At 35.1% G+C, this 72089-nt stretch overlaps 2 protein-coding genes, 1 long non-coding RNA gene and 1 other non-coding gene across 4 annotated transcripts; 1 reads left to right on the top strand and 3 right to left on the bottom strand.

Moving 5' to 3' along the window:
- Positions 1-25303: 25303 nt before the first annotated feature.
- On the bottom strand, positions 25304-27085 carry LOC108482294 (premnaspirodiene oxygenase-like). The gene is made up of 2 exons (XM_017785419.2): positions 26130-27085; positions 25304-26048 (listed from the first exon to the last, which is right to left on the bottom strand). The coding sequence occupies exons 1-2, from the start codon at positions 27027-27029 to the stop codon at positions 25422-25424; spliced, it is 1527 nt and encodes a 508-aa protein (XP_017640908.1). The 5' UTR covers positions 27030-27085; the 3' UTR covers positions 25304-25421.
- Positions 27086-45161: 18076 nt separating this feature from the next.
- LOC108481221 (cytochrome P450 71D9-like) lies at positions 45162-58486 on the bottom strand. Its single transcript, XM_017784383.2, has 5 exons — positions 58181-58486; positions 57259-57551; positions 51810-51821; positions 45870-46261; positions 45162-45788 (listed from the first exon to the last, which is right to left on the bottom strand). Exons 1-5 carry the CDS (start codon positions 58381-58383, stop codon positions 45162-45164), a joined length of 1527 nt encoding a protein of 508 aa, XP_017639872.1. The 5' UTR covers positions 58384-58486.
- LOC128285585 (uncharacterized) lies at positions 57495-59222 on the top strand. The gene is made up of 3 exons (XR_008276067.1): positions 57495-57757; positions 58171-58384; positions 59051-59222. It is a non-coding gene; the product is annotated as an uncharacterized LOC128285585 (long non-coding RNA).
- A 5851-nt stretch (positions 59223-65073) lies between these two features.
- On the bottom strand, positions 65074-65180 carry LOC128281896 (small nucleolar RNA R71). The gene has a single exon (XR_008272177.1). It is a non-coding gene; the product is annotated as a small nucleolar RNA R71 (small nucleolar RNA).
- Between the last annotated feature and the right edge of the window lie 6909 nt (positions 65181-72089).

Raw genomic sequence — 72089 nt, 5'->3', positions numbered from 1 at the left:
CATTTCGACACTTTAGTCCTTAAGTCACAAAATCATAAAATACACATAATTTGCTTGTACACAAGCTTAAAAAAATTTTCATAGCTCTCATATCAGTCTACACATTCCATTTATTTCATATTTTAGTCCCTCAAAATAACATTTTTATAATTTAGCCCAAATTGCTCAAATTCATCAAAAATCCAAAGACAAAACATGTAAACCCAACACCAAGCTCTCATATTTCACCATTTAACAACACAAAACTCATGAATTCATCCATGGCATATTTCAAAATCATCATCAAAATCAAAAATTGAGGCATGGACTTGATAGTATATGAAGCAACGATTACAAAAAACATAGAAATAATTAAAAACCGAGTAAAATGCATACCTAATTCACCAATTCAAAGTTCCAAACCCTAGACAAGATTTCTCTTTTCTTTTTCTTTGCTATTTTTGGCTAAAAAGATGAACTAACGGCTTATTTCATGCATTTTTTTATTTACCATATATTAATTCGTCATTTACCATTTCGTCGTTAGCTTTATAACATTTAAAACATTAATAACAAGGCCATTAATGTCCATTCATATGTTCAATGGTCAAATAACAACATAAGAACCTCTCATTTAATAAGCCAAGTCAAATAAGTACTTTTAACATCTAGCACACAACTTTTACATTTTACGCAATTAAGTCATTTTTCAAAATTAAACACACAAACGATTAATTTTTAGACAAAACTTTCATACATGCTAATTCACATATTTTAAGCATGGAAAGTAATATTAAAACATTTATCTACCTCAGATTTGTGGTCCCAAAACCATTATTTCGACTAGGGTCAAAACTGGACTGTTACAAACAACATTAGCTTTGTACGAGTAAGTAGAACTAATATCAATGAAAGCATAATACGGAAGAGAATGAACAAAGAAGGTACCTGCAATGACATCAGCATTATCACTCTCCTCGCGGCATCTCGCCGTATAAACTAGTGCCAGCTAACAAGCCTCAGTCTGACCTACACTTCTACCCAGTGCTCTCTGTACTCTTCCAGATCCATTACCACCCCTATTAGTACCACAACCTCTAAATGATTACTGAACCTCTTTTAGAGGCCGAACAAAATTTGGAGCCAGAGTCTGTACCACAGCTAGCACTAGCTCTAGTTGATGGGGGAAATCCCTAACTCGATGCTCCACCGATCCGAAACGGAAGCACGTTCCTAACTTCCTCTAGCACTTGCCAGGATGGCGCCTCCCACAATCAATGCACAGCTGAATCTCAGTCACTACAACTGGTGCCTCTTCTCTTGGCAGCCTATCAAATCTCGCCTGCTTCTTAGGAAGCTGACCAGAACCAAAAGGACCCGAATCCCTCTTAATCTTATTCTATTCCTTCTCATGATCACGCCACTCACGCTCAATACGCTTCACTTCTTCCGCTATCTTTGCTTTGTCAACTAGGACCATAAAAACCCGTTCCTTCTAAGGAGCTATCAGAACTTGCAGAAACTCAGCTTCATATTCGCCCACAGACTGATTGCCCTAAAATAGGCTCATAAACTCACGTTGGTGAGCCTTAACATAATTCGCCTCCATAGTGTTCTTGAAATAATCCTAGTTAACCTGTTCGGGCTGAGCACCTTGTTCGACTGTTAGCCACCACTAATAGGCTTCGTCCCAGAATAGGGACACAACACCCCTTAATTTCTGAGTGTGAGTACAGTTGAGATCTATCATATACACTCGGTAGCCTCGAGCCAATATTCAGCAATAGTAGGAGCGACTCTAATGACACCCTTGAATAATTCAGCCACATTCGACCAGAGTCGTTCAGTAACCAACCTTCAGCTTCCTGATCCCAAATAGGTCCCTGCAACCCTCTCTAGTGCTAGAATCATGGCCTGGGACAGTGCGTCGTCCCCAGCCACCTGAGTCTTGGACTTTGTCTCTGTAGTGGGAGTACCAACAATCTCGCTAGTCTCCATATTGTACATACTACCCACAGAGGATGACTCTGCTTGAGCTCCTCCTCAGTGCCCTTGACGCCTTCGAATACCATGCCCACGACTATCGCGCGAACTTATTATGGCAACTAGTTACAATGTCAGAGTACACAGATCAGTTCACACATCCAACAGAATGATTTCACCAGTTCACATCAAAACATTTAACCAAAAAATAATTTGGGTATTACTATCTTTACAACAGAACAAAAATACTTACAAGGTCAGCGTTAGAGGCTCGGTCATTTACTAAAGTTTCAGTGTTTTCATATTAATTCGGATACTAAGTTATCACTAAACTACTTTCCTCATACATTATGAGCCCAAACATAGTCCGAGTGTTGACAAACTTGGCTTTGATACCACTAAATGTAATACCCTGAACCCAACCTAGATGTCCAACCTAAGTTTAGAGAGTTACATCATCGATCCTCAAATGTCGCATATATAACACTATACTACTAAACCATACTTCACATAATAATCATCACAAATATTAGTTAAGTATAAAATATTTCAAAGTCCTACTATCAAAGTTTATCAAACTTCCTAAAATAGTAACTTAAAGAAGATAAAAGCTTGACCGAGCTTCCGTGGCACCAGCCCTTTCAAGACTGAGTACCACATGCAGTCTAACCAACAATAAAGTGAGTTCTAAACTCAGTGCATAAAGAAGTTTGTTCACATAAACACATTTACCAAACAGTGTCTGTATCCCAAGATTTGATTTATACAGAAAAATTACTAGTTCAGATCCAAGACAGAGTGATTTTAGATACAGAAACATATATCAGTACAGAACAGATCAGAGTCAGATGCAGATATTCCTAACCTCCTACCTACTACACACCATCTTTGTCCATCCCATCATACCATGTGGGGTTAAAAACACCCATCTATCCCTTCACACCACAGAGTGTCTATCTGACATGTGTACAGAAACACAACTTAGTTGCTAGATTGTAATATGGTGAAACGCTGGAATCAGAGTGAACATATGGTGGCTTAGCCACTAGTTTAGAACAGATCACTTCATTCTTCTTAATATCCCAACCCACGCGTATGCAAAGAACTAATATCCACAAGTAGACAGTACAACTCAATATCAGACTAAATATCATAGTGTACGTATGGTATAGAATTCGTGCAAAGATCATCAGTTCAAACCATTCATACCATGGAAACATCAAAACTAGCTTTAGGTATCATTTACGGCCTCAAAAACGTATTCGGGCCTTTTTATGTACACCATACGGCCTGGACACACGGCCGTGTCCTTGGCCGTGTGGTTCACACGGCTTGGGCATATGCCCATGTCTCTGGTCGTGTGGCTTTATACCACAAACAGTGAGTTACATGGCCTAGACACACACTTGTGTCCTTGGTCGTGTGGTCTTATGCCATAAACAGTAAGTTACACGACCCAGACACACGTCCGTGTCCTTGGCCGTGTGGTCTTATACCACAAATAGTGAGTTATACAGCCTTGACACACGCCCGTGTTTGTTGCCCGTGTGAACCCTGGACTAATATAACCACACACGGCCTAGACACATGCCTGTATGCCTTGCCCATATAGCCTTAAGTCAATGAACAGTGAGTTACACGATCACTCACACGCCTGCAACCAAGCCATGTGGCTCACATGGCCTACACACACGCCCGTGTGCCTGGCCGTGTGGCGTGGACAGCCACTATTTTCAGCGACCGAAACTTGCAAAATTTAAGGTTTCCGGAACGCACCTGGTTTTCTTTAACGAAAAATAATACGGAGACTACCCAGAACCTAATTAACCATCCAATAATCAATTAAACCATCATTTTCAATAATATACTAAAATTCATCCTATCGTCAAGATCATGTCAAAAGTTTTGACGCAACCCCAACTCAATTCGCATACTTACCGCACACGAAACAGAGGAAAATAGGCTAACGCAATAGAGTAACGTCTCGTGTAATATCCTCGCCTAAAAACAACCAATTAAGGGATTAAATAGAATGTTCAAGCAAACAAGCAAAATCTTGCTTCAACAGAATAGTGTTAACACAACGAAACTCGCAAAACAAATGAGATAACGACGGAACTTACACAATAATCGCACAATTGACCTCATAGGCAAGGACGAATTCTCGAGTAATGTAGAACCAAATACCGTAAAAAGCTAAAATAAAAGAATAGCAAAACAAAAAAAAAGGACCAAACTTAGAAAAAGGAAGAAGATAGGATAGAATTTCTTCAGACTATTTTAAGTTAACGACCATCCCACCTTCCGGCATTTGCAAAAAAAAATATTTCCTAATGCATACGATGAGACTTGAACTCGGAACTAGACAGAATACAGATAGATGCTTAACCGGTGAACCATCAAGCTCATTCTTGACACCGATTTACCCAGAATTGCAGTTAACTACATAACACATGGATAAAGGTTATTTTTGAAAAATAACAAAACTTTAAAACGATGCAATTAGAACCCTAGACCTTAAACACAAAACAAGAGCACAAAACCAGAGATACAGAAATTTAATTACTACAGATTGTCACAATTAAATTCTTAAGATTTTGGGGCATTACAATGTAAGTCAATCTAATCGACTTCTTTTGAAATTTGATTTGATTTATATTAAAAAGTTCAATTTATATAATTCACTATCCGTATCTCAATGAATTTATAAAACCCTTCACACATTTAGTTATTGAGATTTTTATGTGGAGATAAATATTTTTTTCATTTTTAATAGAACTTATTGGTTTAATTTTGATTTTGATTAAGATATATGATTATTGCAGAATGTGAGTAAAAATACTTACTTGTCATGAACTTTGGGGTATTCAACCTGTCTGTGATAATTTCATATCATTATAAAATCTGAGATAAAATTATGTAATAAGAGGTGGACGTTAGAAAATGTTTGTCGAAACCATCCTTTTCTTTTGAAAATTTTTAGGTTAATGAAAAATGGAGGAATTGACTTTTGAAAAATAGAAATATGGAGTCGCCACCGATCCTTTTGTTTTGGTGCAATCGGATTACCTAAGAATTTGATTATTTTAATAAAACATTTTTGGTTTACTAAAACAACGATTTTGGTCTACGAACTTTTGAGAAAATGGGTTCGGGAGTCGGTTACGTATGAGGAAGGATTAGTACCCTCACTACGCCCAAAATTGGTACCGAATCGATTAAATAATGTCATTATGTCTAAAATTTAAAGATGTTTTTGAAATGTGGTTCTTTTTTTTTGAGTAATCCAAGTTAGTTGCCAAAAATCTTCTTGTTTCGACCTTCGGAAGTTTATAATTCAGAAATTACAAAAGGATGCCCAACCATTTAATCCCACGAAAAATCAAAACCCAGCACAGTAGGGCACGATTCCTCGAATTTCCAAACATTGTCTTGCCTTAGAAAATACGAGTGAAATCCTGAAGGGATCTTCGATTGTCTCGAACAAATGAAAATGCGCAACCCAGCACGATAGGGCACGATTCTCAAATTGCCGAACATCGAACATTGCCTTCGTTTTAAAAGGTTTTTAATAGACATGAGTGAAAACCTAAAGGAATCTTCGATTGTTTTGAACAATCGAGAAATCACAACCCATCACGATAGGGCATGCTTCCCGAATTGTCCAACACCGAGCATTGCCTTCGTTTTAAAGGATTTTTAAAGGATATGAGTGAAATTTTGAAGGGATATTTGATTATTTCAAGTAGACGAGGAATTGCAACCCAGCACGTTAGGGCACGATTCCGCGAATTTCCAAATATCGCACATCGCCTTTGTTTAAGGGATCTTTAAAAGACATGGGTGAAAATCTAAAGGGACGTTCGATTACTTTGAGCAAACGAAAAATTGCAACCCAACACGTTAGGGCACGATTCCACGCATTGCCAAGTATCACACATCACCTTCGTTTAAGGGATTTTTAATAGTTGTGAAACTAGCTTAAAATGCATTAATTCGATTTGAAATAAAATGAAATTAATCATAAAATTTGGATTTTATAAAACCACATTTAAAAAATCAAGTGGAAAACGATGAATGGGGTAATATGTGTACACGTAAAAATACGACAATGGAAAAATAAAGATAATACAATTTATTTAATCAACTAACAAACACTCACAACTAAGTATGACTAACTTGGAAATATAACTCGATTTCAATCATGCATGGAAAATAATGACAATAGAATGAATAAATAATATGCAACGATAATATACATGGCACAACATAAAACAATCGATGCAACAAAATAGCAATTAGAAGTTAAAATGATATAAGACAATCTTAAAACAATGATGAATTGATGGATTTAAAATAATTTGTAAAAACAAACAAACTAGAAATATTATTAAGATACATGTTACAAAATATATGTTTTAAAATCAAATTATGTACAAGATGTCGAAACATTCTAGAAAGAACGCATAACGAAGGAGAATTTCATAATATATAAGCATGAATAGGTAGCCGGATGCATGATAAAATAAAATTTTAGAAACTATATTATATATAAAGGATTAAAAGCATACACACACACACACACACACACACACATATATATATATATATATAATATTTTAAAAGCAATCACATGTGGAAATAACAAAAAATGCTAATATGTATAAGATTAAATTAATTTTATTATATTACATAGTAGATTTAAGAACAAGCTTATATATATATACATAAAAAACTATATGTATAAAATACATAGATTTAATATTATGTAAATCAGGTATAGGTATCAATAAATATACACGTATATAATAATAATTTAAAGATGTGTTGTAACGCCCCCACACCCGAGACCGGCGCCGGAGTCGAGTATGAGGTGTTACTAAGCTTAGTTTAACATTTTTAGAACTTTGGATTATTTGTTTCTACATTCACAGCTTTTAAGCTACTTGCGTCACAGTCACAAGAAAAATCATATCTCGAGTTACGAAACTCGAAATTAAGATCCGTCAATTTTCCCTAAATCTAGACTCATATAAATATCTACTAATTTTTTTATAGAATTTTTGGTTGGGCCAATTAGTACAGTTTATTAGTTAAAGTTACCCCTGTTTCAGGACTTGACTGGTCTGACCTCTGTTTACTACACCACATTTCTCTCTGTAAAAAATTCATATGACTATGAGGTTTGTTTATACTAAAACTAGACTAAATAAGGATTCTGAGGATATAAAATACACCACCTAATTATATCTTTACAATTTATGGTGAATTTCTAAAGTAGGAACAGGGGATTCAGAAACTGCTATGACTCTGTTTCACTAAAATTCAAATATCTTCTAACATATACTTCCTTTACTTGTTTCATTTGTTTCATGTGAAACTAGACATAATAAGCTTAAATTTGATATGTATTTCACCACCAAATTCAATTTCTATGATTTTTAGTAAATTTTCAAACTCGCGTTAGTGTTGCTGCAGTATTCTGCTTATGGTAAATTTCATCCTTTTATGAGTTTTATGCACTAAGTATCTTAATAGTTTTCCTTAACATCAAACATAATCTAAACTAACCATTTTCCTAATTTATCATTATCAAGCATTTCCTCAACCATTTCACAACCATACCATAAGATCATTTACACAAAATAGGTATATTACTATACATGCCATACTTAAATTTACAAGCCATTTACCAAAAATCTTCCGGATAGTGTGACTGAGCCTTTGACCTATCCTAACTCCTGAACTGGCTTGTCCAAAACTACAATGAGTAAGAAGGAGGGAGTAAGCATAAATGCTTAGTAAGTTCATTTGCAAATAATAAGTAACATAACAAACAGTTATACCAATCAACATTAGCATACATCACTAAAACACATATCACATTTCTGATCATTTTTCATCATCTTATTACCTTATAGTGGTTGTATCAATACTCAACCCGAGGGTTAAATACATACCTGTCCAAAATATCCATTTCACATCACTCACCAATACGTCTCTTTACATCTCGAATATTCCTCCATTGAGTAGAACTTTACCCGTTGAACACATCGGAATATAATTCGGATACACGGATAAATTGCACATAAGTGCCACATATTCAATCAAGCAATCATGTAACCCGCCCATAAGCGAACTCTGACTGAACTCAACGAGCTCGGGCGTTCGCATCCATAAGTGAACTCGGACTCAACTCAACGAGCTCGGATGCCTAGTTACATCTCACGAACTCGGACTCAACTCAACGAGTTCGGACATTCGCATCCATAAGTGAACTCGGACTCAACTCAACGAGTTCGGATGCTCAACCATCCTAGTGACATGTCACTTGTATCCTAATCTATTCCTAAGGTTCAAACGGGCTTTTTCCTCGAACACTTATCCTTGCCGTCTTCCGTAGAATGCCGAAATCAATACTCGGTAACAATTATATTTAACAAGTAGTTCACATAATTTACATATTATTTGAAATTAACCACAAAGCATACATTTCATAATAAAATTCAGCATAACACTTAATTAATATCAATAACTTAAAATAACAATTATGCTACATTATTTACACATGAACTTACCTTGGTACCAAAATACAAAGATTTTGCAATTTAGTCCACAATTTTTCTTTTCCTCGATTGAGGTCGATTCCACGCCTTTCTTGATCTAAAATAACACATTTAGCTTATTTAATACTCACATTATCAAATTAATCCTTAACTCAAATTTTGGCAAAATTACAATTTTACCCTAAACATTTGCATATTTACATTTTGCCCCTAGGCTCTGGATTAAACTTTATTCCTTATTCTTATGTTTTACAACATGCTGATCACTTTTCTCTTCTATGGCAACATCAAATTCTCACTCTAACATGTACTTATGACTATTAGGTATTTTTACCGATTAAGCTCTTTTACTCGCTTTCACTCAAAACCGAGTAGCACAAGTTGTCTAACATAATTTAAAACCTCATATTCAATCATAAAACATCAAAATACACAAATTTCACCTATGGGTATTTTTCCAAATATAAACCCTAGGTTAAATTATTGCTAACATAAGCTTAATCGAGCTACCGGGATTCCAAAAACGTAAAGAGCAATCATATCATAAACATCAAAATCATTGTAAAATAATTATTTCTATCTCGGATTTGTGGTCACGAAACCACTATACCGATTAGGCCCTAATTCGGGATATAACAACTCTCCCCTTTTAAAGATTTTCGTCCTCGAAAATCTTACTCAGAAATAGATGTGGGTATTGATTTCTCATAGTTTCTTGATTCCCATGTAGCTTCTTCTACTCCATGCCTTTGCCACAACACCTTCACAAGTGCAACATTTTTATTCCTTAGTTGTTTGACCTCTCGAGCTAAAATCTTAATCGGTTCTTCTTCATAGGTAATATCTGGTTGTAGTTCAATTTCTGTCGGTGAAATTATATGTGAAGGATCCGAACGATACCGATGTAACATAGATACGTGAAACACATCATGAATCTTTTCTAATTCGGGTGGTAACGCTAGCCGATATGCTACCGGTCCAACTTTTTCAATTATTTCATACGGTCCAATAAAACGCGGACTTAACTTGCCCTTTCGTCCAAATCTAAGGACTTTCTTCCATGGAGACACTTTCAAAAATACCTTATCACCAACTTGAAACTCAATGTCCTTTCGCTTTAGGTCCGCATAAGATTTACGTCTATCTGAGCGACTTTCAAACAATCTCAATTATCTTCACTTTTCTTCGCTTCTTTTATTAAATCAACTCCATAAATCTGATTTTCCTTGAGTTCAGTCCAATACAAAGGCGTTCGACACTTGCGACCATACAATGCTTCGTAAGGTGCCATTTTCAAGCTCGTCGATAGCTATTGTTGTAAGCAAATTCTACCAACGGCAAATATCTTTCCCAACTTCCTTGAAATTCCAATACACAACATCTCGAGCATGTCTTCAAGAATCAATTACTCTCTCGATTGTCCATCGGTTTGTGGATGAAAAGCAAGATCGAAATTTAACTGCACCTAACGCGTCTTGCAACTTTTGCCAAAACCGCGAGGTAAACCTTGGATCTCTATCTCAAATAATCGATAATCGTATTCCGTAATCTAACAATTTCTTTAGTATACGTTCAGCCAACTTGTTAAGAGAATAATTAAACGCATCGGGATAAAATGAGCCGACTTAGTTAATCATCAACTATTACCCGATGGCATCTTTCTTTCCGAGTCAATGGCAATCTGAAACAAAATCCATAGTAATCCAATCTCATTTCCATTCAGAACCATAATAGGTGGAGTAATCCTCAAGGTACTTGGTGTTCACTTTCACCGTTGACAAATTAAGCATTTGGACACAAACTCGATATATCTCTTTTCATTCCATTCCACCAATACATTTTCTTCAAGTCATTATACATTTTCGCACTACCGGATGAATCGAGAAATAACCACTATGTGCTTCCTGTAGGATCTTTTGAATCAATTCCTCATTCTTCGTACACAAATCCGATCTTTAAACATTAAGCACCCATCGAACCAATTCAAATCGATCCCGTGACGCCTTCACACTGTTTTCTTTTGGCTAGCAAATCTTGATCATTTTTCCGAGTTTCGAAATCTCTTGTAAAACATTGGTTTTGCTCTTAACTCTGCTAGAATCGAACCATCATCCGACACTTTCAACTGAATGTTCATAACTCTCAAAGCAAACAACAACTTTCGCTTCAAAGCATCGCAACCACATTCGCTTTTCGGGATGATAATCAATAACAAGCTCGTAATCTTTCAACAACTCCAACCATCTTCGTTGTCTCAAATTCAAGTCTTTTTGTGACATCAAGTACTTAAGACTTTTGTGGTCGGTATATACCCGACATTTTTCACCATACAAATAATGTCGCCAAATTTTCAAAGCAAACACCACCGCAGCCAATTCCAAATCGTGAGTAGGATAATTCCTCTCATGAGGTTTTAACTCCTCAAGCATATGCCACCACTTTTCCTTCTTGCATGAGCACACACCCCAAACCATTTAGAGAAGCATCACTATACACCACAAATTCTTTACCGATTCGGGCAGTACTAACACCGGTGCCTCATTAATAACTTTTTCAATTCTTCAAAACTCGTTGACATTCTTCCGTCCATTCAAATTTAACATCCTTTCGAAGTAATCTAGTTATAGGAGCAGAAATTATAGAAAATCCATTTACAAACCACCGATAATACCCAACTAGCCCCAAGAAACTTCTAACTTTAGTTACGTTTTTCGATGGTTTCCAATCAACAATGGCTGAAATTTTACTAGGATCAACCCGTATACCATCACCTGAAACAATATGACCCAAAAATCCAACTTCCCGGAGCCAAAATTCACTTTTACTAAACTTAGCATACAAATGCTTATCTCTCAAAGTTTGCAAAACTATCCTCAAATGCTCAAGATGCTCGTCTCATCCTTTGAATAAATTAAAATATCATCTATAAACACCACAACAAATTTGTCCAAGTATGGCCGAAATATGCGATTCATTAAATCCATAAACACAAGCAGAGCATTAGTCAATCCGAATGGCATAACTAAAAATTCATAATGACCATACCTTGTTCTAAAAGCGCTTTTAGGTACATCCGACTCTTTTACCCGCAGCTTGGTAATACCCAGATCTCAAGTCAATCTTTGAAAACCATGTCGCTCCTTTTAGCCGATCAAACAAATCATCAATTCTCGAACGGATACTTGTTTTTGATTGTCACCTTGTTTAACCGCCGATAATCAACACATAATCTCATAGAACCATCCTTCTTTTCACAAATAACACGGAGCACCCCAAGGTGAAAAACTTCGGTCTCACAAAGCCTTTATCACCAACTCTTACAATCTGCGACTTTAATTCTTTCAACTCTGTTGGTGCCATTCTATATGGAGCAATCGAGATCGGAGTCGTTCCCTGTATCAAATCAATACCAAATTCTACTTCCTCGACGGAGGCAAACCCGCAATTCTTCCGAAATACGTCCACAAATTCACACACAACCAAGACCGATTCAACTTTCTTTTCAACTTCTTTTGTATTAATTACATACGCCAAATAAGCTTCATAACCCTTTCTCGATATCTTTGAGTGACATTGAAGAAATCACACTAGGCAATGCCTCGATTTATCTGATTCAACCCGCAGAGTTTCACCATTTCCACACTTTAATTCTATAACCTTTTCTTTGCAATTTACTATAGCATCATGCAATGTCAACCAATCCATACCCAAAATAACATCAAATTCATCAAACGGCAACAACATCAAGTCGGCGGAAAGTAATGATCCCGAATCATTAAAGGACATTTCTTGCATACTTTATCAACAATACACATTTGCCTAACGGATTCGACACTCTAATCATAAATTCAGATTCTCAACAGTATATTCATACTAGACACTAATTTCATGCACACATATGAATGAGTAGAACCGGATCAATCAAAGCAATAACATTAACATTATAGAGAGAAAATGTACCAGTAATCACATTAGGTGAAGAAGCATCTTCACGCGCTTTAATAGCATAAGTTCTAGCCGAGCCCTTCCTTCAGTCTAACCGGTGCATCCTCGCTACATTCTTATCGCTTGTTTCACTTCCACTTTTCTGGATACCTTTCCTCGAGTCCGCACCACTAGCTTTAACATTCTGAAATTTTTCTTTCTCGGCTCTCTCAAGGCGCCTCTAATAAAATGATCCGAGAACCACATCAAAACATTCATTTGCTCGCACGGACCAAAATGATTTCTACCACACCGCTGGCACTCGGGTTTAACAAATCTCGTATTTCCCACACTAGCCGCAGAAGTAGTCTGAGATTTAGGACCCACATTTAGCTTCTTAAAATTTCCATATGATTGCCCAGCTGAAACTTGGGAACGAGGATTCATATTTCTTGACTTTTCGGTTTGCTGTGAGGGTGCATTACTCATTGGTCTTTTCTTCCAATTTCGTGTTTCAGATTCTACCTTTTTCTTTTCCTTCAGTAATTCTTCAGCCTTGCAAGCTCGATCGACAAGTACCACCATTTCTTTTAGTTCAAGGATCCCAACAAATACCTTAATGTCTTCGTTAAGCCCGTCTTCAAATCGTCGGCACATCTTGGCTTCTGTAGGAACATATTCCCGCATACTTACTTAATCGAACAAACTCTCTTTCATATTCGAGATGTCATATTACCTTGCTTCACTCAAGAAACTCTTTACATTTCGATCAATAAATCTTTCACTAATATATTTCTTCCAAACTCTTCTTGAAAGAATTCCCAGTTACCCTCTCTTTCGGTACTACCAAATCAAAGTCTTCCACCAATTATAGGCTGAATCTCTCAACAAAGATGTAGCACATTTCAAACATTCTTCGTGTACAAGATAATTCATCAAATACCGGATAGAATTTTCAAGCCGTAACTCGCTTTCTCGCATCATCATCAATATTTGCTCTAAATTCTTCAGCCCTTGTTTACGAATTCTATCAACGGGGTTCTGTGAAATTTTATCATATCCACTCCTTGAGGCATTGGAGGCATAGGTTGAGGAATTGGGGAGGTGGGGAGGTCGACATTTGGGTTCGTCTGAACGAACTCAAGGTACCATGCACTCATCATTTGGAAAAAGGCTTCGATCCCTTTCTCCTCCTCCCGACCAGCAGAGGGGTGGGTTTTCAATCGCGCTGCTCCATCAGCCAAGTCATGCGCATTACTCAGACTTCATCTGCCACAATGGATCGGGATCCATTTACTATATAAAAAATTTCATTTAAAAGGTCAAGTCGTCACACTATCACAATTCATACATATGGCATGTATAGCAAAATCAGTACATACAACACGAGTCCGAGAACCGACTAAACCTGCTCGATACCACTAAATGTAACGCCCCACGCCCGAGACCGTCACGAGTCGAGTATGAGGTGTTACTAAGCTTAGTTTAACATTTTAGAACTTTGGATTATTTGTTTCTACATTCACAGCTTTTAAGCTACTTGCGTCACAGTCACAAGAAAAATCATATCTCGAGTTACGAAACTCGAAATTAAGATCCGTAAATTTTCCCTGAATATAGACTCATATAAATATCTACTAATTTTTTTCTAGAATTTTTGGTTAGGCCAATTAGTAAAGTTTATTAGTTAAAGTTACCCCTATTTCAGGACTCGACTGGTCTGACCTCTGTTTACTACGAACCACATTTCTCACTGTACAAAATTCATATGACTATGAGGTTTGTTTATACTAAAACTAGACTAAATAATTATTCTGAGGATATAAAATACACCACCTAATTATATCTTTACAATTTATGGTGAATTTCTAAATTAGGAACAGGGGATTCAGAAACTGCTATGACTCTGTTTCACTAAAATTCAAATATCTTCTAACATATACTTCCTTTACTTGTTTCATTTGTTTCATGTGAAACTAGACATAATAAGCTTAAATTTGATATGTATTTCACCACCAAATTCAATTTCTATGATTTTTAGTAAATTTTCAAACTCACGTTAGTGTTGCTGCGGTATTCTGTTTATGGTAAATTTCATCCTTTTATGAGTTTTATGCACTAAGTATCTTAATAGTTTTCCTTAACATCAAACATAATATAAACTAACCATTTTCATAATTTATCATTATCAAGCATTTCCTCAACCATTTCACAACCATACCATAAGATCATTTACACAAAATAGGTATATTACTATACATGCCATACTTAAATTTACAAGCCATTTACCAAAAATCTTCCTGGATAGTGTGACCGAGCCTTGACCTATCCCGACTCTGAATTGGCTTGTCCAAAACTACAATGAGTAAGAAGGAGGAGTAAGCATAAATGCTTAGTAAGTTCATATGCAAATAATAAGTAACATAACAAACAGTTATACCAATCAACATTAGCATACATCACTAAAACACATATCACATTTCGATCATTTTCATCATCTTATTACCTTATAGTGGTTGTATCAATACTCAACCCGAGGGTTAAATACATACCGTCCAAAATATCCATTTCACATCACTCACCAATACGCCTCTTTACATCTCGAATATTCCTCCATTGAGTAGAACTTTACCCGCTGAACACATCGGAATATAATTCGGATACACGGATAAATTGCACATAAGTGCCACATATTCAATCAAGCAATCATGTAACCCGCCCATAAGCGAACTCGATCGAACTCAACGAGCTCAGGCGTTCGCATCCATAAGTGAACTCGGACTCAACTCAACGAGCTCGGATGCCTAGTTACATCTCACGAACTCGGACTCAACTCAACGAGTTCGACATTCGCATCCATAAGTGAACTCGGACTCAACTCAACGAGTTCGGATGCTCAACCATCCTAGTGACATGTCACTTGTATCCTAATCTATTCCTAAGGTTCAAACGGGCTTTTCCTCGAACACTTATCCTTGCCGTCTTCCGTAGAATGCCGAAATCAATACTCGGTAACAATTATATTTAACAAGTAGTTCACATAATTTACATATTATTTGAAATTAACCACAAAGCATACATTTCATAATAAAATTCAGCATAACACTTAATTAATATCAATAACTTAAAAATAACAATTATGCTACATTATTTACACATGAACTTACCTTGGTACCAAAATACAAAGATTTTGCAATTTAGTCCACAATTTTTTCTTTTCCTCGATTGAGGTCGATTCCACGTCTTTCTTGATCTAAAATAACACATTTAGCTTATTTAATACTCACATTATCAAATTAATCCTTAACTCAAATTTTGGCAAAATTACAATTTTACCCCTAAACATTTGCATATTTACATTTTTGCCCCTAGGCTCGGGATTAAACTTTATTCCTTATTCTTATGTTTTACAACATGCTGATCACTTTTCTCTTCTATGGCAACATCAAATTCTCACTCTAACATGTACTTATGACTATTAGGTATTTTTACCGATTAAGCTCTTTTACTCGTTTTCACTCAAAACCGAGTAGCACAAGTTGTCTAACATAATTTAAAACCTCATATTCAATCATAAAACATCAAAATACACAAATTTCACCTATGGGTATTTTTCCAAATATAAACCCTAGGTTAAATTATTGCTAACATAAGCTTAATCGAGCTACCGGGATTCCAAAAACGTAAAGAACATTAAAAACGGGGCTTGGAATCACTTACTATGGAGCTTGGAAGCTTGAAACAAACCCTAGCTATGGAGAACCCTTGTGTAAATTTCGGCCTAATGAAGAAGATGGACAAAAATTGGCTTTTAATTTTGTTTTTAATTTATTTTAATAACTAAATGACCAAAATACCTTTACTACTAAACTTTCCAAAAATTCCTTCCATGTCCTAATTTTGTCCATGAACTTAAAATTGGTCAAATTGCTATTTAAGACATCCTCATTAATATTCCAAAACAATTTCATACTAAAAACTTCTAGAATGCAAGTTTTGCAACTTATTCGATTTAGTCCCTACTTTCAATTTAAGCACTTTAGGCATAGAATTTCATCACGAAATTTTCACACAATCATGCAATCATATCATAAACATCAAAATCATTGTAAAATAATTATTTCTATCTCAGATTTGTGGTCACGAAACCACTATTCTGATTAGGCCCTAATTCGGGATATTACATGTGTTATGTAAGACTATATAATAAAATACAAGAATAAGTTTAAGAAATCATATACATAAAAATAATATGAAGTTGATAACAATATATATATATATATATATGAAATAAAATCAACTTTAATACAAAATATAAATATAAATATAACAAGATTTAAACAAGAGGTTATATGAGGGTATTAAAATAGCTTAATGCAAAAAGGAAATTTAAAGTGATGATTTTGTGAAACGAAATAAAGTTATGCATGTACAAATATATACATAAAAAATAGAAAATATCATACAAAATATTAACATAATATAATAATAAAAAATTCAAAACAATTGTACAAATAAATAATTAAGAGTAAAGAAGACTATAAAATAAAGAGACTAAATTAGAATTAAGCTAATAATAATAATAATAATAATAATAATAATAATAATAATAATAAGGACCAACGTGCGATGCGCACAAATGCAGAGGGATCTAAACTGGAAATATACCAGTCCTCGCAACACAGCGTTTAAATGCGGACTAACTCGCAGACACGCACAAATTGTAGGGCAAATTTAAAAAACTAAAAGAAATATAAAATAACTCATTGAAATAGAGCGCAAAATAGGAGGGACCTATGTTGAAAATATTCCCTCACCGCAAAAACACGCGGATCCCAGGGGTAAAGAGGACGGATCGGGTAGGGTTAAATCCATACGACGCAGTTTCAGGAGCCATAGAACCAGGCTCAAACGACGCCGTATTCGGCCCTTTAAAAGGGTTGAAATTTTGGCTATTCAGCCACTCTAACCCTAACTTTCTTTTCCCTCAGCCGACTTCAGCCAAATCGTTTGGCTCTCGACTCCACCGTCTCCCAACCGCAGGCGCCTTTGCCTTTTGAAAACAATTTTCAGCCTCGAGATTCCTCCTTCACCTTCGATTTCGACGAAGCAAGGAGGATTCAATGGCAGATTCGCGAGGTAAACTTCTCTTTTGCTTTCTTTTTATGTTTTTTATGATAGATTTCAAAATAAAAAAAGAAAATAGAGGTGTAAAAAAATAAAAAAGGAACAACCTTTTAAGAATATTCAACTTCTCTGTATTTGATCGTTTTGTATTGAATTCGTGTAAGGTGCCTATTGCATTCGTATTTCGTCCCTTTTACAAAGACTAAAATTCTGGCTTTATAGCCTAAAATGGTAGAAATAAAAATAAAAATACAAAATTCTTTCTTTTTTTCATTGGGTATGTGCTGTTGTTGTTTTCTTGTGTTTGTTTGCAGGTACGGGGCGACGTGGAGGCATGAGGGTGGCGTACAGAGGCGTGCAGGGGTGGTACGGAGCGTACGGTGCTGGAGATGAGGACGAGGGCTGCTGCGAGGCTATTGAGGCACAAGAGGGTGACCTATGGTTCCCGAAAGTGTTTTGATTTTGGGCCACTTGGGCCTTGTTCTTGTAGTTGGGCTATCGTGTTTGGGCTTCTGGGTTCATTGGGCTTGGTGTATTAGTTTTGGACTGTAATAAATTTATTATTATTATTGCAATGATTTTTGGGTTTTTGTTTGCACGGGCCCGGGCTAAATTGGCCCATTACAATGTTTATGTTCAAACTTTTATAACTGTAAAGATATTTTAATTTGACATTATAATATTTTGTATTCATTGTGGTATGATATATAATATATATTACCTAACCACAATGATTTATTAGTGACATGAATTTATTATTTGTTACGTTTAATATATGTTTTATTTATATCTACTCATTTTATTTTTATATGAATAAATAAGATTTTATTTAAAATAAATTAAGCATTTATTAAGATTATACAATGAAATAATTATATGCTCTTGAAGAGCTAATATTGCATCAAGCTGTAAAAAGCTCTTTAAGAGCTTATATTTTAGTTCCTTGTGATGCAAAATTTTATAAAAATATAATATTGTTTTTCATATCAAGAAGATATATGTTGAATAAAACCTAACGATATATATAAATAACATGATGTAACACCCCTAACCCGTATCCGTCGCCGAAATAGGGTTACGAAATATTACCGGAATTGACAGATCAAGTAAACAAATATTTCTCATCATATAGTATTCATATCATAAATCAATCATAAAGTCCCTTATATGAGCCCCCGAGACCTAAAATATACATTTGAAATAAGTCGGGACTGAATCGGGTACTTAGAGAATTTTTCAAAAAACATCACAAATTTTCAAAGGTGTAGGGGGCACACGCCCGTGTGGCCAGGCCGTATGGCTCACACGATCAAGAGACACACTCGTGCCTCAGGCTGTGTGGGCATTCAAAATAGGGGCACATGGTTGTGTCCCGGCCCATGTCCAAACTTGAGAGCTCTCTGACTTGGGTCACACGGCCAAGCCACACACCCCTCTGCTAAGCCGTGTGAGCATACTGACTTGTATTATTAAGGTGCAGGGATCAACGGCCAAGCCACATGCCCATGTGCTAGGCCGTGTCAATAATTTGAGCATTCAGTTTTGCAATTCATGAGATGCAGGGGACACACGGCCAAACCATACACTCGTGTGATAGGACGTTTGAACAATTTTGAGTATACTGACTTGTACAAATTTCTAAGTTACAGGGGACACACGGCTGAGACACATGTCCATGTCTCTGCCCGTGTGGACAAAAATAGGCCATTTCAAGGCCACATTTCTCACCCATTTTGGTATCAACCTAAACACAACATTTTAACACATCAATGAAGCACAACAAAGCAATCAAAACAAGCCAAAATCATGTTTTAAACTTAACGTATCATCACATATACCCAAATAACCAAACTTACCTATTTAATCCATCTAAAAATTCTACTAAAGTTTACCACAATTTAAATACATACAAACATATCACTTATACCAATATCACAAATTTGCCTCATTTTCAAACCAATATATATAAGTTAATTATATAAACAAAATATAATTCATAACATTTACACAAGACAACTTTCGATCAAATCCACACAAACCCTACATATGCCATATAAATCATATTGAACGTTACAAAAACTACCAAAATAAGTTGGATAGTGTGACTTGAGTGCTGTTTCTGTCTTCCAACCTCTCAAAAATCTACAAAGACATTAAACAACACAAGTAAGCTTAATGAAGCTTAGTAAGTTCAGCGGGTTAAACATAAATCTTACAGAACCTACTATAACAAATCGATTAAATAAAATCATTCATGTAAAATCCCTATCAACCACAACTTAAATCGATGAATACACTTGTTTCAAGTCAATACAAAAAATAATTAATATGTCTTTCGATTTCAATATATAAATCACCTTACCAAATCTTTCCCAAATTGATGAACAACTTATGCATAAGAGTACATCATTTTCAAAAGCCTGAAAGCTGAACAGAAGCTTATGAGAGTTAAACAGAAGCTCATAAGAGCTAAACAGAAGCTCATAAGAGCTAAACAGAAACCCTTAAGAGTTGAATATAAGCTCATAAGAGCTAAACGGAAACTCATAAAAGTTGAATAGAAGCTCGTAAGAGCTGAACAGAAACTCCTAAGAGCTGAACAGAAGCTCGTAAAAGCTGAACAGAAACTCATATGAGCTAAACAGAAGCTTGAAAGAGCTAAACAGAAAGTAAAACACATGGTTTACTTGGGTAATTTGCCATTATTTTCCTCCAATACCATCATTCGCCACATAACGAATGTACTCAAATCCAACAATAATTCCATTTAACCCGAATATATATTCAATTTAAAATTATAATTCCAAAAATAATTCATTTTAAAAAAATAGAATAAATAAATAGTACCATTAATCAAATCAATAAATATTAAAGTTTAACCGTACAAACTTACCTAAATTGAATTGTAATGTTTGCAGAAGTTCAAGTACTATTCCGCTATTTTCCTTTTACAGGAGTATCTATGGGATCTTGATCTAAAATATAAAATTACTCATTCATTAGCATATATTTTAGTTCCAATTCATTTTGCAATTAATACCCTTCAATTTTTAAAATTTACACAATTATCTCAAACTTTTACAACTTTTGCAATTTAATCCATTAACTAGTTAATCTATCAAATTAGCTAATTTTTCTCAATTAATCATTTATCTAAATATTTTAGGTCATCACACAACCCTTAATAAAACAAAAATTTACTAGCAAACCTTAATATTTTAACCTTTTTACAATTTGATCCTAAAATCAATATTTAACAAAATCACTTTATAGAATCATCATACAACAAAATTAAAGCTCTAAATCCCTGTTATTTATCAAAAAATCTATTATTAATCAATGGTAACCTTCAATATTTCTAATAAAATCAAAAACTAAGGTAAGATTTAGTCGTACCAAATTGTAACAATCTTAAAAACATAAAAATTACAAGAAAAGAGTAAGAATTGAACTCACATGAAGGAAAAATATGAAAACCAACTTAAAAGAGCTCTTCTATGACATTTTTGGACAGAAAATTGAAGAAGAATTGCCTAGAAACCTTTTAATTTCTAATTTGTATGTTTAATTTCAAACAATTTACCATTTTGCCATTAAATCACATTATTTTATTACTTTTCTTTGTTATGCTGCCTCATGCCTTTCATTTAGGCATATTTACTCCTTAATTCTTCCCTTGTTTAATAAGTAAGCCGTTTAATCACTTATTTCTTATAATTAGTAAGTTTTGCACATTTTTTCAATTTTGTCCTTTTTAATTAATTAACCATCAAAACGTTAAAATTCTTCAACAAAATTTTAATACTACCTTAATTACACTCCGTAAATATTTATAAAAATATTTATGGCTCATTTTATAGAAATGAGGTCTCAATACCTCATTTTCTAAAACCACTTGACCTAATAAATCATTATAAAACACAAATTACTAATTCAAAAATCTTTTTAAAACCACATTTGACTCATAAATACTAAATAATAAAATTTATGAGCTTACTCGTTAGATTTGGTGACCTCAAAACACTATTTTCGACACCACTGAAAAATCGGGTTGTTACACATAAGATACTCATGTATTTGTATTATATATATTCCCCGAAGGAATACATTACACTATATGATTGAAATATCTAATGTGCTCCTACAATAGCAATATTGTGAAAATGACTTTAACACTATTTTTTAAATGATCTCATACCTTTTAGTGGCTAAGCAAAATAATAGTTACTGATGAAAAACTATGAAATTCTTCCCACTAGTTTTGCTTCATTCCCTAAAATGAATGTAGCAGTACATAACAATTATGAAAAATGAAAATATAGAGATTATGATGTTGTAATTGAGGATGTGATTGGAGACTAATCATGACAACATGAATAGATAGATTTTGATTTAAAATCCACACATGTTTTACGATGGTGATTATGAAATAAAGAATCAATGAAGGCATATAGAAGTCTATCCCACTAGATTTATTGCATTCCTTGAAGTGAATGTAAACATAAAGAAAATAAAAGATATAATCATGGACCACTAAAAATGGGAACATAGTAATAAATAAGGGAACAATGAGAGTTTTCAAGATAACTCTTTAAAGGGTAAAGATAACTTATGTTATCAATGTGATATGAAAGATTATTGGCCACATATGTGACATATGCCTAAATATAGTATTTTTGTTAATATTATTTGAGGAAGGATATTAGAATGTAGTAATAAATTCTATCATTATAGATAGAAAGTATTTATCTTATTTGGTACTAAAGCAAACAAATATTATTCCAATATTTGATAGTACAAAATTAGTTAAAAGCTCTAGAAGAGCAAATATATTAATATCTTGTGATGGCTAACCCATTGGTTTTAAATGATATTTATAATGGATCGATATTGAGATTGTGAATGAGGAAAATATTATATTTCATATGAATCACTATTGCTATAAATATCTATTTTGAAAGGATGAAAAAAGAGGATTGAGTTATTAATTTATATTTATTTTATAATCTTTGTAATTTTCTTTTATCATCATCCCGATTAAGGGGTTGGAAGCAAAATATTTGACTGTGAAAGATCTATTTATGAGCAATAAAATATGAAAAGCTCGTTATGGTTGGATGCACCTAAAGTTGTATTTTTTTTTAAATATTTGAAGATTTTAGTATATTCCCTGAAGCAAATATTGCATATAATTGTTTGGAAATTATATTTATTTTGTTGACTTAGTGACATTATAATATTCACATTAATTTAGACATTTCCAGTAGTAAATGTCATAATAGCGCTTACATGTGAATACAAAGTAAAAGGAATGATAGTAAAATTATTAATTTGTTACAATTTAGTACAATTGAAACACATGTTAAAGTACACAAGAAGCTTACTGATACAAATGCATTTATTACTTGGCGTGACCAGTTAGACCATCCTAGATCATATATGATGCAAAAATTAATTAAGAATTCATATGGACATTCATTAAAGAACCTGAAGATACTTTAATTTAAAAGAATTCTTATATGTTACTTGTTCTCAATGAAAATTGATTATTAGAAACTTACTAGCTAAAGTTGAGATTTAATGTCTTGCATTTCTAAAACAAATATGGGCTCATTCATCCACCATGTGGATGGTTTTGATATTATATGATTTTGGTAGATGCATCTACAAAATAATCACATTTGTGTTATCAAGTTGCAACCTATTGTTTGCAAGATTGCTTGTTTAAATAATTAATTTTAGATAATGCAATTAAAACTCATCTTGCAAATACTGATAAGTTTTTATCTCAATCTTTTATTGATTGAGTTTGAAAAACTTTTGTAAAAGTTAGCGCATAATGGTTTAGATAAATTATTAATTGAACACCTCTGACTAATGTCTAAACCATTACTTATGAGAACTAAACTTCCTATTTCAACTTGAGTTATGTTGATTTACGTGTTGTACGCATCAAGCCAATAAGTTATAAATACTCCCTATTACAATTGGTTTTTGATCAAGACCTAAATATTTCTCATCTTTGAATTTTTATATGTATGTATATGTTCTAATTGCTCCACCACAACACATAAAGATGACTGAACCCTCAAAGAAAGTTGGGAATATATATTAATTATAAGTTTCTTTGTATTATTAGATGTTTTTAATGCATTAGAAATTCAATTATGACATGATTTGTAATTACAATTTTGATTCGATAGTGTTCCCGACATTAGGGGTAGAGAAATAATAACTTATAATGGGGAGAGTAATTTGAACTAGAAGTTCAATAAGGATAACTCATTACAAGTTAACTGTTGGATGTATTTACAAACTTAATTAGAATAACCAATTGTTATATACCATCTAATATTTTAATTTGAATCAAAGTGCCAGTAGGACAATTAGTTAGAATAAATAATAGATTGATCGCTTCCAAAGATGAAAATTCTTCTAGATGGTCATATAACAGAGGCGGGTGCTTCAAAAGAGACCCAAGACATAACTAATAAGTAAAACTCCAGAAGAGATTTAGCTACCTAAAAATGAATTGTAAAATAATGAAAATAAGAGATTTCGATAAGTTATGTCAATTCGAGAAATTGTGGAACCGAATAATAAAATTGGTCAACAATGATTTTGCATGCAATATTATTATTGAAATAATGAAATAAAAGGAGGATCTTGAATAAATCTATTGAGAAATATAGATATTGAATAAATTGATTAAAACAGAAAGATACAACTCAAGTACAATTAAATTCGTGGAGTTTTTGGACCTGTAGTCCAAATACTAAAGGTATAAAGCCAAGGAGGGTACAATTGAAGTAGTTTTGCAAAAGCAGAATAAAAATATGATGTTTTTCGCTAGGTCTTGGCATTGATTATGAAAATATATAATATTCTTTTGTGGTGGATGCAATAACCTTTAGATATATTATTAAATTGATAATTTATAAAAGATTTAACTCGCGTCTAATGGTTATTGTTACAACCTTTTATGAATCACTATATAGTAAGGTTTATATTAAAATCCTTGAAAGATTTAGGATGCTAGAAGCATATTAAAATTCTCGAGAAATTGTTCATTTATATGAAGTGAAATAATTTGAACATATGTGGTAAATTTGACTTAGTGAATAGTAGTTGAAGGAGGATTATAAAATGATCAAAAATACTTATTTGTATTTTTATAAAAGAATCATTATTAAAGTTTGTTATGCTTATTGTTGAATCTCCTGAAGAGATCAAAATATATTTCCCAAATTTCCCTCACTAATGATTTTTAAAAGAATGATAATATAAATACTTATCAAATACATTTAAATAGCCACTTTTAAAACTAGTATTCAAGATTGAATACGTAAAATAATGAGAAAATATATGATGTGTTCATGAAAGGGAGTAAATACGTGTTGCACTCTTTCTCCTTTAACCGAGGTTTTGTCCCATTGAGTTTTCCTGGTAAGGTTTTTAATGAGGTAACATATTATGCGTATTATAGTTCGTGTACTCTTTTTCCTTCATTAGGTTTTTATCCCACAGAGTTTTTTTAATAAGGTTTTAACGAGCAAATTATCTACCAATGGACATCCAAGGGGGAGTGTTATGAATATCTTATTAAGTCAATGTCTATCATGATTAATTAAGATAAAGTTTTGATGTACTTTAAATTCTAATAGTTATTGGAATTAGATCTCTATTTTTTTTATACTTCTTATGCCTATAAATATAGACTCTGATGAAGCATTATAATCATCCCTTTGATTAATAAAGTACATTCTATACTGCTTTCATATTTTTTTTGTTTTTTATTCTCTCCATCTATCTTTATTTTATAACAATAAGATATTATTCTAACTATTGAATTGATGATGGTGGGTGGTAAGGAATAGGAATAAGGCGCAAATCTCTTTTTCTTCTAGAAGTAGCACCAAAGGTCTCAGTCATATCCAGATCCTCATTCTTCAAACCATTAGGGAGCTTCCAATCAAAATGATAAAGTAATTGTGCAAGGGAAAGCTCAACCACAGCCATACCATAGGATATGCCAGGACATATCCTCCTTCCAGCACCAAATGGAATAAACTCGAAGTTGGTCCCCTTATACTCAACTGAACTATCGATGAATCTCTCTGGATAGAACCTCTCAGCTTCATTCCAATAGTTGGAATCTCTTCCAATGGCCCATGCATTAACAATCACTTTGGTCTTGGCTGGTATCTCATATCTATTAATTTCACATCTCTTCCTACTTTCTCTTGGAAGTAGCAAAGGCAGCGGAGGGTGTAACCTTAGAGTTTCCTTCATAACTAACTTCAAGTACTTCAATTCATGAAGGTCTGATTCGTTGACATCCCCTGTTCTATCATAGACTTGCCTCACCTCGGCTTGTGCTTTTTCAAGGATTCTAGGATTTTTTATCAATTCCGACATTGCCCATTCTACTGCAGTTGAAGATGTCTCAGTTCCAGCAATGAGCATGTCCTGAATAGAAGTTCTACTCAGCTAAAACCACAGAACATCGTTATGCACATAAATAAACACGCAAGATATGAATCTACTAACCAGGATGACAGCTTTGATATTGTCAGTTCTTAAGGGAAATTCAAGGCCCCCGTGATCCTGGAGATTCAGAAGAACATCAACGAGATCATCTGTTACGTCATCACTGTCCTTCGGATTTGCATTGCCAGCTCTATGTTCTTCAATGATGGTTTCAAGCATCGCGTCCAAATCATGGTGCCACCTCTCAAGTTTGGCTCTCATCCCACTGATCATGGGAAGCAATTTGACGGAAGGAAACAGATCAGTAGTACTAAAACCACTCGCAGCTTCCACCAGTTTCCTCGCAATTGAAATGAATGCAGCATGTTGCTTGCATCTTGCGGCGAAAGCAGTCCTTAGAGTGATGTTATATGATGAGTTGCATAACATTTCTCCAAGGTTGATTTCTAATCCTGTGTTAGAATAGATGGATCGAATTAAACATGATACCTGCTCTTCTCTGATTGATCGGAATGATTGTACACGTTTCATACTTAGCAGCTCCAATGTGCAAACTTTTCGAAGCTGCCTCCAATAGTCTCCATATGGTGCAAAACCAATATCAGAAAAATTATATGCTATGATTTCTGCACCAAGAAGATAAGGCCTGGTAGCAAAACTGATATCATGTGTTTTCATCACTTCTTTAGCAGCCTCTGGAGAAGAAACAACAATGTGTGATAATTCACCAAGCTGTAGGTGCATCAGGGAACCATGCCTTTTGGCTAATTCGGTCAAGCGGTGATGGGGGAGAGAGAACATTAAAAGGTGCAAGTGGCCTATTAGAGGTAGCTTCCATGGTGCAGGGGGTAGATTCTTGGTCGAGTCCTTTATTTTGGATCTCATCCATAGCTTCAACACCAAGAAAATGAAGACAAGGAAGGTGAAGCACAATGGGAGCATCTTGAATTGGTTATCCATGATAGAACTATAGAAAACTGTTATTTATACACTTGCAGAATCTTGATACCTGCTTGTCTGTCAAAACTGACATTTTGTATGGATGGTTTAAATAAACATAATCTTCCTTAACGGCACATGCAAAAAATTAATTTCTTTTATGGCTAGAATCTGGGAATATCGTATAAGAGGCATAACCATGGAGAATCCTTTTCTTTTATCAATATCTTCACGTGTCTTCATTAATGCAACTTGGTTTAAATATTTATAGCAGAGATTTATAATGATACACCAGCTAAGATACTTCAACTCTTTTATTTTAAGCAAACTACCCAAAAGAACAATTGAAAATGATATCCGGAAAAAATACAGTTGTATTCCAATTAAATGGAAGATAGGTTTAAAAAGAAATGGCGTATCACATAGAAACAACCATTGAAGATAAATAGATAATACTCGACTTCTAAAATGAAAGAAAAACTCATTTTGGACTAAAGATAATCAAAGTGAGGCATTGAACATGAAATTCCATCTATATAATCTGCATATAAGGCAAACCATCTTAAAATTTCAAGCAGACTCGTAGAAAAACATGCATAGTCGCTCAAACTTCAAGCATTATTATACTAACATTAACTGAATCTCTCAAATTTTCAGGACCTGATATGTCAACATTGCGACGCCAAAAAGACATTGAACTGATCAAAAGACGTGGTATTCGAAGGTATTTCAGGCAACACCTTTAGATTTCTGTTAGACAACCTTTTCTAACGTGTATGAATCCCAATCCATATTCTATGATGAACAAAGACGATGTTTAAACTCAAGCGGCAGAGTTTCCTGTCGTCTAATTAGATGATACACATCATCATTAAATTAATAAGGTATAATGTTAAATTTAACCCTTAATATTTACATCTTCTATCAATTTGGCCTTTATTTATTTTTTTGCTAAATTAACCAAAAAGACCCTTTTTTCTAATTAGGTGTTTAGGCCCTTTTTTTATTTAGGAAAATAGGTTGTTTTTGCATTTTCCCTTTCTCTCTCCTAAGGTTAAGGTTTAGAACATTTGTAGGGTACGGGTTTTAGGTTATAGGTTTAGGGTTGTTTAGGGTATTTTGAAAGGCTTTAGGGTTTTCGGCTGAAACCGCGAAAGTTCATTGGTAGATTTGAGGGTCAAGAATGTGATAACGCGTCTCAAAACACATACTTTTCATATATCATGGCGGGATAGGACCATCACCTCAGAAACCCATCGTGGGGAAATCAATTCCGGGGTAATAATGCTTGATACGATTAGGGGTTAAGTCTAAGTGGAGGTCCCAGTCGACGATCGTGATGCGGTCACGGGTTCAAGTATAACTGGGGGGGCCAAGTGATGATCATTACGTGATCAAGAGTTCAAGGTTTTTGGATACTTGCAAATGATGCCCTATATATCATACATAAGATTGATACCATAATCTTAAGGAAAAACTTTGGGGACTTCCAATGTAATCAACATAATCTTTTTTCTATTTCTAAACAATCTATATCTTTAACCTTTCATTCTTATCTGAAAGCTAACACCGAGGTGGACACAAGAGGGCTCTCAGGTGGAGAGCGGATGTTTTGGCACAGTAGAGGTCAAACTCGGGTTGGCATGATAGCAGTTGTAGTTATTAATAGGTTGTTTAATAACGACAACTGTCGTCGCCCCAAAAGGAGCATCACCTTTACTGCACCGCAACAATCACCCCTCGCCTGAGAGTCCTCTTACGTCCACAACGATGTTGGCCTTCAAATAAGAAGGAATGTTAAAGATACCTGTTGCTTGAAAATGGAGAAAAAATATGTTGATTATCGCGGGAATCCCTTGAGTTTTTTTGTATGATTATGCCCTCAAACTTCTGTATGGTATTTATAGGGAATCATTTTTGGGTATCCGAAAAGATTGAGTTCGTGTCGTATAAAGATAGTCAACTAGCTCCCCCGTTATTCTCGGATCCATAACCATATAACAATTGTCGATTGAGACCTCTATGTAGACCTCCACACATAAAGTAAAATCACCTGAAACCCAACTTCCCTAGGATAGGTTTTAGAAGAAATAGTATCATCTCAGCAGGATATATGAAATGTGTGCATCTTGGAGCAATATCGCATTACTGACGACTTAATAATACCTCGAATATTAAGAAAATATTTTATAGAGGAGGGATGGAGAAGAGGGATGAAGATGTTTGAGGGACAATAAAGCTCGGTGTGTGAGACTCTTTTTTAGGCACAAGGAAGGGTTGGTTTACAAAGTAAAAATTTTCTTTCGTTGAAAATGTGCTAAACGAGTTGATGAATATAGTAAAAAATGTGGTTAAAGTGATAAAAAATACGAAGTGACGGGCACTTTTAATGTTTGGCAGAAGAAAAATGTTAGAGAAAGCACACTGAACTGAGGGAGCTTTCCTGCTGCTTTCCTACTGAATGTTAAAGTAACTTTGCAAAATACCCGAGGAGCACGTTATGAGGCATAAAATATTAGGGGAGCACGAGTGGGATGAAATTATATGACTTCTGAACATGTTTTGAATACTCCAGTGCACTTACATCATACAAAATTCAACGAATGCATGCATTCATAAATGAATTTCGAAGCACATATTCCCTTTCTCCCTATATTATTTTCCTATACAACAGACGCAATTTTCATAACTTAGACACGCAGGAAATTAATATCAAACATCGAATAGTTGTGTTGTGAGAGTTGTGTGTACTTCTTTGGACATTCCTCTACTTATTTTTTTGCTTTTGTTAATTCAATTCGTGACCGATATTAAAATGAGCTAACGAATGAAATCCATTATTTACTACGACAGTCAAACCTATAGCACAAAGCCGGGGTGGTGTTTGTAGGAGCGAAGTCTGTGGAATTGGCATTCAATCCTACCATTTAATTGCATGAGCTATAGGCCAGAATCAGGAGGAAATTTAGAGTACCGACTTGGGAAACAATTTTAGAGTTGCAATGTAGATTTCTTGCCTCTATTGACCTCTATAGGTATGAGATATTCGACGTGGCTAGTGAGGTCCATCTTGAGATGGTGATATCATTGCACTACTCAAGTAGAAATGTTGTAATGGACTTATATGTCGAGTTCGCCGAGGCTGATGGATCTGGCCCATCTTTGACCATCATTGCGGTGAATACAGGAGCCGAAGTTGAAGTAGAAAGTCCTACTACACGGTTGTGTAGTGGGTTCACCGCCCTATTACAAAGCGGCTACTACAATGTTCCTGAAACATCTATGGGCAGACACTAATTGATCTCCGACACGAATCTAAAATTTGGTGGCCAATACAGATCAGGGTTTAAGCATAACCCAAATTTGGACACTCGAGCTTAATATTCAATCAATGCTTCAATTTCAACTTCGGCACTAAGTTGATGTCATTGGGTGGAAGAAGGTATATAAAGGGATCATTGACATGCATCGGACATCAAACTGGTGCATTTTTTGACGAGCACATAGGTTGTAGGAGAATCGGTGACCTACTTATTTCAATTGGGACCAGAACCCCCTGCTCGAAGGTGATAATAAAGAAGTAGATGAGAAAGAAGATGCAACCCTACAAAGAATGTACAGGTGAGTAATAAGGGGTAGTAGATGCAGTTGATAGGGTAGAGTTAAACCCTGAGCTGATCCAGCAGCATGGTTAAGATGGTTCAGAAGTGGTACTATTTTCTAAATCGGAGCTAGTTCCAACGAAGTTGGAACCTTACGGATCTAATGATGATGCATTGAACAATGCTCTGAATCCAGATCTGCGATCTAGGGCATATAAACTTTTGTCGCTACATAATGAACATCAACCTATCAGTCGGTGGTGATTTCAAGTCACAGAGCATGTGCCCCACTTGAGTCAAAATCTCAATTTTTTAGTCACGAAATATGCTAGGCACGACCACGACATGTCATGGGCATCATATCGTGTGAAACTAACAACAGGGACTTGCAATTGTAAGAGATTCCAAGCACTTTGATTCTCATGTGCACATGTAATTACGGCATGTGGGAATGTACAAATTAAGTACGCGCCTTACATCAATGACATCTATTGATTAGAACGCATTTACAGTGTGGATTCCTGAATTCCCACTTGTCCCATATGAGAGTATGTGGCTGCTGGTGTCCAGTGCATCGTACGAGTTGGTGCCGAACAAGGACCTACATGGCATCCCCAAAGGTTACCCAAATTCCTCCTAGATAAGGAACATTATGGATATTTGGGAAAGGGATAGGCAACCGAGATTATGTGGGTATTATAGAAACCCAAGGCATACAAAGACAACATGTTCTCTATACAAGGGTACATTGGGGCCTCAACGTCGATAGCATTATTTTCTTCAAAATAATATATTCATTACAATGTTTCTATTATTTAGGTGTTCCAAATTTTTTATTTCTTATTAACGTATGCATAATTCACGTTAGATAATAATGAAGACAAATGTGATGTTTGAATGAAAAACCTCGGTTTATTTATTTATGTCATATATATTTACGTCGCTTTGTTTAGAAAAAAATACATCAATCGCGTAGTTGAAAATGTGTGCCACAAGGTATTGGACGACGGTTGCGTGGAGGATTTCTATAGGGGATCGAAGGTTCGGGCCTATAGACTTTCTTGTCAGCATCGTCAACACCTCCACCCGTACCTAGAAATGGGCCTTGAGCTTTTTCTCCTGCTACGCCAGTGTCATCATCATCCTCTATGGTTAACTATTGTGTTGTCCTAGCCTCTCATCGTGTATCCCCTACTCCCACGATCGATGGTTGCGTCGATGAGCCACCCTGATAAAATAATGATGCGGAAGGTGTTTGTGTCACTATCAACATGTAACCATAAGGTACCCCAAACTCCAGGCACATCACCATTGCTGTCGGCATCAAAATTGGCATCGACTGCTGCATGGGCGTCTATATCGGTGTCGTCGTTAGTGGTGATGCATGCGTCGGCATCTAGCCAGACATTTGGGTCAACATCAACGTCGGCATGGGGATGAAAAATACAGGGGATGTCATTACCCTAAAATATTTACCTATGGGAATAAAAGAACCAGCCACGTACGGTGGTGGTGTATAGTGCGATGCTTGTGAAAAATAAAACATAGGGTTAGGGAAATGAAGAGGAATAAGTGAAGTGAACTAACCGTGATATTGTGTAAACGTAAGTGGCATTTCTTCTATCAGAGTTTATGAGAAACCCATTGTAAAATCGAGTCCCCTCTTACGTTGCTCTGTAGCAGTCATCATTACCTATTCAATTGAATTTTTCTACTCCCCACCTCTTGCGATAGCAAATACAACTTCTCGGTGACTTTAAACCACGTTATGTAATCGATATATGTCTCCATTTCTACTGAGTAAAATGGTTCGCAGATGGGAAAGGATTCCATCATACGATTCCAAGCCTTGATGTGCTCCTTATGCTTCTCTACCCAATCCTTGTCGTTCTTCCCTCGAATGTCCACCTTGTGTAGCTCCTTTATGTCTCGTGGTGGCGGTGAAATCTGTTGCCTCCACCTGAACTATCGTAACACCCGATCTAATTCGTACATTTCTACCGTCACATACACTATCAACGATACCTTCGCATCCCATATCTCCTGATTAGCAAACACTTTTGGCAGGATGCAAGGTATGGTATCGGTGTCGGCATACAACATCCATTCAAAATGAAAAGCAGAATTGTAATTATCGTTACATACAATTTTTTTTAATAATCATTGCATAATTGATATAGGTTCAAAAGAATAAGTAATCAACCTCGGTTTCGAAGCGTTGATCTAACAGCAGCCTAAAATCTTTAAGCTCCTAGGACAATCCCACATAACTCGACTCATGGTTCCACCTGTACAGGCAATATGTTAGTCGAAACATATAATAAATAAAAATATTTACTATACAAACTACGTATTTATTAATAAATGATGTTCATCTCATCACTAACAGGAACACGTATGGGTCAATCACTTTAAGACATAGAAACGGTAGTCGCCACCAAGCCCACGACTTCAGCAGGAGTAGGCAACCACCGATCAACATCATATTCGGTATCGTGGCCCAACACAGCTCCAGATATAATGTGGACAAGACAACATATATCCAACTTAGTTTTCCTTATTGATTGAAGTCCACTAGATGTAGTAGCCACCTTACATGCACCAAATTTCAAGATTTATCGGGCATTAAAATGCCCCTGATTAATCTTACGATGAATGTTTAGGCATATTGTTCTATGACCTCCTATGTTGGGTCTTCAATAAGCTCTTCGAAATTATCCTCCAACTAGTTGATCAATATCCAACCACCATCAAACTTGTTCAGGACCTTCCACAACATTGCTTTGCAAAGGTCAAATTTACCAGGAACGATCATTGATCACGTGATGATTGGCTCAACACCGGCAGACCGAGTTGTAACACAATATCCTCGAGTATGATTGTACACTCGCCGCATGGAAGGTGGAAAGTGTGTGCTTCGGTCCTCTATCTTTCCCCAAACACGCTGATTAGTGTAGGACCGAGTTTGCAACCCTCGTGCATGCGAGATGTATGCAAAAATCCAACCTCTTGCAAGTAGCCACAAATTTGAGGGATCGGAGGCTTTCCCATATTATGTATGAACCCCTCCAAAATACGATCATCCGCTTATTTATAACAAAAAAAAATCATTTCAAATTATAAAAAAATTTAATTAAATTTAACATAATTGAAATAACGAAATTTAAAATTTTGTCTTATCATTGCTGCTTGGGCGGTGGAAATATGTTTGTCGTCAAAAAGAATTAGAGAGGCGGTCGTTCATGAGGAATTAATCCAAACGAATAAAATATGATGTAATTAAAAATAATAATATTTTTAAATGAGAATATCGATGAATTTAGAACAAAAAGATTGAGAGAGTTGAAAGAGTTTGAGAGAGTTGAAAGAATAATGTGAATGAAAGAAATGAAATTTGAGAATTTATAGGTTAAAAAAAAGTGACCGTTACCCCCCTTAATTTTTTTACCATTACAGTGCCAACATTCAAAAAGCCATTGGTTTTTTTACTGTTGAAGGAAAGCGCATCCAGTTGACATGGCAACCAATAAGGCAACACACGTATTGTTTATATTGACATAACACAATTTTTATATGCCACGTTAACAAATAATTTAAAAATTATAAAAATATTTTAAAAATCAAAAGGATGTATAAAAAGTTCATAAAAATTTAAAAGAAATATGGAAGTACATGTGAATTATTATGCAAGGTGCAATGTTTAAAATTTTAACATTTTAGTTTGTAATTTTACTAAAAAATAATTTTACACTTTTAAAAGGTTGATAGCCAAATTTAACTCTTTTTTTTAAGGTTAAAGGTCAACTTTAGTTTAAAAATAAAATAAAAACTTAACGCTAAATTTAACATTATGCCAATTTAAAATTACATTAATTTGATTTCATTTTTAATGATGTATGGTAATATGATTTAGTAATTATACATAAACTTAACTCATCTTTTTAGGCTAAATTCGCTATTAACCCATGGATTTAATTTATGTACTTTTATTTGGTCATTTTAGTCCCTAAACTTTTTAAAATTTAAAATTCCAATCTTTATGGAATAGTGATTATTAAATTCATTAAGTAGAGTTTTGATATTTCAAAAATTTGATGTGTCAAACATATTATCATATTTGTAATATCATGTCAGCTTATTATTTGTACATGTTCGAATGGTCATCCTAAAAGGGAAAACGTGCAAGTGAGCTCCTAGTTAGCTTGTGGTAGGCTTACTATTTGGGTACCTTTCTAGCTCACCGCGTATCTTAACTCAAATAGCGGTATAACAGAAGAGTGCTAGTGTCAATGGATAATAGAGTGAGCTCATATGTATGCACAAGACTTGTGTAAGGGGGTTTCTTGGATGTCACAAGGGTTTCCACCACCTAAAAGTTCAAGATCATCAAATCCATATAAAATGTGAGTCTCAAGTTGTAAAGGTCAGACCTTACAGGCACGCGATGGTGCCAAAAAAAAAAAATTAGGATATTTGTGGAAGAAATGAATGAGGCTAGAATCATTTAGGATAACACTAATATTACATTTGGTTGGAGTATTATTTTTTGTTCATGTTTAAGTATGAGTTACAAATATATTATTTTAATTGGTAATATTAGTTACTCTCATAATTTATTTTTAGTAAAGAGAAGGGAAAAAATTTTGCTTATTTCGAAGAGATCTTATTTTTTACAAGAGTTTTTACTCTTATTTCTAATTTCAAGTTTAAATTTGTACTAGCTATTTTTTATTTTATGTCTAACTATTATAATACATATGTAATAAATAAGTATTTTCCTCATATTATGACACTAATAATCAAACGAGACATATATAAATCCTTTGCATCACATTTGTTCTTGTGAAAATGAAATATAGGTATTGGAGAAAGCATGTGGACTACTAAGAGCTTAACGAATTAGTTAACGCTTAGAGTGTGTTTAGTTCACCGAATTTTAGATATGTCTCGTAATAATATTAAGGATGGAATGTAAGATTATATTATTTGGTTCATTTTGACTAGAATATAAGATTCATATGTTTGATTGACGAAATATAATATTACTCAAAAACAAATTTTATCATATTGCCCTTGTTATAGAATTTTATCTTTACAAGTTCTCTTCCTTAAATATTTTTAATCTCATTTTTTATATACCACCTTGATTTTATCATATCAATTCAACTTTAAAATTACAACAACTAACCGATCTCTTTGCTTGTTTAAAATTACAAGTGACAGATATCTTTACTTCAGATATCATTTTTTTATCATAATTTTTTTTCCAATTAATAATCACTCATAAAATAAACAACAATTAGAGACTGAAGTGAATTGAAATTAAACACGATAAGGTAATACTCTTTACCCTTCAAATATGTTAAATACAACCGATAAAATTAATTATTCTTTATTAAAAAAGTAATTATTCTAAAAGGCTTCACTCACCTCTTAATAATGAAAATAAATTTTAAGTATTTATTGAAAAGTCCTTCACCTTTGTAATATTTTGTTAATTAATGAGATGACATATTATGGTGCATTAGTTGTAAATAGGACTCATGTACTGAGAGTGCATCAAATCTAATCTCTTAATGTAAATGATAATAAAAATTTACTTCAACATAGTTATTTTACTGATTGAGTCTTAACTAGATTGACAGTATAATAGGACGTGGGTTCAAGCGTGCTGAAGCACAAAAAACTGATATAATTAGAATAACGTGAAAGCATCACATAATACCTCATATTCTATGTATTCAATCTTAAATACTAGCTTTTCAAATGACCATTTGAATGTATTTGCTAAGCATTTATATCAACATTCTTTTGAAAGTAGTGAGTGAGAGAAAATTTTGGGGAAAAGATATTTTGAGCTCTTCAAAAGTTTCAACAATAATCATAACAAACTTTAATCATGGTTCCTCTATAAAAATACAAATAGGTATTTTGGATCATTTTATAATCCTCTTTCTGCTACTATTGACTAAGTCAAATTTACCACATGTGTTCAATTATTTCAATTCATATAAATGAACAATTTGCCGATAATTTCATTCAATTTGCTTCTGGCATTTGAAATCCTTCAAGAATTTTAATATAAACTTTACTATTTAGTGATTTATAAAAGGTTGTACCAACAACCATCAGACAAAAGTTAAATCTTTTATGAATTGTTAGTTTAATAATATATCTGAAGGTTATTACATCCACCACAAAAGAATATTATATCTTTTCATAATCAATTCTAGAACTTAGCGAAAAACTTCATATTTTTATCTCGCTTTTGCAAAGCTACTTCATTTGCACCCTCACTGGCTTTATATCTTTAGATATTTGGATTACTAGTCCAAAAACTCCACAAATTTAATTATACTTGAGTTGTGTCTTTCTATTTGACCAATATATTCCATATCTATATTTTTCAATATATTTATTCAATATCCTCTTTTTATTTCTTCATTTCAATAATAATATTGCATACAAAATCATTGTCGACCACTTTTATTACTGGTTCCACATTTTCTCAAATTGACATAACTTATCGAGTTCTCTTATTTTCACTATTTTAATCTTTAGTTCCAGGTACCTGAATCTCTTCTGGAGTTTTAGTTATTAGTTATGTATTAGGTCTCTTTCGCCTCTATTGTATAACCATCTAGAAGAATTTTTTAATCTTTGGAACCGATCAATCTATTATTTATTTTAACTTATTGTCCTACTAGGGCTTTGGTTCAAAATATTATATGGTATATACATTTGATTCTTCTCATTAAGTGTGTAAATACATCTGACAATTAACTTGTAATGAGTTATCATTGTTGAACTTCTGGTTCAAATTACACTCCCCCTAACTCATTACAAGTTATTTAATTTCTCTCCCCCTAATGTTTGGAAACCTATCGAATCAAAATGGTAATCACAAATCATGTCATAATTGAATCTTCAATATATTCAAGACATCTAATAATACAAAGAGACTTGTAATTAATATATATTCCCAACTTTCTTTGAGGATTCACTCATCTTTATGCGTTGTGGTGGAGCAATTGGAACAATACACACATACAAAAATTCAAATATAGGAAATATTTATCTCTTGATCAAAAATCAATTGTAATAAGGAGTATTTATAACTTATTGGCTTGATGTGTACAACACATAAATCAACATAATCCCATATTGAAAGAGGAAGTTTAGTTCTCATAACTTATGGTTTAGACATTAATCAAAGGTGTTCAATCAATAATTTCTCTAAACCATTATGCGCATAAATAACAAACTTTTACAAAAGTTTTTCAAACTCAATCAGTAAAAGACTGAGATATAAACTAGCCAGTATTAGCAAGATGAATTGTCTTAATTGCATGATTTGAAATTAGTTATTTAAACAAGCAATCTTGCAAATAACATGTTGCAAGTCGGTAACACATATGTGATTATTTTATAGATGCATTTACCAAAATCATATAATATCAAAATCATCCACACGGTGGATGGATGAACCCATATTCATTTTAGAAAGGCAAGACATTAAATCTCAACTTTAACTAGTGAGTTTCTAACAATCAATTTTTATTGAGAACAAGCAACAAATGAGAATTCTTTAAATTAAAGAATCTTCTGGCTCTTTAGTAAATTTCCATATGAATTCTCAATTAATTTTCACATCATATATGATTTAGGATTGTCTAATTGGTCAGCCAAGTAGTAAATGTATTTGTATCAGTAAACTTTTGATTTACTTTAATATGTGTTTCAATTGTACTAAACTGTAACAAATTGATACTTTTACTATCATTCCTTTTACTTTGTATCCACATGTATCTATTGTGACATTTACTACTAGAAATGTCTAAATCAATGTGAAGTCTATAATGTCACTTTGTCAATAAATATAATTTCCAAATAATTATATGCAATATTCACTTCAAGAATAATCTCAAAATCTTCAAATACGGGACATTTGGTTTAGTGGTATGATTCTTGCTTCGGATACGAGAAGTCCCAAGTTTGATTCAAAATATTTTTAAAACCCTTTTAACAAGAGTTTTGCATAATCAATTAACTACCAAGAATAACTGCCTAGGTCATGTATAGAAACAAACATATATTAAATATATCAATAAACGTCACATATCAAACATAAAAATATGACATAATGAAAAACTAACAATTTTTTTCATAACCATCATCATAAACATGCATGAAATTTAATTCAAAATCCAACCATCCAAGCTTATAGAACTCTCCATTTACAATTGTTCATGCCATTTCTCTAAATAATTAACAAATGGAATAATATAAAACGATGAACTACTACTTTTAATAATTCTTTGAACTAAATCAAACCGAATAACCATAAAGTTCATTGGTTTGTTAACACAAATTTGCATACTAGATATATTTTAACCAAATATATTATTTAATTATAAAACCTACTATAGCGACATAAATAAATTAGTTAATATTTATTTTCATGAACAAATGAGATGCTAAAAACAATATGTAACCCATGTAATCAAAACTTAAAAAAGATTATCTTAAATATTTAAACCATATATCAAGTCGATTTAATATTTAAAGATGTACCTTTTTTTTTACGTTGAGTCTTGACAATTTTATCAAGAAGTAAGAAAATAAAACTCCAAAGAGTAGACTTTGAATCCAATCAAAATCTATTAATAGAAAATTTTGAGAGTGGATCTTATTTTCTAGTGTACAACAAATACATAACCAATGAATATTTTTCATATATAAGTTTTATCTCTTGTAAGTTCTCATTAGTAATAGAAAAGTTTAAGCTAGGTTTAATTTATGAACAAAATAGGATTCACGATATAAAACCCAAAACAGAACTCGTACCATCGTGTTTACAAAACCTTACAGTTCAAAACCGACTGACAAAATGGAAACTGAAAGTACAAACTAAAATTTATTTTTCACTGAGACTATTCGAGACCTCCGCATATCAAGTCCAGCGTCAGAATTCAGAAAAGTACCTGAAAGGGAAACACTAAGGGGGTGAGCTACTCAAGCTTAGTGTAAGTTCTAATCGAGACTAAAAATAGAATTACGGAATTCAATTCAATAGCGCAACAAATTTACAAATATTCACTGAGTTAGAAGGTAAACTTGGAACTAACATCCCAACAGAACATAACACTCAAGCACACCAAATCACACACAGATAGACAGATTACAGTCAGATAGTCTAGCACCCAGAACACACAAATAGATGCGTATGAAATGCAGACAAGTAATAAAACCCACCTATCTAGCCAGCACACCTCTTCGTCCCCCGATCACACTCTATAAGAGCTGTTTAAGCTCATCCAACCAAAACACACCACATGGGACCTCGAAGGCCTATCCAACCCTACACACCATGTATGTGGACCAAGCCACTCCGATATTAATATGCAGCAGAGCTAGCGTTTGTGTTGTACAGTGCAATGCGATAACCCGCTGTATAGATATGTTACAGTTTAAACTGCCAGATCAGATCAGAATCAATCTCCCTTCTCTTCGCAATCCCACCTAAAACATTACTTTATGTAAGTGTTCGTATGCATATAATCTCACAGAATAGTGGCACCTTAACAGACGGTCAGACATAACAGATATGCACACACACATACATATCCAGTTAACCGGGTTTAGAATCAGACATCTCACACACATCAGTCACAAATTACACATGAACAGAAACCTGTAGCAAAGTCTTATTCCCCTCACTAAAGCCCAGCCAAGAGTCGAAACAAATAAAAACACGATTCCAGATCAAAACGTACACAAAATCAATACAAGTGACTTAAGGCTACACGCCCCTATACTCTAGCCGTGTGAAACTCCTAGGCCGTGTGGGAGGTCAAACGCCCATGTGAAGAGGGGCACATGGCGGTGTGGATGAAACACACACCCGTGTGACTAAGGAACACACCTGTATGGACCAGGGACATGGCCGTGGGAACAGGCCGTGTAACTCACTATCCATTTGTACTAAAATAGAGTACAGGACAGACACGGCCATGTGAAGATCTCATAAGCCCGTGTGTCCACCAGACACGGTCGTGTGTCCAAAACACACGCCCGTGTAGGATCTTTAAATATAACACCTCTTACCTGTATCTAATGCCAAAATAGGGTACGAGGCATTACCAGACTTATACACAAGCAATCATATAAAACCAAGATGTAAATTTCCATCCAAATTTAAAACTTTTCATATACATTCATATCGCTCCTAAAATGAACCTACTAGGCCCAAAACATGCATTAGAAGCGGTTCGAGACTAAACTGAGAACTTTAGAAAATTTTACAACATTTAGAAAAAAATTTCACTAAACAGGGGTCACGCGCCTGTGTGGGCAGGCCGTGTGGTCACAAATACCCGTGTCCCTAACCCGTGTAACTCACTGTTTGTCATCTAAGAGTAAATTGAAGTCACACAGCCAAGGCACATGCCCGCGTGCTTAAGCCGCGTAGTCAATTTAATTTTCATAATTTTTTATAACATAGGTGCAGACTTCACACGCCTAGGGCACAAGCCCATGCCTGAGGCCGTGTCATCCACATGGCTGAGACACACGCTCATATCTCTACCTATGTGCTCAAATCTAATCATTCTGTTTTGCAACAATTAAGGTGCAAGGGACACACGGCCGGAACACACACCCACAGGGCAAGCCGTGTGTCACACACGGCCTAGACACACGCCCGTGTACCTATCTGTGTAGACAAAAACAAGGCTATTTACCAAGCCATTTTGTCACCCTTCCATGCACATACTTACACAACAACATCTAGCACCAATCCAAGCATATACATACAACCAATTCAGCCATAATCAAGACATCAACACCTCATTCACATACTAACATTTATCATACACAAACTTTACACACATATCAATTCAAATCATGCAAATTCCCACATCCATGAAAAACATCATTATATGTATATACTTATACAAAAATTAGCCATTTTCAAATGGCCATTTACAAGATGAATTACCAACCAATATAGGCCAACACATTAGACCAATTCAATTACGACACATAACAAAATAACCAAGTCCCTATACATGCCATAACTTAAAATGTTGAATTCAATGGTACCCAAAAATAATAAGTTGATAGTGTGAGTGCATTTCCGACAATCTCCGATCCCCGAGCTAGCTTGGTGACACTATAAGACAAGGGAAAAGAAAATGGAGTAAGCTATAGCTTAGTAAGTTCCTATGCAAATAATAAGCATCATAAACACACATTTAATATACAATTAACATGAGGTAAATTAAGATAAATGTTATTATAAATCTCATAGTCAAACTTACTCAATCGCAACCTTACCAAGGGTTCACCTCATATCAAGCTCATTACGTATGAGTTTTATGTACATTCCTGTACCAATTTACAACATACCATAACCCTTCATAACTTTAACATTCCTGTTGAAATTCCCGTTGAATCACTTGGAATACTAAAGGATACTCAGGAATCTTACACACACAATACCATACCAATGCCATATCCCAGATATGCTCTTATATGGGATCTTATATCAATTCCAATAGCCTAGTTATGATCTTACATTAAGTCTCATATCGATGCCATATCCCAGATATGGTTTTACACATAATCTCAAATAACCCTAATATCATGACATTTGTATCCTATCTATTCTTAAGGTTCAATCGGGATTTCTCGCTTGTCAAACTTCATCGATTACGCTCAAAGGGTAAATCACCATTCATACGATATTAAAGTAATTAAAGCATAAATATAACAATGCATTATTTACATACGAACTTACCTCGGTGCAAAAATAGTAGAAATGAGACCTAATCGTCAAACACTTTATTTTTCCTCCGATCTAGGTCCAAACCTCGTTTCTCTTTATCTATAGTGAAAATTTTAACTCACTTATTATTCACATTATTCAATTCAATCCAAAAATCACATTATGGCAAAAATTACATTTTTGCCCCTAAACTTTGACATTTTTACACTTTGGTCCCTAGGCTCGTAAAATGAAATGGATTCAATTTTTTCGATTCCCAAGCCTAGTCGAACCTCTTTCATGCTTATAATATCCCACGTTTTTCATTTAATCACACTTTTACACACATTTTATAACCTTTTTACAAATTGGTCCTTTCGATATTTTCATAAAAAATCACCTAGCAAAAGTTGTTTATCATTCACCAAACATAAATTTTCTATCATTAGGCATCAAAATACACAAATATCCATCATGGATAAAATTTTAGACCTTGATTATTTCTTAAATTAGTTGTAGAAATAGATAGATCAAGTTACAAGGATCTCAAAAACATGAAAATCATTAAAAAGGGGGATAGAATGGACTTACAATCGAGCTTGAAAGTGGCCAAACCCTAGCTATGTCTTGTCCCTTCAATTTTTGGTGAAGCAAGAAGAAGATGGACTAAAATTTTCTTTTATTTTACTTATTTTGTCTTTAATTGACAAATTACAAAAATGCCCTTTTTTATAAAACATGAAATTTCACCTAATCCATGTCTATTTTTGTCCACTAACTTATAAAATGGCATAATTACTATTTAAGGACCTTCAATTTTAAATTTCATAAAAATTAGATACCTCTGGCATGTAGAACTCAACTTTTCACTTTTTATAATTTAGTCATTTTTGCTAAATTGAGTGCTTAAACGTCAAAATTTTCGAACAAAAAATAAAATAAGTTTTTCTACGTCGGATTCGTGGTCCCGAAACCACTGTTTCGACTAGGCCCAAAATTGAGTTGTTACACTAAATCCCCAAATTAGCCACACGGTCGTGTGGCACCAAATCACTAAATCCCTAATTCTCAATCACACACGCTGGTGTACCCAAGGGACATGACTGTGTGAAAAATGACAAAATCCCCAAATCGGCCACACAACTGTATGGTGCCAAAACCTACCGAAAAACCCTAAATCCTAAACGCACACGGCCGTGTGAACCGACACACGCCGGTGTGGCCACCCATGTGGTCACGAAACCACTTTTGAACAAGCCAAAACCGTTGTTTTAGCCATCAAAACAGTCCCCAATCTTTACAATAACAAGAGTATGTCAGAATATGCAGTATTCTCCTTACTTTTCAACAACTAAATACCCATAATGTACGGATTAAAGCACACTCAAGAAATGTCAAAACAATGATTCACAAAATAAAAATAGATAAGATTCGAATCCCACACCTGTTTTGCGATCTAAGATGTCTAGAATCTGACTCACGGACCAAGAAATCGAAGTTCTCTAGAACCCCCAAGCAAAACCGTTCAACAAAAAAAATAAAGATGAACAAAAGAAAAGAGAAGCTAAGAGAGGGAAAGAAACGTCCAGAAACAATAAAAATAAATAAAATAAAACAAAATAAGTAGAAATTATTAACTTAAAACAAAACGTAATAAAATGTTTCTCCAAACGCCCATACAAAGACTCAAACCCAAAACCTTGTTGTTCACTAACAATCACTCAACCACCATACTAGCAAGCCCATTTTGACACTTAAATGCATGACTAAACACAATAGCACACCCTTCTCTCTAACCCTAACCACAAAACCCAAAATTTTCTAACCCCAAAATTTAGGGTGTTACATATTTAAACAATCATTTAAAAATAATACATTATAAAGTTTTATTAGTAAACCTTATGCACCCATCGATATTCAATAATATAACTTAATAATTTGATCAGGCTTAAAGCAAATAAAATAATAATCATACCTCAAAAAATAATTGAAGCACCTTACCAATTTAAATTGTGCTCTATAAATCCAAAATCCATGCTGAGAACAAAATTTTTTTTACCATCCAAAGCAACAAATTACAATGTCCATCTTGGTGTTAAGGCTCTTAGTGTATACTCAAACCTTCCATTCGAAGTAATACTATTTTACCAACTTTAATAAGAAGTAAACAACTTAATTAAAATAATCTAAAGTTAATTTCACTTAATTAAAAGTTAATCTAGATATAAAACATTAAATAGATAAAAACTTCTTACAAAAAGTTGCAAACAGCAGCGGCAAAAGGCAGTAAGTAATGGAGAATCAGGGAAGTAAAGGAGCAAAAAATAGTCATTTGAAGAAGCAAAGGAGCCAACAAAACATAAAAATAAGAGTAATTTTAGTGGTCGAAGGCTGAATTTTGGTATTATGGATGAGGCTTAATGGTTCGCAAAATTGCCGCAGATTTAATCCACAACTAAGATAATTAAAAATGAATCATGCTAATAACGTGTTATAAAATAAAAAATAGAAAATAAAGAACAAAGAGAACATGAGAGCAAAAAGAGAACTTATTTTTATTGATCAATCAAGATATTTACAAAGCTTTTCCAAAATCTTTATTTATAGGTATAAGAAGTATAAATGAAGTAGTCAAAACTTATCTTGATTTTTATGGATATTCAGTTAATAAGATATTCATAACATATAATTATTTTTAAATTAGAAATATTATTAAACAATTAAATTTCAAATTATGATAACATCGGTAAATATTAAGAAATATTACATAAGATATTATTCTAACTATTGAACAGATGATGGTGGGTGGTAAGGAATAGGAATAAGGCGCAAATCTCTTTTTCTTCTAGCAGTAGCACCAAAGATCTCAGTCATATCCAGATCCTCATTCTTCATATCATTAGGAAGCTTCCAATCAAAATGATAAAGTAATTGTGCAAGGAAAAGCTCAACCACAGCCATACCATATGACATGCCAGGACATATCCTCCTTCCAGCACCAAATGGAGTAAACTCGAAGTTGGTCCCCTTATAGTCAACTGAACTATCGATGAATCTCTCTAGATAGAACCTCTCGGCTTCATTCCAATAGTTGGAATCTCTTCCAATGGCCCATGCATTAACAATCACTTTGGTCTTGGCTGGTATCTCATATCCATTAATTTTACATCTCTCCCTACTTTCTCTTGGAAGTAGCAAAGATACAGGAGGGTGTAACCTTAGAGTTTCCTTCATAACTAACTTCAAGTACTTCAATTCATGAAGGTCTAATTCGTTGACATCCCCCGTTCTATCATAGACTTGCCTCAGCTCGGCTTGTGCTTTTTCAAGGATTCTAGGATTTTTTATCATTTCCGACATCGCCCATTCTATTGCAGTTGAAGATGTCTCAGTTCCAGCAATGAGCATGTCCTGCAAAGAAGTTCTGCTTAGCTAAAACCACAGAACATCTTTATGCACATAAATAAACACGCAAGATATGAATCTACTAACCAGGATAACAGCTTTGATATTTTCAGTTCTTACAGGAAATTCAAGGCCACCGTGATCCTGGAGATTCAAGAGAACATCAACGAGATCATCTTTTACGTCATCACTGTCTTTCGTATTTGCATTCCTAGCTCTATGCTCTTCAATAATGCTTTCAAGCATCGCGTCCAAATCCTGGTGCCACCTCTCAAGTTTGGCTCTCATCCCACTAATCATGGGAAGCAATTTGATGGAAGGAAACAGATCAGTAATACTAAAACCACCCGCAGCTTCCACCAGGTTCCTCGCAATTGAAATGAATGCATCATGTTGTTTGGATCTTGCGGCGAAAGTAGTCCTTAGAGTGATGTTATATGATGAGTTGCATAACATTTCTCCAAGGTTGATTTCCAATCCTGTATTTGTAACGCCCCAATTTTCACGAATTCTGTGAATGTTGGCATAGGTTTAATTATGTTAGTGGGCCTCTAGAAGGCCCAAGCTTAAGATAGAACTCGGTAATTTTAGTTAATTTTTGTTCCATAAGAAAAAGGGAGTGAAATTATGAAATAGGACCTATGTGAAAATTTTTGAAAATGCTATAGGCTAATTTGTAGTGGCCAAATAAATAGTAGTGCAAAATAGGAGGATTTGCATGTCAAATTCCCCACTTTTAATGTAGTGGCCGGCCAAGGTGATGGATAGTTGATAATGTATGCATTTTAGCATTTTAATAGTTAATGGATGATGGGCATTAGCATTTTAATAGTTAATAGATGATGGGCATGGTAAGCATTATGGGCATATTTTTATTGGAATTATGGCATGAGTATGGCATAAATATTAGTATATCATTTATGTGTCATAAAATGTTGAGTGATAAGAATAAAAAAAGGAAGTAAAGGAAGGTTTTTGTTCATTCTTTCTTCTTCATAACCGAATTTGAGAGAGAGCAAAATAGGGGAGGAAACCCTTGAATATCCGGTCACTAGGAGGGGGAAAAATTGAAGGTAAGTTCTTGGTACTTTGCTTCTATCTTGATGTTCATGAGTTCTTCCTGATTCTACCCTAACTCATGAAGCATATTTTGGTTTTTGGTTGTTGTTTCATGTTCTTTTGATGAAAAATGGAAGATAGGTGAAGTTGAGCCAAACAAATGAGCATGCATGTGCCTTAGATGCTAAGGGGAAAAATCGGCTAACATGTTGTGCTTTAAAATGATGAAATGGAGATTATACTTAAGTAAAATCATAGATATGTGATGATTGATTGGTGATATACATGTTTAAATAACAAGCATGCAAGTTAGGTGTGAAAGAGTGATTTGGTAATAAATCTGCTTGGGACAGCAGCAGTAATGTGACTTTGGAAAATCACCATAAATTGTGGAATATGAATTAGAAGCTGAATAAATTATGTAATTAAATCTTAATGAGTCTAGTTTCAAATGAAATAAACGAGAACATATTTTGAATTCTGTACAATGAGAAATTTGATTTGTAATGAAGAGTGGTCAAATTAGTCAAACAGTGAAACATGGAAAACTTTAAAAAAAATCTGGTATTGATTGGCCATACCAAAAATTATGAAAATTTTATGGATAGAAGATATATGAGTCTATTTTCAGGGAAAATTAACGGCACTTGATTTGAAGTTTCGTAGCTCTAGTTATAAATGATTTAGTGACTGTTGCTCAGGAAGACAGCTTGCAGTGAAATTATGATTATGTGGTAAACATTGACAAAAATTTGTTAATGAGTTGCTTATTGATTTCTTATAAGATTACTATGATCTGTAGGTGTGGTTGGCCGAATATTATAAGGGGTTAATACGTAGTTTGTATTTGAATAGTTAGATTAACGTGTTAGTAATCCAATTGTAGGCGGTTCGTGTGTGGATCTCGTCAGCATATCGTCGCAAACAGGTGCGTAACTAACACCCTCTTTCTTAGTCTAGATCGACAAAAGTCGAAAAGCCGAAATGTCGAAAACCGGTATTTTGTAGATTTGCGAGTGTGCAAAAGCTTATGAGTTAAATTGATTAATGTTTTTGGTAAGCTGCAATGTTTGGACTGCAAAGTGCATGATTTCTGTGCCCTCGATATTTTTGGGCTTAATGGGCCAAAATTGGAATGATGGGCCAACGGGCCCAATTCGGTAAGAACCCTCGGTAGTGATTCTGTTAGTACGTGAAATGTAGGAATATGCATGAAAAACCCTAAAATAGATAAATTACTGAAATACTTTTAAAATTGAAAAATTTACAGTTTTACCCCTAGGAGATAAATTACCGAAATACCCCTAGGGTTAAATTGACCTAAATGCATGTTTGACTGTTGTTATTTACTGCATGCCATGTTGTTATTATCTGATGCATGGACCGGGATATTGACGGAGGAAGTACTGAAAGTGGCTTGTCCACGTATTGGAGGCTTTGCCTCAATTTATCGATAACGAGCAAAGAAGGTCAAGAATCGTGGAGTTGTTTGGGTGGGGTGAGCTATTCCTCACATGGAGTGTATGGCTGGTACGGTGGAGTGTAGTGGTTGGTGGGTTGAGTAGTCTCCCAAATGGGCTTGCATATGTTTATTAATGTTGCATGTATTTTGAAATGGGTCTATGGGCCATACGGCTATCTGAATAAGGGGCTAAGGCCCAGTTTATTGTAATCTGAAAAGGGCTCTAGCCCAGTACCATTGTTACCTGAATGGGCTTAGGTCCAATGGGCTTGAGCTGACTTGGGCTTTGAATGGGTTTTCCTTACACACTGAGTTTCCCCAAACTCACCCCTTCTTTAACCTTACAGGTGAGCCTTGTTGTGGGTGACTTGGAGCCGGAGGGGATTCAGAGTGGCCATGGTGAATACTTTTGGGTTGAAAAAAGAGACTGGTTTTCTTAAGTTATTTTTAATTACTATTTAATTTTTGGGTTGTAATAAGGCCATTTTAACTTTATTTTCTTATTTGATTTTTCTGGGATTATATTATTAAAAACAACTTTAAATTGATGGATACTAATTCAAATGGGCTAGACTTAGGGCGTGATTTCAAAACGATACTTGTTTTTTTTAAATTAACACGACGTCACGAATATTCGATTTACCAAAGAAATTTCAACTTGTTATAACCAAGTGTGGTAATGGATGTGGACATGTCTAGGATTGGATCCAATAGGAGAGCTTGGTACTTAAGCAGCCTTCATGGTTCACCTCCTCTGTTATGGATACCTACCTGGTGCCCAGCTTCCATTAACTTGGTTAGTTTGACAAAAGTCGGCTTTTTAAAACACTAAAAAGGAACACAGGTTTTTGACTTCAAAGTGGCACGTCAGATTCGGCCTTAACGTCTGGGCCAGGTTTGGGGTGCTACATTTAGTGGTATCAGAGCCTAGGTTGCAACAACTCGGCTGTGGATCGGGTCCAAAAAGGGTTTTCAAAACTTTATGCCAAAAAAAAAGGGTATTTTTGGAAAAATCTGACTTTTGAAAATTTCCTGTTTAAAGGAGATAATCTCCGAATTTTTTTTTAACACAAATGGATTTCAAAAACTCTAAATCTTTTGAGTTTATCTGAAAATTGATGAGATAGGCACACTGAATCCCTGACACCAAGGCTGTAAGTACTATTCTGTTTTATATACTAAACTGTACTGTAGTTAGTACTAAACCTTAGAGATAGTACTATAGATAATATAGCGTAAAGGCTACGAAACTGAAACTGTAGGGTAAACTAAGCCCTAGGAAACTGAGACAGTAGCTAAACTGTGGTTACGCGAGAACAACTCTGAAACCTTATCTGTTCATAAGATATTCTGTAATAAATAGTGGAAACAGTAAACTAACTACATAAAATTCGTAATCAGATAAATCGATATGAGTACGAGAGCTACTCGGGGAAGAGGCCGTGGTCGAGGCCGTGGTCGAGGCCGAGGTAGTACTCAAGCTAGATCTTCGTCTTCTGAACACATACCCGCTGGAGTAGCACGACCACCACCGGTGGATGAGAATAGGCCGTATAATCGGGCCATGAGGGATGACGCTCTGTCCCAGGCCATGTTAAGAGTTCTGGAAAGGATGGCCGGAGCTAATATCGGGCCCATGAATAGGGGGTCCATTTCTGAGCGACTCCGGGCCAACAGAGCGGAAGTTTTTAGGGGTATATCTGGAGTAGCCCCAAACGTGGCTGAGTACTGCCTGGAAGCCACAGAGCGGATTATGGATGACTTGGACTGCTCAGTAGAGCAAAAGTTAAAAGGAGCAGTATCCTTACTACGGGACGAGGCGTATCAATGGTGGATCACTGTGAGAGAGGGTACCCTAGCGAGAGGGTAACTTGGGAGTTGTTTAAGCAGTCCTTCAAGGCGAAGTATGTCGGAGCTACCTATATGGATGTACGAAGGAAGGAATTCCTGAACCTGACCCAGGGTGGTAAGACCATTGCTGAATATGAGGCAGAGTTTCTGCGATTGAGCCGGTATGCTAATGGTATTGTCTCTACCGAATATAAGCGCAGTGTTCGCTTTGAGGATGGCCTCAGGGATGAGCTAAGGGTGCTCATAGCTCCGCAGAGAGAGCGCGATTTTGCTGCACTGGTAGAAAAGGCTAAGATAGCCGAAGAGGTGAAACAAGCTGAACGAAAGAACCGCGACAGGGATCGAAATCAGTTCAGGAGAGATGCTGGACCAACTGGTGCTGCAAACCAGAATGTTAAGAGAGCTAGGATGGAGGAACCAGTTCGAGCGGTTACAGTGAATACTGTTAGACCACAAGCTTGTGGAGATTGTGGTAGAATGCATATGGGGGAATGTTGGAAACGTTCTGGGGCTTGTCTTCGTTGTGGATCAAAGGAACATAAGATCAGGGATTGTCCTAAGAGGCCAGTTCAGGCTCAAGTGGTTGAACAAAGGGCTGTGCAACCCGTGCAAACAGCGCGAGGTGGACTGTCGCCGTCGAGAGGTCATGGCCGAGGTCGCGGTGGCAATGGCCATAGACGTTGGGCACCTGGCAAGGGTACTGTTAACATTGAGGCTCATCAGCCAGCTTTGGTATATGCTGCTAGTCACCGCGAGGAGGGTGACGCACCTGACGTCATAACTGGTGCATTTTTTATTTCTAGCATACCGTATACTGCCTTGGTGGATGTTGGATCTACTCATTCCTATTTTGCATGTGCCATATCTGGTCGTTGGGTGTGCACTCGAGGAGATTGTGAGTGGGGTATCTGTACTAAGTCCTTTGGGTCACTTTCGGTTAGGGTAGACAAAGCGTATAGGATGTACCTTAGAAACTCAAGGTAAGATTTTCCTGGAGATCGATGGAGTTACCGTTCGGAGAGTTTTATCTCATTTTGGGAATGGACTGGCTTGTTAAGCATAAAGCGACTCTGGATTGTACTACTAAACGAATGGTGTTAAGGACCACAAAGAATGAGGAAGTTATGGTGATAGGTGAGCAACGGGATTATTTGTCCAATGTGGTGTCAGCATTAATAGCCGAAAAGTGGATTCGGAAAGGTTGTGAGGTCTATTTGGCATTTGTAAGTCAGTTAGAAAAGGAGGGACTGACAGTGGATAAGGTTAGGACTGTAAAGGAGTTCCAATATATTTTTCCGGAGGAGCTTCCAAGATTGCCTCTGAACCGAGAAGTTGAGTTTAGAATAGATTTGTTGCCTGGAACGGCGCCTGTGTCCATCGTACCGTATAGGATGGCACCAAAGGAGTTAGTGGAGTTAAAGGCTCAAATTCAAGAGTTGTTGGATAGGGGCTTCATTAGGCCAAGCGTGTCTCCATGGGGAGCACCGATGCTATTTGCGAAGAAAAAGGACGGGACAATGCGCATGTGCATCAATTACCGCCAGTTGAACAAACTAACGATAAAGAACAAATACCTTCTGCCAAGGATTGATGATTTATTTGACCAACTTAGAGGAGCTTCGGTATTTTCCAAGATTGACCTTCGATCTGGATACCATCAGTTAAAGGTAAAGGAAGTGGATATTCATAAGATAGCATTCAGGACTCGATATGGTCATTACGAGTTCTTGGTTATGCCGTTTGGGTTGACGAACGCACCTGCCGCTTTCATGGATCTGATGAATCGAGTGTTCCAACCTTACTTGGACCGATTCGTGGTAGTTTTCATCGATGATATTCTGGTATACTCAGAAACCAAGGAGAAACATGAGGAGCATCTACGTATTGTGCTGTAAGTGCTAAGAGAGAAGGAACTGTATGCAAAGTTTAGTAAGTGTGAATTTTGGTTGCGAGAAGTGGCTTTTCTAGGTCATGTGGTTTCTGCTGAAGGAATTAGAGTGGATCCTTGAAAAGTTGAGGCAGTTCTAGGATGGAAGCCACCAAAATCAGTATCGAAAATTTAGAGTTTTTTGGGTTTGGCAGGCTATTACCGAAGGTTCGTAGAAGGGTTTTTTTTAATTGCTACACCATTGACGAAACTTTTAAGGAAAGGGGTAGCATTTGTCTGGACTGAAAGTCAGCAAAAAGCTTTTGACCATTTGAAAAAGGTATTGACTGAAGCACCAGTGTTGATTCAATCGGAGTCTAGGAATGACTTCACTGTGTACAGCGATGCGTCACATGTGGGGTTAGGATGTGTACTGATGCAAGAGGGCAAGGTGGTCACTTATGCTTCGCGGTAGCTTAAGTCTCATGAAGCGAACTACCCTACGCACGACTTAGAGCTAGCAGTAGTGATCTTCGCGTTGAAAATCTGGAGACATTACTTATATGGAGAAAAGTGTATCATATACACAGACCATAAGAGCCTAAAGTATCTGTTAACTCAGAAGGGGTTAAACCTTAGCAACGAAGATGGGTAGAGTTGCTTAAGGATTACGATGCTCGATTGAGTACCACCTGTAAGGCTAACGTGGTGGTGATGCGTTGAGTCGAAGGGTTGTTTCTGATTTGAGAGCCTTGTTTGCACGTTTGAGTCTGTTTGATGATGGAAGTCTGTTAGCAGAATTACAAGTGAGGCATATTTGGACTGAGCAGATTAAAGAAAAACAATTGAAGGATAACTCGTTGGTTCTTCGGTTTCAGCAAGTTGAGAAGAGTGAGAATGAGGATTTTGGACTAAATACTGAAGGAGTTTTATGCTTCCGAGGAAGAATTTGTGTTCCAAAGGACTTTGACTTGAGACAGTCAATATTGAAAGAAGCTCATAGGGGACTTTGTGCCATGCATCCTGGAGGGAATAAGTTGTATCACGACTTGCGAGAACTATATTGGTGGCCTGGGCTTAAACGTGAAGTAACGGAGTTCGTGGGGAAATGTCTGACATGCCAGCAAGTGAAAGTTGAACATCAATTTCCTTCTAGATTACTGCAACCGGTGAAAATTCCATTGTGGAAGTGGGAGAGAGTCACTATGGATTTTGTGAGTGGGCTACCTTTGACACCCACCAAGAAAGATTCTATGTGCGTAGTGATGGATAGGTTAACAAAATCTGCCTATTTCATACCAGTTCGTACTGATTACTCCCTGCAAAAGTTGGCTAGGTTGTATGTGGCAGAGATAGTGCAACTACATGGAGTGCCAGTGTCGATTATTTCCGACCGAGACCCTAGGTTTACATCTCGATTCTGGAAGAAGTTGCAGGAGGCATTGGGTACACGTTTGATTTCAAGATCGCTTTTCACCCACGCATGATGGACAATGGAGAGGGTTATTCAGATTTTGGAGGATATGTTAAGGGGTTGTATCATCGATTTTCATGGGAGTTGGGAGGACTACTTGCCATTGGCGGAGTTTGCATACAATAACAGCTACCAAGCAAGTATTCAGATGGCTCCATATGAGGCACTTTATGGGCGGAGATGTCGTATGCCTACGTCTTGGACAGAGTTGGGTGAACGACAAGTGCTTGGACCGGAGTTGGTGGCAGATACTAAAAGTAAGGTTAAGTTGATAAGAGATCGATTAAAGGAGGCATCTGATAGACAGAAGTCGTATGTGGACCTAAAGCGCAAAGAAATAGAGTTCGCGATTGGGGATATGGCTTTCTTAAAGGTTTCACCTTGGAAGAAGATCTTGAGATTTGGCAAGAAAGGCAAATTGAGTCCGCGGTTTATAGGGCCTTATCGAGTTCTTAAGCGGGTAGGGCCAGTAGCGTATCAGTTAGAATTACCACCAGAGTTAGACAGAATCCATGACGTTTTTCATGTGTCTATGTTAAGACGATATCGATCAGATCCCTCACATGTTGTGCCAGTGGAGGAGATTGAAGTAAGGACTGATTTGACCTTTGAGGAAGAACCCATACAAATTTTAGATCGAGAGGTTAAAGTTCTAAGAAGGAAGTCGGTTCCGTTGGTAAAAGTACTGTGGCGTAATCATGGAAGGGAAAAAGCTACTTGGGAATCAGAAGAGACTATGCGTCAACAATACCCTCAACTATTTGGATCAGGTAAATTTCGAGGCTGAAATTTCTTTAAGGAGGATAGAGTTGTAACGCCCCAATTTTCGCGAATTCTGTGAATGTTGGCATAGGTTTAATTATGTTAGTGGGCCTCTAGAAGGCCCAAGCTTAAGATAGAACTCGGTAATTTTAGTTAATTTTTGTTCCATAAGAAAAAGGGAGTGAAATTATGAAATAGGACCTATGTGAAAATGTTTGAAAATGCTATAGGCTAATTTCTAGTGGCCAAATAAATAGTAGTGCAAAATAGGAGGATTTGCATGTCAAATTCCCCACTTTTAATGTAGTGGTCGGCCAAGGTGATGGATAGTTGATAATGTATGCATTTTAGAATTTTAATAGTTAATGGATGATGGGCATTAGCATTTTAATAGTTAATGGATGATGGGCATGGTAAGCATTATGGGCATATTTTTATTGGAATTATGGCATGAGTATGGCACAAATATTAGTATATCATTTATGTGTCATAAAATGTTGAGTGATAAGAATAACAAAAGGAAGTAAAGGAAGGTTTTGTTCATTCTTTGTTCTTCAAAGCGAATTTGAGAGAGAGCAAATAGGGAGGAAACCCTTGAATATTCGGTCACTAGGAGGGGGAAAAATTGAAGGTAAGTTCTTGGTACTTTGCTTCTATCTTGATGTTCATGAGTTCTTCTTGATTCTACCCTAACTCATGAAGCATATTTTGGTTTTTGGTTGTTGTTTCATGTTCTTTTGATGAAAAATGGAAGATAGGTGAAGTTGAGCCAAACAAATGAGCATGCATGTTCCTTAGATGCTAAGGGGAAAAATCGGCTAACATGTTGTGCTTTAAAATGATGAAATGGAGATTATACTTAAGTAAAATCATAGATATGTGATGATTGATTGGTGATATACATGTTTAAATAACAAGCATGCAAGTTAGGTGTGAAAGAGTGATTTGGTAATAAATCTGCTTGGGACAGCAGCAGTAACGTGACTTTGGAAAATCACCATAAATTGTGGAATATGAATTAGAAGCTGAATAAATTATGTAATTAAATCTTAATGAGTCTAGTTTCAAATGAAATAAACGAGAACATATTTTGAATTCTGTACAATGAGAAATTTGATTTGTAATGAAGAGTGGTCAAATTAGTCAAACAGTGAAACATGGAAAACTTTAAAAAAAATCTGGTATTGATTGGCCATACCAAAAATTCTGAAAATTTTATGGATAGAAGATATATGAGTCTATTTTCAGGTAAAATTAACGGCACTTGATTTGGAGTTTCGTAGCTCCAGTTATAAATAATTTAGTGACTGTTGCTCAGGAAGACAGCTTGCAGTGAAATTATGATTATGTGGTAAACATTGACAAAAATTTGTTAATGAGTTGCTTATTGATTTCTTATAAGCTTACTATGATCTGTAGGTGTGGTTGGCCGAATATTGTAAGGGGTTAATACGTAGTTTGTATTTGAATAGTTAGATTAACGTGTTAGTAATCCAATTGTAGGCGGTTCGTGTGTGGATCTCGTCAACATATCGTCGCAAACAGGTGTGTAACTAACACCCTCTTTCTTAGTCTAGATCAACAAAAGTCGAAAAGCCGAAATGCCAAAAACCCGTATTTTGTAGATTTGCAAGTGTGCGAATACTTATGAGGTAAATTGATTAATGTTTTTGGTAAGCTGCAATGTTTGGACTGCAAAGTGCATGATTTCTGTGCCCTCGATATTTTTGGGCTTAATGGGCCAAAATTGGAATGATGGGCCAACGGGCCCAATTCGGTAAGAACCCTCGGTAGTGATTCTGTTAGTACGTGAAATGTAGGAATATGCATGAAAAACCCTAAAATAGATAAATTACTGAAATACCTTTAAAAGTGGAAAATTTACAGTTTTACCCCTAGGAGATAAATTACCGAAATACCCCTAGGGTTAAATTGACCTAAATGCATGTTTGACTGTTGCTATTTACTGCATGCCATGTTGTTATTATCTGATGCATGGGACTGGGATATTGACAGAGGAAGTACTGAAAGTGGCTTGTCCACGTACTGGAGGCTTTGCCTCAATTTATTGATAACGAGCAAGAAGGCCAGAATGTGGAGTGTTAAATTTGGGTGGTGAGCTATTCCCCACATGGAGTGTATGGCTGGTACGGGTGGAGTGTAGTGGTTGGTGGGTTGAGTAGTCTCCCCAAATGGGCTTGCATATGTTTATTAATGTTGCATTTATTTTGAAATGGGCCTATGGGCCATACGGTTATCTGAATAAGGGGCTAAGGCCCAGTTTATTGTAATCTGAAAAGGGCTTTGGCCCAGTACCACTGTTACCTGAATGAGCTTGGGCCCAATGGGCTTGAGCTGACTTGGGCTTTGAATGGGTTTTCCTTACACACTGAGTTTCCCCAAACTCACTCCTTCTTTAACCTTGCAGGTGAGCCTTGATGTGGGTGACTTGGAGCCGGAGGGGATTCAGAGTGGCCATGTTGAATACTTTTGGGTTGAAAAAAGAGATTGATTTTCTTAAGTTATTTTTAATTACTATTTAATTTTTGGGTTGTAATAAGGCCATTTTAACTTTATTTTCTTATTTTATTTTTCTGGGAATATATTATTAAAAACAACTTTAAATTGATGGATACTAATTCAAATGGGCTAGACTTAGGGCGTGATTTCAAAATGATACTTGGTTTTTTTAAAATAACACGACGTCACGAATATTCGATTTACCAAAGAAATTTCAACTTGTTATAACCAAGTGTGGCAATGGATGTGGACATGTCTAGGATTGGATCCAATCGGAGAGCTTGGTACTTAAGCAGCCTTCATGGCTCACCTCCTCTGTTATGGATACCTACTTGGTGCCCAGCTTCCATTAACTTGGTTAGTTTGACAAAAGTCGGCTTTTTAAAACACTAAAAAGGAACACGGGTTTTTGACTTCAAAGTGGCACGTCGGATTCGGCCTTAACGTCTGGGCCGGGTTTGGGGTGCTACAATATTAGAATAGATGGATCGAATTAAACTTGAAACTTGCTCTTCTCGGATTGATCGGAATGATTGTACACGTTTCATACTTAACAGCTCCAATGTGCAAACTTTTCGAAGCTGCCTCCAAGTGTCTCCATATGGTGCAAAACCAATATCAGAAAAATTATGCCCTATGATTTCTGCAACAAGGAGATAAGGCCTGGTTGCAAAATTGATATCATGTGTTTTCATCACTTCTTTAGCAGCCCCTGGAGAAGAAACAACAATGTGCGATAATTCACCAAGCTGTAGGTGCATCAGGGAACCATGCCTTTTGGCTAATTCGGTCAAGCGGTGATGGGGGGCAGAGAGAACATTAAAAGGTGCAAGTGGCCAATTAGAGGTAGCTTCCATGGCGCAGGGGGTAGATTCTTGGGCGAGTCCTTTATTTTGGATCTCATCCATAGCTTCAACACCATGAAAATGAAGACAAGGAAGGTGAAGGACAATGGGAGCAGCTCGAATTGGTTATCCATGGTAAGAACTATACAAAACTGTTATTTATTCTTGCAGAATCTTGATACCTGCTTGTCTGTCAAAACTGACTTTTTGTATTGGTGGTTTAAATAAACATAATCTTCCTTACCAGCACATGCAAAAAATTAATTTCTTTTATGGCTAGAATCTGGGAATATCGTATAAGAGGCATAACCATGGAGAATCCTTTTCTTTTATCAATATCTTCACGTGTCTTCATTAATGCAACTTGGTTTAAATATTTATAGCAGAGATTTATAATGATACACCAGCTAAGATACTTTAACTCTTTTATGTTAAGCAAACTACCCAAAAGAACAATTGAAACTGATATCCGGGAAAATACAGTTGTATTCCAATTAAATGGAAGAAACAACAATGTGCGATAATTCACCAAGCTGTTGGTGCATCAGGGAACCAGGCCTTTTGGCTAATTCGGTCAAGCGGTGATGGGGCAGAGAGAACATTAAAAGGTGCAAGTGGCCAATTAGAGGTAGCTTCCATGGCGCAGGGGGTAGATTCTTGGGCGAGTCCTTTATTTTGGATCTCATCCATAGCTTCAACACCATGAAAATGAAGACAAGGAAGGTGAAGGACAATGGGAGCAGCTCGAATTGGTTATCCATGGTAAGAACTATACAAAACTGTTATTTATTCTTGCAGAATCTTGATACCTGCTTGTCTGTCAAAACTGACTTTTTGTATTGGTGGTTTAAATAAACATAATCTTCCTTACCAGCACATGCAAAAAATTAATTTCTTTTATGGCTATAATCTGGGAATATCGTATAAATGGCATAACCATGGAGAATCCTTTTCTTTTATCAATATCTTCACGTGTCTTCATTAATGCAACTTGGTTTAAATATTTATAGCAGAGATTTATAATGATACACCAGCTAAGATACTTTAACTCTTTTATGTTAAGCAAACTACCCAAAAGAACAATTGAAACTGATATCCAGGAAAATACAGTTGTATTCCAATTAAATGGAAGATAGGTTTAAAAAGAAAAGGCATATCACATGGAAGATAGGTTTAAAAAGAAAAGGCATATCACATAGAAACAACCATTGAAGATAAATAGATAATACTCGACTTCTAAAATGAAAGAAAAACTCATTTTGACTAAAGATAATCAAAGTGAGGCATTGAACATGAAATTCCATCTATATAATCTGCATATAAGGCAAACCATCTTAAAATTTCAAGCAGACTCGTAGAAAAACATGCATGTAGCTCAAACTTCAAGCATTGTTATACTAACAATAACTGAATCTCTCAATTTTTCAGTCCCTGATATGTCAACATTGCGACACCAAAAAGACATTGAACTGATCAAAAGACTTGTGGTATTCGAAGGTATTTCAGGCAACACCTTTAGATTTCTGTTAGACAACCATTTCTTACGAGTGTGAATCCCAATCCATATTCTATGATGAACAAAGACGATCTTTAAAATCAAGCGGCAGAGTTTCCTGTCGGCTAACTAGATGATACACGTCATCATTAAATTTATACGGCATAATGTTAAATTTAACCTTAATATTAATATCTTAATTAGCTAAATTTAATCATTAATGTTTTGAAAAGAGTCAAATCCCTTTTTCTAGAAAATGAAAATACTGACTAAATATTTTTTTTAACGATGTTGGCATGGCAACCAATAAGGCAACTCACGTGTAGTTCATACTGACATTACACAAGTTGTTATATGTCACGTTAACAAATAATTTAAAAATTATAAAAATATTAAAAAATTCAAAAGGAGGTATAAAAACTCATAAAAATTTAAAAAGAAATATGAGAGTACTTGTGAATTATCATGCTAAGTGCAATGTTTAAAATTTTAACATTTTAGTCCGTATTTCTATTAAAAATTAATTTTACTCTTTTTAAAAGATCGATTTCAAATTTAACTCTTTTTTAAAAAGGCTAAAGGTTAAATTTAATTTAAAAATAAAATAAAAACTTAAAAGCTAAATTTAACATTATGCTGATTTAAAATTAAATTAATTTAATAATTTTAAAATTTAAAAATATAAGGATTTAGAATAACACAATTGGAGCAAGTAGACTAAATCTACTACCATGCACATATTATAGAATTAATAATTAAACTTAACTAAATAGATTTAATTGTTACGGTTTGAATCAGATTAAAATTTTAAATTTTGATGAATATAAAGACTAAATTTATTAATATAAAAATATAAAATTAGAATTAATCAAATAAAAATATAAAAATTAAATGCAACTTTTACATAATATAAATTTAATCCATCTTTTTAACACGTGTTAGCAATTATAATGAAGCATTTGAAAAGCTTATCTCTAGGACTTGCTGCACTGACACGTGAGACCCCTTAAATTAGAATTGTGAACTCAATTACTCGGAATATGAAAGCAACCGCTGCCGTGCAGAATGGGACCTTACAATATATAACTCGGTAGGTTATGCTATCAATTACGTTTCCAATTGTAACTTAATAAAAGTTGATTGGATAATATAATTTGTCTTATTTATTTGATATTTGATGTTTGAAAACTTTTAATTACTTATCAGTACTGGCTTTACTTATAAGAATTAAGTAAAGTAAAGATTGAATTAATCTTTTAATATAATTAGAGTTCTTTTAAAAAAAACTGATTTTTAAGGAGTTTGACGATTAGTTATTTTTCAAACATACACTTTATTAAAAAAGTTTAAGTTGGTGTTTAGTGGAATTAGATATGGATATTGATTATACTTTAACAAACATTTTTTATGGAAACATATTCTAGAGGGCTTGTTTAGGTTATGAGAACTACATAGAGCATTTCATTTTTCTCATTTAGGAATAGCTTTTTGCACAAAAATTGTAAGTAAATTGAAATGAGTTCATCACTCAGTTTACATCTAAGCTTTTAAACAAAATTCTTAGAGTGAGAGTAATTTACGTTGTAGTATATATGTGAGGTTGCAATTTAGTGAGTGAACTAAACTTAAAAGACACAATGTACTTGTTGATTTTATAAAAGGCTACTCTTTGAGCAATGCCTCGTAAACGTAAGAAGTTTTCGAACTCCGTAAACAAATTTAGCTCATATTTCGAGCCACATCGAGTTTGAGCTAGTATAAAGTGTATTAATATCATAATTAGATTTGACACAACCCATGAATATCTCTAGTTGAGAGGTGAGGGATTTATTTTCATGATTGAGTTCATTTTTATATATTTTATCTATAATCTATAATATATATACACAAGCAGGACTTTGGATAAATTTTGAATTAAAAAGAATACCCTTTTATTTTTTATCATATTACTAAATTTACAATTAAAAATAATTATAATATTTAATTTAAAACTATTAATTTAAAAGTTAGAAATAAAAGGAGTCAATGCAAAGTCTGTTGCATTATTAATAAGCTAAAATAGTTTAAGAAAGTAGAGAAGACCTACTCGCAAAAATAATGTCATGGGTTTTCATCACTTCTGCAACAGTTTGTGGGCAAGAAACTATTATGTTTGGAAGTTCTGCAAGCTGAAGATGCATCAAGGAGCCATATATCTATTGATGTATTTTGAGTTTGATATTAGAAATTAGATATATATGTTTTGTGTGCCAGTTGCTTTAGGCCTTTAGTAGTAATTCCTAGTTGTTTTAATTTAAATTTTTCTGTTGTAAGTTTCTTTTACTTTATATTTTTTTTACTCTAGTGTTAGGCAGTTGTAAAACCTTTTTTTTAAAAGAACGTGCGTGCGTGCGTGCGTGCGTACGTGCGTGTAACATGCTAACTGACTTGACAAACTAGCTAACTGCTAGTTGTTATCTAACAAACAAACAGCCTTCTCTATTATTCTAAAAAAAATTGTTTTTCTTCTCTCTTCTTTTCTTCCTCTCTTTGTAACAAAAACTACACCAACGGTGGTATTCAGAGCTTCTTCTTGAGGGCTGTGAGGTTCTACGGCTATTTTTGAGTGATTGTAATGGCTTCCTCTAATGCTCTTTCAATATATGTTCCTATTTTTACAAGAACTCATTATCATGTTTTTGCAGTCAAGATAAATGTTTATTTGAGATCTCTTGGCATGTGAAAGGTTGTAGAAACTGATGAAAATCCACCAGCGTTGAGACAAAATCCTACCATTGCTCAACTCAAAGCTTATAATGAAGAAATCTTGAAAAAGGATAAAGCTTTACCATGTATTCACTCCGAGTTAATAGATCACATTTTCACAAACATTATGGATCTTGAAACACCAAAAGTTGTTTGCGATAAACTCAAGGAAACTTATAAGGGAGGTGATAGAGTAAAGAAAACAAAAGTTTTAACTCTAGAAAGAGAGTTTATGATGTTGCAAATGAAGGAGGATGAGCTAATTAAAGATTATTAAACCAGGTTGATGGTTATTGTAAACCAAATCAGACTTTATGGTGAAGAGTTGCTTGATGAAAAGGTGGTTGGAAAAGTCATAATCAATGTTCCTTAAAGATTTAAAGCCAAAATTTCAGCTATTGAGGAATCTTGTGACATGACGAGTCTAACTATTGTTGATCTTGTTACCAAGTTAGAAGCGTAAGAAGAAAGGGTTTCTATTGTAACACCCTTAACCCGTATCCGTCACCAGATTAGGGTTACGGAGTATTACTAAACAATTAAAAACATTTGAAAATTATATCATTCAATATTATAATCAAATCATAAACCATTCATACACATGCATAATATCCCTAAATCGAGCCCTCGAGGCCCTAAAAACAACCTAGAAACAATTTGGGACCAATTTGAAACAATTTGGGAAGTTTAGGAATAAGATGCAAAATTTAAAAAACAAGGGTCACACGGCCATGTACCTCACATAGCTGAGACACACGCTCGTGTCTCAGGCTATGTAACTTTCAAACTAGGGATACACAGTCGTGTCCCAACCCATGTCCTCGCCCATGTAACTCTTTAAATAGGGACACACGACCCTGTGGCAGGCCGTGTAACTCTTTGAGTTGCCTCACACGCTTGTGTGCCAGGCCATGTGTTAGGTCATGTAACTCATTGACTTACATCCTAAAGAAATCATCAGATGATACACAGACATGTCGCCAGGCTATGTGGACCCAAATTTACCTTAAATCAAGCCATTTCCAAGACTATTTCATGCATGACCTTTCAACCCATTTAAACACATTTAAAAAGCACCTAAACATCACCAAAACACAATCAATATATCATTTCAAGATCCTAATTCAACTAACCAACATGCCATTCAAACGTACCTCAAATGCATACAAACACCACCAACCTAAACATGTCAAAAATTACCACAATTCAAGCATCCTGATAAGCCATAAAAGTAACATATTTTTAATCTCATTCTTGATGCATTTTTGGATAATTTATTATATGAATTAGTGAATTTGATGCTCCTAATCTTTTAAATTCATGTTTCTATACTTAGGTAAGTATAGGGGAGAGAAATGAGTGAAAAACGAGCCAAAATTAGGTAAAAAGAGCTGTTTCTAAGATCCACACGGCCTGAGCATTTCCACGCGGGCTGGCCACACGCCCATGTGAGCCACATGGGTTGGCCACATGCCCATGTGCCAGTCCGTGTCGATTTTGCACCCTGCTTCCTTATTACGCGAAAAAACCCAATTTTTAGAATTTCTGAGCATTCTAAAGTCTATAAATACACACTAGAAGAGGACCTAATGGGGCACGGTGAGTAGAACATAGAAATTACTCAAAGAACACCGATGGACTCAACTCAGAAGCAGGATCTCCTTCAAGACTGAAGATCTCCATTCAATTTCTTTAGAAGTTTTTGGATTCCTTTATTTTTGTTGTTTTCCTATTTTTGAGATGTTTTCCTTTCCAAGTATAAACTAAATTTGCTAAATACCTAAGGTAGATGAAACCTATGACAGATCTTATTATTTGATTTTTCTGAATTATATGATAAATATTTGTTCTTGATCTCAATTATGTTTACTTACCTTCATGTTTAATGTTTCCAGGATATTAATTCATTATTGATGTGCTTATTCAGTGGATCAAAAGTCCCTGTTTAAGAGTAGATTTGACATAATTGAGTGGAGTTGCATGCAATCCTAGAAATAGGACGACATAAATTTACCGGATTAGAGTCAAATCTAATAGGGGAATCCATAGATCAAGTTAATGCGACAATAGGGTTTTTAATTAGAAAGAGATTTCAATTAATCAACCTAGAGTCAGTTATTTTTACTCTCAAAAGAGATATTAATATAATTTAGGGATTTCTACGGATCAAGTCAAATGAATAAATCGTTTAATTCAGATTTAGAATAATAAGTGAAGTCTAGGTGGATTCTTTCCTTGTTATTGTCTCTCTCATAAGTTTTCTTCGATTATTTTCCCAATTCGCTCTCTGTCGCTTAGTAATTAGCTTAATTTAATTTTAGATTAAAAACAACCCTTCAATTTATAGGCTAAATAATAAAAAGATAGTAATTACTAGTACTTTTAGTCCTTGTGGATACGATATTCCTTACCACCATAGCTATACTACTATTCGATAGATGCACTTGCCTTTGTCGTATTTTAGTTAGTTTGTGACGTCATCAAGTTTTTGGCACCGTTGCCGAGGACTAAAATATTAGGAACACTTAATTTTATTACTTTAGCCATTTGTTTATTTTTATTACATTTTATTTATTTTTTACTTTAATTTACTAACTTTTCTTTTATTCGCTTCTGGTAGGTTCCTTTAGTTTATAACTAGAAGAAACCCGTTAGGACCTCTAGTATTCGATAGTGAGATTGAAAGTTCAACTCGCAGAAACCGTAGAGAAGCGAGATAGAGTCAACAAGTACAATAGAAAAGTAAGAGGGTGTTGTTATTAATACTGAGGAGATGGTAGGAAATCATAATAATCAGCTACCTCCTGTGGTTGCTGTAAATCCTATAAATCCGAATCCTGCTCATCATACTATGTACGATTATGCCAAGCCCAATTTAACTGGGGCTGAATCGAGTATTTTTAGACCTGCTGTTGCTGCAAATAATTTTGAACTGAAACCAAACACTATTCAAATGATTCAACAGTTTGTTCAGTTTGATGGTTTGCAAGATGAAGACCCAAATATTCATTTGGCTAATTTCTTGGAATTCTGCGACACTTTTAAAACTAATGGCCTTTTTGACGATGCCATTCGCCTTTGGTTGTTTCCCTCTTCGTTGAGGAATAAGGCTAAACAGTGGTTGAACTCCCTACCACGAGGTTCTATCACTACATGGGAACAAATGACTGAAAAATTTTTGTTGAAGTACTTTCCACCGGCTAAGACAGCCAAGCTGAGGAATGATATCTCTTCCTTTGTGCAAATGGATCTAGAGGCTCTATATGATGCATGGGAGAGGTATAAAGATTTATTGAGAAGGTGCCTTCACCATAGGTTACCTCTACTGCTACAAATTCAAACTTTCTAGAACGATTTGAATCTCTCAACTAGGAAATTGATCGATGCATCCACCGATGGGACTTTAAATAAAACACCTTAGGAGGCTTATGAGTTTATAGAAGAGATGTCACTGAATAATTATTAGTGGCAAGTCATGAGGACAAAGCCGATGAAAGCAGTCGGTGTTTTTAACGTTGATGCGTTCACCATGTTGTCAAATCAGGTAGAACTTTTGAATAAAATGATTGATGGTTTATATAGTTCTACACATGTACATTTGGTGATGCAATATGACACAAATGGATGAAGGAACCATCTAGAGAATTGATCCTACAACCTAAGCACGGAAGACGAACAAGTCAATTATATGGTTAATAATTCTAAACCTTAGAATAATTTGTATAGTAACACTTATATTGCAGGTTGGAGGAACCATCCCAACTTCTCTTGGGGTGGTCAAGGAAATCAAAGACCACAACCCCCCCAGGCTTTCAATCACCTTACCAGCAGGAGAAGAAGCGGAACCTTGAGGAGATGTTGACGAAGTTTATTTCAGTGTCAGGAACTCATTTCCAAAACATTGAAACAACACTAAAAAATCAACAAGCATCGATTCAAGGGCTTGAGAATCAAATCGCTCAATTGGAAAAGATGATTTCAGAACGACCACAAGGTATCTTGCCAAGCAACACCAAAACTAACCTAAGAGAGCAACTTCATGCGATCACTATTCGAGATGAAGAAGGGTTAACTGAATCTGAATCTGAACCGAGGCAAGAAACTGTGGTAAGCAATGCTAAGGTTGAGGTAAGCCAAAATAAGCAAGATTCGGTCGGTAAGAAATATAAACCTCATGTTTCATATCCAAATGCGACAAGGAAAGACCACACAAATGAACAATCCAGTAAATTCCTTAAACTGTTGAAGAAATTACATATTAACTTACCGTTTATTGAAGCTCTTTCGCAGATGCCAAATTCCGTTAAACTTTTAAATGAGTTTTTAGCAAATAAGCGGAAGTTAGATGATTCATCGCACTTGGAGCTAAATGCAGTATGCTGAGCTATTTTGCAGAATAAACTACCCAACAAATTGAAAGATCCAGGGAGTTTTACTATTCCTTTTTTAATTGGTAGTTTAAGTGTTAATAATGCTTTGGCTGATTTAGGGGTAGTATTAATGTCATGCCCTACAAAATGTTTAAGCAACTAGGTCTTGGGAAACCCAAACAAACTAGGATGAACATTCAATTGGCAGATAGAACAATTAGATTTCCTAGGGGTATTGTTGAAGACATACTCATCAAAATTGATAAATTTATTTTCCCAATTGATTTTGTTGTTCTAGATATGGATGAGGATAGTGACGTACCGTTGATTTTAGGGCAGCCCTTTCTAGCAACTACTAGAACTATCACAGATGTTGGTACAGGTGAATTAATACTTCATGTAGGTGATGACACGATTAAACTCCAAGCTCATGATTCTATTAGGATATCTAGTGATCGAGATGATATTATGAGTTTTGTTAATGTTAATAACCTTGTGGCTCAACATTCTTTGCAGGAAAAACCCCAGAAAAAGGTGAGAGAGTTGCAATCCAATTTACATGACAAAAATAGAACAAATCATGAAGAAAGAAGATTGCAAATCGATGAACTAGATGAATGGCAGGCACACGTCAAGGAGAAACCTAGAATACACTATGAACCAAAGCGACTCCATGACAAGCTTAAGGATGGGACGAACCAAGTTAAAGTTGGCGATCATGTATTGTTGGATAAAATAGACCCTCGAATCGCCACTTCAGAGCTTAATACAAACGGAGCAACTCCTTTTACGGTACTAAATATTTTCCCATACGGTACAGTCGAGGTAAATCATTCTAAATTTGGCACTTTTAAGGTAAATATTACTTGGCTAAAACCTTATGTTGATAATAGAATTGATAGTGAGAAAGACGATTTTCGACTCCGTGAACCACCGTAACTGTGCGAATATGAGGTAAGTCGAGCTTAGACTTTAAATAAGCGCTTCTCGGGAGGCAACCCTAGTGTTAACACTGCTAATTTTCTTAACGTTATTTCATGATTTTTTTAAATTAATTAATTTTCAAAATCTAAAAAATCAAAAAAATAAAAAATGTGTGTTTTTTTTCCTACACGGCCTGGACACACGAGTGTGTGGAGCACACGGCCTGACCACACGGGTGTGTGGAATCTCACATGGGCGTGGGAGAAGCGAAGGAAAACACACACGGCCTGGCGACATGGCTATGTGACCCACATGGCCTGGACACACAGGCGTGTCCTAGGCTGTGTGAAACCTAGAGCTAATTTTTTTCAAAGTTAGAGAGTTACACGGGTAAGGCACACAGCCGTGTGACCCACACGGCCTGGCCACACGGGCATGTGGGATCTCACATGGGTGTGGGAGAATGTCCATGGCCATGTGAAAACTAGGTTAAACACCCCAATTTTATTTTGTTTTATTTAATTTTATTATTAATTGTTATATTATTTATTTTTATTTTACTAATTAATTAATTAATTCTTATACTTATATTTTAATTTTTTATATATTTTATTATTTTTATTTTTATTTTAATTTTTCTATTTCTATTTTCTTTTTCGTTTTAGTATTTTCTTTTACTATTATCCTTACAATTACCTTTAAGTTTATTGATATCATTGAGTTTATTACTATTTTTTATTTTTTATTTTTCTTTTTCTTTTTATCTTCCTTTTTAATTTTGTTTTAGTTATTTTATTTTTTATTTTATTTTCTTCAACTTATTTTTATTATTATCTTTTGAAATATTTATGGTTGTTTCTAATCGAGTTATAACCCCTTAATCTTCTTTATTATTTGTGTTTATTTTCTTGTCAGTTTGCTCGGAATCATGAGTTACATTTAGATTTGACTGCAATTCTGCTTTTCACTATTGTGAAGATTTCATCCAATATTCAGGACAGTTTCAATTTTCTCCCTCTCTTATGATATTCTATTTATACTGTGATTATATATGTTTGTACATTGAGGACAATTGTAACGCCCCAATTTTTGGGAATTCTGTGAATGTTGGCAAATTTTCATGCTTTGATTTTGTCATTTGTGAGTGAAATTATGAAATAAGACCTATGTGAAAATGTTTGAAAATGCTATAGGCTAATTTATAGTGGCCAAATAAATAGTAGTGCAAAATAGGAGGATTTGTATGTCAAACCTCCCATTTTACATGTAGTGGCTGGTCATCATGTTGGTGGTAGACAATATGTGCACTTGATATCCATAATTTATGGTACAAATTGATAAAAATTGATAATGGGTTAGGTAAATATTCCATGATAATGGGTTAGGTAAATGTTCCATGATGGGCATTTCATGTCTTTTGTATTAAAGAATTAAATGGATGAAATATGAAATTTTATTAAAAGAAAAAGGGGTGAAAAGAACAAAGTTTTGTCCATCTTTGTTCATCATAGCCGAAAGTTAGAGAAGAGAAAGGAGAGGAGAAAGCTCTTGAATGTTTGGTCACTTGGGGAAGAAAATTGAAGGTAAGTTCATGGTAGTTTGCTTCTATCTTAATGTTCATGAGTTCTTATTGATTCTACCTTAACTCTTGAAGCATATTTTGAATTTTGGTTGTGTTGTGAGCATTTGATCATGAATTAAAATGAAGGAAATGGTTGTTGTTTCATGTTCTTTTGATGAAAAATGGAAGATAGGTGAAGTTGAGCCAAACAAATGAACATGCATGTGCCTTAGATGCTAAAGGGAAAAATCGGCTAACATGTTGTTCTTTAAAATGATGAAATGGAGATTATACTTAAGTAAAATCATAGATATGTGATGATTGATTGGTGATATACATGTTTAAATATCATGCATGCAAGTTATGTGTGAAAGAGTGAATTTGGTAATAAATCTGTTTGGGATAGCAGCAGTAACGTGAGTTTGGAAAATCACTATAAATTGTGGGAGATGAGTTAGAAGCTGAATAAATTATGTAATTAAAGCTTAATGAGTCTAGTTTCAAAATAAATAAACGAGAACATATTTTGAATTCTGTACAATGATAAATTTGATTCGTAATGAAGAGTGGTCAGATTAGTCAAACAGTGAAACATGTGAAACTTTGAGAAAAATCTGGTATTGATTGGCTAAACAAAAAATTCTGAAAATTTTATGGATAGAAGATATATGAGTCTATTTTCAGGGAAAATTAACGGCACTTGATTTGGAGTTTCGTAGCTCCAGTTATAAATGATTTAGTGACTATTGCTCAGGAAGATAGCTTGCAGTGAAATTATGATTATGTGGTAAACATTGACAAATTTGTTAATGAGTTGCTTATTAATTTCTTATAAGCTTAATGAGTTGCTTATTGATTTCTTATAAGCTTACTCTGATCTGTAGGTGTAATTGGCCGAATATTGTAAGGGGTTAATACGTAGTTCGTATTTGAATAGTTAGATTAACGTGTTAGTAATCCAATTGTAGGCGGTTTGTGTGTGAATCTCACAAGATATATAAATGCATAAGCAGTGTAACTAACACCCTCTTATAGACTAGATCGGCAAAAGCCAAAAAGCCGGTATTTTGAGAACTTGCGAGTGTACGAATGCTCATAAGATTAATAGTTTGATGTATATGGTAAATTAAAGTGATAAGACTACAAAGTGCGCGATTCCGTGCATTTCGATGTTTTTGGGCTTAATGGGCCAAAAACGGGATAATGGGCCAACGGGCCCAAGTCGGTAAGAAAATGCGGTAAGTGTTTCTGATCGTATGTAAATGGCTATGATATGCATGAAAACCTTAAGAATAGTTAAATTACTTGAATACCCCTATGAATGGAAAATTACTGTTATACCCCTAGGTGCAAAATTACCATTATACACCTAGGGTTACTTTTGACTGAAAAGTATGACGATCTGATTCTGTATGATGTATGCCATGATTATATATCTGTTGCATGGGGACATGGGTTATATTATGGAGGAAGCGTCCTGGTGGCTATGCCACAATTATCTGATCTGGTGGCTCTGCCTCATATATCTGTTCTGGTGGCTATGCCACGATTATCTAATCTGGTGGCTCTGCCACGTATATCTGTTCTGGTGGCTCTGCCACAACATCTGTTGGTGACTTCGTCACAATATCTGGCAGTCTCGCTGCGATTTCTGTGGTGTGTAGCGGTTGGGTGGGTCGAGTAGTCTCCCCATGTAACACCCCGTACCCGAGTCCGCTGCCGGAGTCGGACACGAGGGGTTAACGGCTTAAACCATTCACTTTCACAGTCCATTTTAAAAATTTTCCAGGCAGTTGGCTAACTGCGTCACTGTCACTTTAAAAATCATATCTTGAGTTCCAAAACTCGAAAACTAGTTTTGTAATTTTTCCCTGAAACTAGACTCATATATGCATCTACAAATATATTTCTAGAATTTTTGGTCGGGCCAATTAGTACAGTTTATTAGTTAAAGTCTCCCCTGTTACAGGGTGCGACTACATTGACCTTCATGCATTACGACCTGGATATCTCCCTGCACAGGGCTTCAATACTGATGCCGTTTGTTTCTATAGAAACTAGACTGAAAGAGGAATCTATACATATATGGCATTGCTCCTAATTATCTCTGGTTAATTTACAATGAATTTCCAAAGTCGGAACAGGGAATCCAGAAACCGTTCTGGCCCTGTTTCACGAAAACCTAAATATCTCTTAACATACAACTCATATGACCGTTTCGTTTCTTCCATATGAAAGTAGATTCATCAAGGTTCATTTACATAATTTATTCACTATTTAATTCCATTCCTACTATTTTTTAGTGATTTTTCACGTCCACATCACTGCAGCTGTCAACCTCTGTCCTTAAGGTAGATTTTACCTACTTCATAATTTCCTTGATTCAACTAGCCCTTTTAGCATACATGGCACAAAAGATGATCACGATTAACCATTCCAAGGGCTAATCGATTCCAAACATTTCCACATCTCTTAATGAACAACATACAAAATGATTATGATACCATGCCAAAGTGTATACAAGCCATTTTCGCATGGCTATCCAAATTTATACAAAATCAAAGGGTCTATGACCAACAAACGAAAGAGTAGTCCTATACATTAACCAAAATATCCTCTCACTACTAGTCTATTCTATACATGCCATAAGATATTCCAAAACATAGCAGTACCAAACAGTAGATAGTGATAGTGTGACTAGTTCTTGACGATCCCGAGCACAGTAACCGCAATGAGACCTATAAGGCGGAGAAGCAGAGTAAGCAGAGTAAGCATTACAATGCTTAGTAAGTTTTAAGCAGTGTCAACAGATAACAATCAAATTATAACATAGTTGTTCGTATTTTATTTCACTCTTCCTTCGGGCATACCATCCCTTTACCGAATATGCACATCTCATCATATACAATAGGCGGATAAACTCTCACATAAAAGTGAGCTCATGTGACATAGATATATCGTATGATTTCACATAACCTCTCACACTAATCCGATGTCACATAATCATAAGAATAGTCCCATAGATTGCTCTCGTATGCATCATATATAAACTTGGAGTACATACCTGTTTAACCTTTCGCATTGCGTATATTTATAAGCAATTCTTATTACGAAGTCTTACCCGGACATAATCTCCACACGTAGTCATCGGGTCGTACCCGGACATAATCTCCACATGTAGTCATCGGGTCTCACCCGGAACATATTTCCAAGTTTCATGTACACTTAATCACATGTTACAACATTCACATTAGCCATTCGGCTTTACCACATATATATATACACTTTCACATTCATCACGTCGGCCATTAGGCCTTATCACATATATATACATTTTCACATTCATCACATCGGCCATTAGGCCTTATCACA

Source organism: Gossypium arboreum, chromosome 1, assembly GCF_025698485.1.
Source record: "Gossypium arboreum isolate Shixiya-1 chromosome 1, ASM2569848v2, whole genome shotgun sequence".
In the NCBI taxonomy this organism is placed as follows: Eukaryota; Viridiplantae; Streptophyta; class Magnoliopsida; order Malvales; family Malvaceae; genus Gossypium; species Gossypium arboreum.
Note: the sequence above shows the minus strand (reverse complement) of the source record. Positions and strands in the feature narration are given on the sequence as shown.

Bases quoted from the DNA above. Each gene is read 5' to 3' on its own strand.
- LOC108481221 (XM_017784383.2), bottom strand. From the start codon at position 58,383: ATGGATAACCAATTCGAGCTGCTCCCATTGTCCTTCACCTTCCTTGTC. The intron at 57,552-58,180 runs GCCTGGTTCCCT...ATTAGCCAAAAG, and splicing joins TTGACCGAATTAGCCAAAAG to GCATGGTTCCCTGATGCACC. The intron at 45,789-45,869 runs GTTAGTAGATTC...ACTTCTTTGCAG, and splicing joins ATATCAAAGCTGTTATCCTG to GACATGCTCATTGCTGGAAC.
- LOC108482294 (XM_017785419.2), bottom strand. From the start codon at position 27,029: ATGGATAACCAATTCAAGATGCTCCCATTGTGCTTCACCTTCCTTGTC. The intron at 26,049-26,129 runs GTTAGTAGATTC...ACTTCTATTCAG, and splicing joins ATATCAAAGCTGTCATCCTG to GACATGCTCATTGCTGGAAC.